The sequence below is a fragment of the Ascaphus truei genome, chromosome 5, assembly GCF_040206685.1.
Source record: "Ascaphus truei isolate aAscTru1 chromosome 5, aAscTru1.hap1, whole genome shotgun sequence".
NCBI classification, from domain to species: domain Eukaryota; kingdom Metazoa; phylum Chordata; class Amphibia; order Anura; family Ascaphidae; genus Ascaphus; species Ascaphus truei.
This window is the reverse complement of record NC_134487.1, coordinates 264,256,014-264,328,102: the sequence shown is the minus strand read 5'-3', so window position 1 is coordinate 264,328,102 and position 72,089 is coordinate 264,256,014. Positions and strand designations below refer to the sequence as shown.

Genomic DNA, 72,089 nt, shown 5'->3' with positions numbered 1-72,089 from the left:
TAAATGTCAGTAAGTCCCCAGAGATAGAGCCATGTAGGAGTTGAAGTAAATTTGTAAATATGCATAACTTCGTAAATCAGTAATCCTTAATAGTTACTCAGAAATTAGTAGATGACACTCAGTTGGCTTAACTCCAAGTGTGATTTATGGTTATTAGGGAGACAAATAGCCATGTGAAGCCAATTTAACTTGTTCACCACCACACTTATCAGAGAGACTACTTACTGTAGAGTATAGCAAGGTATAGGATTACAGCAAGTAACTTAGAAACATGACTCCAGAGTTGAATAGTACTCCCTGAACTTGATTGTCCTCAGCTCCCGGGCGTGCATCCAGGATAATTAGATGATAGCAAAGTAATCCACAATGGAAAGACATGGTGCACAGCATGCAGGGGGGTCTTTTCTGAGTTATTTTCCTTAACTCATCTATTTTTGATGTCTCCTATGTCACCCACCCAATAAATCATTTTTAATTATTTTGGGCTGTGATGTACTCCGTTTTTCTCCAATCCGCGGAAGGGTATACTGGTCAGGCACGGTACAATCGACACACAATCGGACCAACCCATTCTTCTTACACACCACCACGATCTGTGACTCGTAGGGGCTGCGGAATTCTGTTACAATGCCAGTTGTCTCCATCTCTTGTAAGACGTCTCTCAGGTCCTCCACATCTCTGGGAGCGATGCACGGGGAATGCTCCCGGAAGGGCGTGGTATCCCTTAGCCGAATGGTGTGCTGGGCTTCTATGCTACACCTCACGTCCATTTCGCTGGTGGAGAACAAGTCCCTGCGATCCCTCCACTCGGCAGACAGGGTTCATTCCCCGAAGTTGAATGCCAGCCCAGCTAGTCGATCTTGCACGGCAGCAGTGTTCACTTGAGCAGCCATCGTCTCGACGGGGGTAACTGGGTATATCCTACCCAACCGTTGTCCTTGGTCGAGGGGCATTGTGTAAGGAGAGATGTTAGGGATAAACACCTTGATCTTCGCCGATAATGAGGACTTCCATTCCCGTACTTCGAGCACAAGCTTGTAGCCTCAGTTGGCATCTTCTTCTGGCGTACTCTCCAGAGAGAAAGGATGATCGGCCTCATCTCGGCCCAGATAGCAGCACGCTGCATACTTGACCTTCACTCCCCCTGGTGGAATCTCGGTAAATCTCTTGGTGTGATTGAACAGGTCCCCATATCCATCTTGCGCCAATATTTACAGCACTCTTCCCTTGTACTGGGTGGATTTCTAGGGCATACAGGGTTAGTTCGCCAGCCTCTTGCAGGTATGCTCTGATCACCGCTCACACCACATTGGTGTTGGTCCCAATATGATCGGGGAGCTTGGGTGTTCTCGGGGCTCGGGCATATCAGAGCCTCCACATACATGGTGTGAGACTTGCCGGTGTTCAGCTGCAGTATCTCCAGCCGAACCCTCACCACGCCGTCAATGGGGTAGTCCTCATTGCTGAGTCCCCACAACTTCATCTTGTCTGCCGACGGCAAGGGCAGGTGCTTAAGATGTTGGTCATAGAAAGGGCGGTGTATACAATGGTCACTTGAGACCCTGTGTCCAGCCAAGCTGCTGCATATATGGCATCCACGAGGATGCGTATGATGGCGGCTGGTCCCACGCGACTGTAAATGTTCAATGGGAATGTTTCATCGGGGCTTGGCGCTGGTGTACTCTCTGAGAACGTGGAGGGTGTTTCTGCCAACTGAACCTTGCAGATCATGGACTTAGGGTTGGATGTTGTAGTTTGTTTCTCTTTTTCCGGACAGTTCCGAGAGAAGTGACCCCTCTGGCCACATTGGTAGCAGATGATGTCGCTTGGGTTCACCTCGGTCCTGTAGGTAGCCGATCCTCTTTTGGGAGTTCTGGGCGCGGAAGCAGGTACCTTGGGAGGAGCAAAAAGAATGATTCCTGCTGTTTACCCACATGCCTGATATCGGCTATCTGACCCAGTGTTAGTGGGCACGCTGCGGCACGGAGGTGGTGCTTTTTTACCCACAGGCCCTTGGACCTGTAGCGGTGGCGCTCGACGTGACGTCACGCGCAGGCGCAGTAGGGATTGACCCGATTTACACAGGTATGTGATATTATTGATGATTAGATTAGGGGTATATAAGACATATATTTGCTCCATATACCAGACTCCTTGATAAAGGACCTACCGGTCCGAAATGCGTAGGAGGTGCGTTTTTGTCCCTATGGGGGTATTTTTGTCATCAGTCATGCACTGAAATAAAGGACATTCAACTTTTATTCCACCTGGCTCCCTGGCTGTGCGCTATTTGCTGTTGTTTGTTGCTAAAGGGAAAGTCTGTCTTCTACCCCCAATTTGCCAAAAGTCATTATTTATCCACTTTTGAGAATCTAGTGATTAGAGACCTTCGACTTTTGGTGGATGGTTTTTCGTTACAATATCTGTATAAGGATAACTTGAGCATAAATGAGAGACAGGCGATGAAATCAGTAGAAAAAAATTCTCTGTTTGTTATTAAAAATGCCGACAAAGGTGGGGTGGTGGTGGTTCAGAGTAGAGCTAGCTACCTCAAGGAGGCTTATCACCAATTTGGGGATGCTACGACCTACCCCACAGATGCCTTTTTTAGGGCTTTCCTAGATCTGATCGAATCAGGAAAAGTTACCGATGTTTTGAGCAAAGATTAAATCAAATTTCTGGTCAATCCATGTCCCATTATTCCGGCATATTACCATCTCCCAAAGATCCATAAGACCCCCTGGGGAGACAAATCATTTTGTCTATTGGATCTTTGGGAGATGAGCTGTCTAAATATATCAATAGGTACTTACAACCATTTGTGAGGGATCTCCCATCATTCATACTTGATTCTAGTTCTAGATCTCATTAGCCACCTTGAGGATATAAAATGGAGTCTACAATTCACCTGGTCACCATGGATGTGACCTCTTTATATTCCATCATCAGATACGAACAGGGATTGGCGGCTGTGCGTCACTTTCTCAAGGGTCCAGGTAGTAATGAATATAATACCACATTTATTTTGGATGCAATATGGTTTTTATTAACTAACAATTATTTTCTTTTTGATCACAAATTCTACTTACAATCACAAGGCACAGCTATGGGCATGAGTTTTGCACCTTCTTATGCTAATTTATTTATGGGGTGGTGTGAATCAAAGTTTATTTTCAGTAGTCTTAATTCTTTTAGAAAACACGTTATCTTTTACAAACTCTTTATCGATGACTTGATTATGATTTGGGATGATGATTCACTAAAATTTGATGCATTTTTTTATTTCATTAATCAAAATACTTACAATTTAAAATTCACTCATAATTTGCACCATCACCACATTCACTTCCTGGACCTTCTACTCTTTATTGACACCAATAAAGACATCCAAACGGATGTTTTCAGAAAAGAAAACTCAAGGAATACACTTCTTCGGCCATCCACGGTCAGTGATTAAAGGCATCCCCAAGGGTCAGTTCCTCAGACTGAGGAGGAACTGTTCCACTGAGGAGGATTTCCTGCATCAGTCTGGGGAGCTGGCCCAAAGTTTTCTAAAAAGGGGATATAAACATGAGGCTTTACAGTTAGCCTTTGAGGAGGTGGCCTCTATTGATAGACAATCCTTATTTGATTAAAGGAAAGGGACATCCCGAACGAATCAAGCAGATCTAAAACAGAATTATGATAAAAGGAAGAAAAAATATAATAGAAATCTATACAGACAATTTCCTAATAATAGACATGAGCAGGAGAATACTGTTAAGCACATGGATGACATCCCTATGTTAATAACTCAATTTAATAGAAATACTGACCAGGTTCAGTACATAATGCACAAACATTGGGACCATTTACGGATGGATTACAGCCTGAGGAATATTGTAGGTGTCCTGGAACAGGATTTCATAATTTTCTGTCTCCCTTTGCAGCTCATAGGATTCATGTCTCCCTAGTTTGGCTGCCTGTTATTTTCCCTATCCCAGCAGCTAGCTGCATGTGAAAGGCAACATTATTGATACATATGTTGTTTACACAGCCCTAGTCAGTGAGTTGCTATAGCAACCTCAGCTTGTCTCCTAGAATGGGCTATTCTGCCCTCTCCCCTGTCTTGCTGACAGTTAGTCTGTCCCTAGACTATTCCTGTTACCCAGATTCCCCCACACTTCCTTTGATTCCTGACTCTGGCTGAGTGAGTACCCTTCCATGATACACTCCTCTGGCAAGGCCATCTCCTTTTTACCTATCCTTAACTACAAAGCACCTATAAAGAAGCACTCTCCCATCACTATATAACATCCACAAGCACCTGTAAATATTGACTCCTTTCCAATAAAGTGAAGAAAACATAGCAGGACTTGGTGTGCTTTGGAAAGAGGGCTGAGTTAAAGCTATCTGGAGCTATTCACACATCACACATGACCCTGGCTTCAGAATAGTAGGCAAGGGTCCACACTTCGTCTACAGACGAGCAAACACTATAACAACATCAGTATCCCCTAGTATTGTTAATACTCCTGCAATTTCCACTCATAATTTTACAACTAAAGGCTCCTTCAGATGTGGAGGTTATAAGATCTGTCACTTGATGAAACCATCATCTTGTTTTTCGGCCTCTAAATCTAACCAAACATTTCCTATCAAATCTTTTATTAACTGTGACTCACAATTTGTCATATATTTGCTAACCTGCAGATGCGGGTTGAATTCTGTAGGTCGAACTACAAGGGCCCTTAAAACAAGAGTGACGGTGCTGCGGGGACAGTGCTCTCCCCCTCTCCTTCTCATTACCGGAGCAGCCCCCCCCCCCCCGGTGGAGCTGCGGGGACACAGCGCCCAGATCTCGCAGCCCTGTCCGAAAAGGAGGAGATCTCGGGGAGCCGGGGTACAGAAGTTTGGTAGGGATGTTTGGTAAGGGAGGGGGGGTGGTGTATGTGTGTGTGTGCCACCCTCCTCCTCTCCGGAGACTGGTGGGGGCTGGCAACACTGATCTCCCTGGTGGCCTCTTCTGCCAGCAGTGACGTCACTTCCTGCACTGTACTGCCGTCACCATCAAGGCAATTTACTGCCAGGGAAATTTTCATGTGGTAGGTGCCACTAAAGAATTTTCCCTTCAAAAATTTGAGATAAACTCACAGAGCGTAGTCTGATGCGTTTTGCGTATGGTTGCCCTTTGTCAAAGAACAACCACACGTGAAACGCATCAGAGTACGCTCTGTGAGTTTAACTCATATTTTTTTATCGTATTGCCATTGGCTAAATAAATTATTTTATATTCATTTCCAGAGCGATCCAGCCTTATTTTTGCCGCAGTGCACTGCCTACTCCTTCCCCCGTGAGATTCCATTCACATCTATCTGAGGTCTGAGAAACTAGGAGTCCCTATTCCTCCTGGGTCCACTGAGCCCTAGCATCATGGCAGTCTAGAGAAGGGTACAGTTACTCTAGGGATCAAACTCCTGTATATTTTTTGGGGGAAACCCTGAAGTCACTGTTAGGAACCTCCATTTTGCAGCACTGACTGATTGAAACTGCCTCTCAGAGATGGCTTTGTACCAAAGTGAGGGTGATTCCTTTAACAGGGAGGGAGTGGAGCACCAGTTTCTGGCCAAGTTGGACCTTAGATACTGGCTGGCAGTCCATATGTCTAAATAAAAAAATACAAATGTAATTGACAACAAATAAAATGAATTATTATTTATATTGTAGTCCACCCTGGAGTCCAGACAAGTTCTAATCCCCTGTTGTAACCCTTTTCGGGCCTTTCCCATCTCACTCTATGCAGGATGCTGTTGTTGGCAGAATCGGTGCCAATCATAACTTGTATTGTACTCCACTCTGGAATCTGGATCAATCTCCTGTTGTACTCCTTTCAAGGTCTTTTCATATGATGTTCATTGGGACCTCCCCTCCCAAACACTGCTTTCAGGTCTTACATAGTCAGCTTGGCTATTGTGAGGAGCAGATTCTTGACTGGTGAAGAGGTCACTCGGCTTATTGCCCAGGACACTGGCCATCTCTCTCACCTTATACAGAGTATTAGGCAAAAGTTGTGGAACAGACATCCGTAGCATGAGTTCCATGAGAGAGGGAAATGGATGCATGCAGGGCGTTGTTCTGACAAAGCAGCACAGTGTTTAATTAATGCATCTACTTCTAACAGGTGAAACTGTACAAGAGTCAGCCAGGGCATGTTGGTGGAAGAAGATTGTATGACCAAGGAGGCGCGAGCTTCCCCCCCCCCCTCTCCTATTACCCCTCTACATAAAACATACAAATAACGAGAGGCCACATTTATGGAGGTAAAAGGCCGCGGCTTATTTATTAACACAAATGGGGATAGCGTACCACCTGTCCGCGCCAGAATGCTCAGAGCTGGGCAACGCAAAGGGGGCACCCGGAAGTACGTCCCGGTGACCTACCCCCTTGCTTCAAACCCCCCGGTTACCAGCCCCGAGCCACTTCTGGCGGGACAAGCACCTACCGAAACCCAACTGCCGCCGCGACAAAGCAATTGGTCCACTGACCCCTCCATCATAATCTTTTCTCCTTTGTTTCAAATATTCTCTTACTTATCTGCAAAATAAAGAAATGTTAACACTGAAAACAATTTTTTTTTTTTTTAATTAACTTAACTCAAAGGGATGGGTGGGTGGGAAACTGCTCCAACGCCAAGGAACAAGTGACAGTTGCTTGTTCCTTGGCTCTAATTTGAAACCAACCGCCCCAACTGACTCCCTGATCGCGCTCGCGACCACCAGACCAGATGGGGGGGGGGGGCTAGGCCAGCTCTATGACCAAGGAGGCGCGAGCTTCCCCCCCCCCCCTCTCCTATTACCCCTCTACATAAAACATACAAATAACGAGAGGACACATTTATGGAGGTAAAAGGCCGCGGCTTATTTATTAAACACAAATGGGGATAGCGTACCACCTGTCCGCGCCAGAATGCTCAGAGCTGGGCAACGCAAACGGGGCACCCGGAAGTATGTCCCGGTGACCTACCCCCTTGCTTCAAACCCCCCGGTTACCAGCTCCGAGCCACTTCTGGCGGGACAAGCACCTACCCCTCCCCCCCCAACTGCCGCCACCAACAGGCCTGTTTAACCCCTTAAATCAGACCCGTCCCGCCATACCCCTTATGACCTCTTCCAATCCTTCCTGTAAATCTTTATTAAACATGTCCACCCCAACATCTGACAACTGTACCCCATCCTCCCTAAACCAGCCACCCAATTTAAAACTGAACTGCGGGTGACGAATTACCCAACCCCCACATTGAACCAAGAAATTCCCCACCTTCCTGTTTAACCTCTTCCGCGTCTTGTTAACTCTCCCTGGGATACGCGCACCCCTCCTGCATATTATCTCAGACCAAACTAATTGCACCCCTGGCCAAAACGTTAACATACGCGCCAAATCTTGCTTAATCTGCTGGAATAAATCAATCGACCGCAATTTTGCCACATCATTACCCCCAACATGAATAATGATGATGTCCGATGCCCTCCTACACCTGGCCCTAGAAATTAGCAGCGGAAAAGCCGTCCCCACCGCATCCCTCTCATCCCCCACCACGTTACCTCCACCTGCTCCATACTCAAACCTAAATTCTTTCCATAGGGGCGCGAATTCGCCCTCTTCCCAGCCCAGTGTACCATTGAGTCCCCCACGATTCAAATTACCACGGAATCTGAGGAGGCAAAGAAATGGTGAGAAAAAAGAAAACAAACAGCAGGGTGTCTACTCTAGCGCAACATCCTTCCCTACCAAATCCGGCCTGATGTATGTCCGGTAACTGTCTGACTTCCAGCGCCCAATCCTCCGTATCCTTGCTACCGCGAGCCCTACGCGTGCTGCCTCCGTCGCTGCCCCAATGCGAAAAGAATGCGTTCCATACTGCCCCCCTTCAAACCCTTGCTGCTTGAGACACATCCAAAAGACCCTCAAATATTGGAACCTTGACAATGCCCCCCCGTTCTTGTGCACTAACAGTGGACCCCCTTGTTCTGGCCTACCGGCCAAATAATCTTCCAATGCTTTTACTGGGCACACCGCACTTCCAGGTAAGCCCTTCAACAAGGTCCACGCTCCCTTTCCTTTCTGATCCGTTTTAGACCTCCGTACCAGCAACCTCACCAAACCTTCTCCTAAACTCATGTCAGCCAGCTGCAAGCCACCCCCTCCCTTCTTGGATACACAAACCAATTCACCTGCTCGCAGAGCTGCAAAAAATGCTAAGATGAATGTGGCCTTAAATAGTACTGCCTCAAAACTGGAAGAGCATACCACGTCTGTGGCCCGCAACAAACCCTCCAAAATTGCCGGCGTCACTGGTCTTCTGCCATCCATGCTAGTTATCCCTTTTACCAATCCTGCTAGCACCCTCCTTACCACAAAGCTCTTGGACACATCATCCCTGCCATTCAGCCTAAGGAAGAACGATATACCCGCCATCCTTCTCCCTATGGATCCGCCAGCTAACCCCCTGTCCCTCAAACTCATCATGTGACCCAGCAAAATGTCTACCTCTGAGATCTTTCCTCCCGCCATCCTTTCCCCTCCCAAAATTCTTGCCAAGCAGCTACATAAGCACCCCACGTACCCGGGGCGAGTGAAGCCTTGACTAATTCAGTCACACCGCCATCACCAGTTCCCACAAGACTGCTGGGCACCGTTCGCCCTGGGTCTCCGCCCCCGGTGCCAACCTCTGAAACAGCTCCATCTGCAAACGTGATAATGCATCCGCAATGTTGTTCTCCACCCCAGGAACGTGCCTAGCCTTGAATCCTATATTAAGCTGGAAACACCGTAACACGAAATGCCTCAAAAGAACCAACACTGGTGGGGACCGTGAACCAAAATTATTCATAGCCTCCACCACACCCAAGTTGTCGGACCAAAACGTAACCTCCCTGTTAGCAAACTTGTCCCCCCAAAGATGTACAGCCACTAGTAACGGGAAAAGTTCCAAAAATGTCAAATTCCTGATAAGCTGAGTCCCTCGCCAATCCTCTGGCCATTCCTCCGCACACCAAGCTCCATTAAAATATGCACCAAACCCTACTGACCCAGCCGCATCCGTAAATAGCTGCAGATCAGCATTCCGCGCTGGACGCCCCCTCCACAACGTCCTCCCATTGTAATTCTCCAAGAATTCGAGCCACACCGCCAAATCCTTCCGGATTTCAGTTGTGACCCGAATGAAGTGGTTGGGACGCTTTACCCCCGCTGTAGCTGCTGACAAGCGCCTGGAAAACACCCTCCCCATGGGCATAATGCGAGCTGCAAACACCAGATGGCCCAGCAAAACCTGAAACTGTCTTAATGAGGCCTTCCTAAGAAGCATGAAATCCTTGATCATACTCTCCAAAACAACTAACTTCTCAGGAGGTAACCTATATTCCCTGTTCACTGAATCAATTACTATGCCCAGAAAACTGAGAGTGGTTGTGGGTGCCACTGTTTTTTCATTCGCCAAAGGAACCCCAAATTCACGTGCCATGGCTGAAAATTGAAAAAGCCACCTTGCGCACAAATCAGACCCTTGTGGACCAACGAAAAGGAAATCATCCAAATAATGTATGATCCCTGCTGCCTGCACCCTTTTGCGGACCACCCACTCCAAAAATGTGCTGAATGTTTCAAAATAAAAACAAGACAATGCACAACCCATAGGTAAACAAAGGTCAACAAAATAACGCCCTTCCAACATACAGCCCAATAAATGAAAACAATCTGGATGTACCGGCAAGAGTCTGAAAGCTGACTTAACGTCAGCCTTCGCCATCAATGCCCCCTGCCCCATCCGTCCCACCAAAGCCGCCGCCTGATCAAAAGTGGCTTAGCTTACCGAGCATAAATCCCTATCTATCCCGTCATTAACTGACGACCCTTTTGGGTAAGACAGATGTTGAATTAACCTGAACGCCCCCGCCTCCTTTTTCGGAACCACCCCCAACGGTGACACCCTAAGATTTGCCAGGGGCAGGGAAATTAAAGGACCCGCCATTCTGCCCAACTCAATCTCTTTATCAATTTTTTCTTTTGCCACATCCCCATTCAACCTGACCGACTTCAAATTCCTCTCCCCCCGATCCCTCCTGATAATCAAACGGGATCCTGAATCCTTCCCTAAACCCCTCTCGTAATAAGCTAGCTGCCCATCTATTGGGGTATTTTTCCAGCCAAGGCGCCATTGCCTCTGCTGAAACTGGCGTTCCCGCCTTCCTGAACAGCCTGCTGTCCTGGTCCCTTGAAACCCTTACTGTCTCTCTTAAAGCACTTTGATTTGGGATGCTGACCCCCACACCCAGCGCAAGTGTGCTGGAATCGACAATTCTCAAATCTGCATTTTGACTCGTTGTAACCCCAACATACACCCGACTGCTTCCCACCTGCACACCCCCTCCCTGATGTGCGCACCTGAAAATGCTCCCGCCAGACCCCTTTGAGGCTATTTGACCCACGAAAGGACGACCCCCTCCCCCCGAAATATGCTCCAAGTACAAATCCACATCCTTACAATTCCATGTAACCACACCCATATTGGCTTCCATACTCTGCCTAAACTCCACATCATAGGCCCACCATCCCATACCCCTGTGTTTCTGAAACGCTTTTCTAATCGTATCCTGATACTTAAACAGCGCCGAGCATCACTGCGGATCCTTTTCCCCCGCAACGCCCGCCAAAATCCCGAATGCCTGCGACCAATTACTGAACGTGCGTGAAAAAATACGCTTTTCCACATCCTCCTTCTTAGCCTCCCCCTTCTTTTCGGATTTAGCTACCGCTTCATTGTACCCCGGAAGCAATGACAAAATCTCAACGTAATCACCCGCCCAAATTTTTTCTTTTACTTCCTTTGACAAATGCACGCCTAAGGAACGTGATTGTCACGGGAGACTCCTGTGGCGGGTAGGATCTCGGTGGCCGGAACAGCATGAGCGTAGTAGGGGTCACAAGCAGAGGTCCGAGGCAGGCGGCAGGCAGCGAAGTCAGGTACAAGCAGGGGTCCGAGGCAGGCGGCAGGCAGTGAAGTTAGGTACAAGCAGAGGTCGGCAACGAGGAGACTGGAACAGGACAGGCGGGGCAGGACAGGGACTAAGAACAGGGAGCAGGGACTGAGACCGGGGAGCAGGAATAACCAGGGACAAGCCAGATTACTAGCAAGGACCTTTACTGTGAGCAGACTACAATACAGGTACAAGTACAGGAAACAGGTCAGGATCAAAGACAGGCATGAGCATACTGTAGGAGTCTGACTAGCAAGCAAAGGCAAAAGCAACAGACAGGAAGCAAGCTATAAAGGACAGAGACAGGAGCAACAAGAAGACAGACAGACAGAGGAACCCAGAGCCAACAGAAGACAGCAGCACACCCAGTGGACAAGGAAGCTATGGCTAGGCAGGAGGTCTAGGCAATCCTGACATTACTCCCCCCTCTCAAGAGCGTTCTCCGGACGATCCTCCAGGCTCTTCCCGGAGGCCTTGATGAAATGGCGACTCAAGGTGACCCACCTCTGGTGGCTTGTCAGTGGGCAGAGGGTACTCCACAGGTACATTTGGTGCAGCAAGGAACTTCCAAATGGGTGCGTTCAACCCAAAAGCAGGGGCAGAGAAGCCAGTAGATCCTCCTGACAACCCTCCTGGTTTAGCAAGGTGTCCCTGATGGAAGGCCGACTCACGATGGCCTTCGGACAACACTCCAAGTTTTGCAGGAACATAGGGATCAGCAACAACTCCAGACAACCTTCCAGGCTCTTCAGGGAAATCTTGAGAGAAGGCCAACTTAATGTGTACGTCAAGTGCTGATGGGAAATCTGTGAGAGGTGCATTTATCCTTATCGCAAGAGCGTTGGCATCAGCATCAAGAATATTAGGCATAGCAAGGAACTTCACCAGGGATCCGTCTAACGTCATAGCAGGGGCATCGGACACAGATACATCAGGCTCTTCACATGCGGCAGAGGGGACATATTCACTTTCCGTGGTCTCTTTTTGTGACCAATATATCTCTTTTAGTTTTGGAATCTGGAACTTCCCAATGGATACGTTCAACTCCATTGCAGAGGCATGGACATCAGGAATGTGGGCATCAATGATGGGTGCAGACTTTTCACATGTGTAAGTGGGAACATAGAATTCACGCTCCATGGTCTCCTTTTGTGACTGCCGTTTTGTGGTATCACCTAAAGTCTCATTAAGACCAGCTATTTGATTTTTCAGCTCTTGAAGCTGTCCTTCTGCACTTCTTTTCCCACTCAATGCAGTTGTCAGTTCGGCTTCTTTGGAGTTGAGTCGCGACTCCATATCTCCCAGCTGACTCAGAGTAAAGCTTAAATATGTTTCATCTTCATTTCTGATCTGCAGCTGCCGGTACTCCTTCCGGGCATTGTCCAGCTCCAGCTGCAGCCGGACCTTATCACGGGCTGTGTGGTCCAATAATTTGCAGGCATCGGCCATCTTGACCTCATAGCGCTGTGTCAGGCCAGCCACTTGACAGACGGAAACCTTCTCTCTCTCCTCTTTTTTGGCAAGCTGTGTCTTGAGCTCAGCGATCTGCGCCTGCAGCGCTGTGAGCTGCTGAGATGTGTGTTCAGCTGCTAGCTTTAGCTCTTCCTCCAGCGAGGCTCTGGTTATGCTCAGTGTGGCCTTCAGCTCCTCATGCTGTTCTTTGGGGACACACTGGGTACTCAAATAATCTTGCATCATACTTATTTTGTAGGCAGTCTGGAAACTTTCTTCCTGCAGAACTCGCTGCTTTTCTTCAGCATTTACCCATTTCTCTTTGGTGTCCTGCAGATGTGTACGCAGTTCTCGCAGCTGACTCTGCAGCATATTTTCTGCTTGTGTGCGCCGCTCCAGGGAGACACGTTCTTCTTGCAGCACTCTCTCTGCATTCTGCAGTGCTGTCTGCACGTCTAACTTTTCCTGGGCCAACTGTTTCTTCTCCTCTCCTAATTCATGGAGCTTCTTATCTCCTTCACTGACTTGGACATAGAGATTCTTGCACTCCTGGGTTACCATTTCAAAACTGCTATTTAACCCTTCGAAGATCTCTCTCAAAGAACGTAGTTCTGTGTTGAAGTGGCAATTCTTCTCCTCAGAGGCTTCCAATTTTGTGCCAACTTGAGCCATGAAACTCTGGTACTGCGCATTATCAGCATACAGTAGGCCTTCTCTAGCTTACTTGACAGGATTACCCTGTCCCTCTCCAACTGCTCTCTTTCTTTCTCCTTGAGAACACACTTAGCAATTGCTGAAGATAGACAGCTTTGTAGTGCAGTCTTGGCCTCTTGCTCCTTATCTAAACGTTCATAAAGACAATCAATCGCTTTCTGTGCAGCTTGCAGCGTCTGAGTAGGGGCATCTTTCTTTTCTTCCACTATTCTTGGGATACGTCTGTGAGTTGCCTTAAGCTGCAGCATATCTCTTTCATCAAATGCAGACTCTGAGGTTAAATTTTCATTCTTAATTCCTTCTGCAACTTCCACAGTAATGCCTCCCTTCTTTTTCTTCTTCCTTGCTTTGAGAAGTTCTGAAGAATCAGTGGTACTGTGTTCACATTTACTGCTCAAGACTGTTTGAGTGGGAGCCATAATTAAACCACACTTCCTAAGACACCAGTAAAGAGGAAATGTGTTTTTAAAGCAGAAGAATTAGAATGAACAACAGGAATATTAGACACAGAGAGACACAAGATAGGAGAGCTGACCCTTTGAGACTTTAACATCAGTCACAGAGATTATAAATGCAAGTAAAAAACATAGACAGAGAAACCTGCAGTTATATCTGAATCTTTTAGGCATAAGGCGTAGGGATATCATACAGACAGAGAAAACCTGCAGTTACATCTAAATCTTTATGCATCAGGCGTAGGGATATCATATAGACAAAGAAAACCTGCAGTTACATCTAAATCTTTATGCATCAGGCGTAGGGATATCATATAGACAAAGAAAACCTGCAGTTACATCTAAATCTTTATGCATCAGGCGTAGGGATATCATATAGACAAAGAAAACCTGCAGTTGAATCTGAAACTTTTGATATCAGGCGTAGGGATATCATAAATTGCAGAGAAACAAACTTTAGGGGAACTTGCAGGTAAACCTGAAACCTTAGAACCAATCATATGAAAAACTATAGATGCAAGAAAATCAAAGCATGTAGCAACAAAATAATGGGAGCACTTTTGTCTTTTGAAATGAAGACCCTGTGAACAGCAGTAAATCAAGGTAACCGTCTTAAATAGAAATGTGAGTCTGAAAATCTGCAGTGGCCCACCCACAATGCAGAGACAATTCTTGTCCAGGTAATGAAAGTCTGAAAATGGCAAAAACAGGTACTGCAGGGAGGGTTTTTTTTTTTTTTTTTTTTTTTTTTTTGTAAAAGGGAATTCTTCTCAGGGAGAAAGTGGCACAAAAAACCCTGCAGAAACCTTTGCAAAAATAAACATCTCAAAGAAAGCTGCAATAGTCGGTAGCAACAGTTCTAGTCTCAGAAAAAATGTTTTTTCGTTATGAACGCAATAATTCTTGCAGAACACTTAGCAGCAACAACAAAAAAAAACCTTTCAAAATCCCAACTTGGATTTCCAAAAAAGAAACGAAAGTACTTATCTTCAACCATGCGGATGTGGTCTGCTGCAGCAGGCAGGAAAAGGTGCAGGCAGAAGAAGAATCTGTTCCAGCGAGATCCAGAAGTGGCCTTTGCTTTCTGTCACGGGAGACTCCTGTGGCGGGTAGGATCTCGGTGGCCGGAACAGCACGAGCGTAGTAGGGGTCACAAGCAGAGGTCCGAGGCAGGCGGCAGGCAGCGAAGTCAGGTACAAGCAGGGGTCCGAGGCAGGCGGCAGGCAGTGAAGTTAGGTACAAGCAGAGGTCGGCAACGAGGAGACTGGAACAGGACAGGCGGGGCAGGACAGGGACTAAGAACAGGGAGCAGGGACTGAGACCGGGGAGCAGGAATAACCAGGGACAAGCCAGATTACTAGCAAGGACCTTTACTGTGAGCAGACTACAATACAGGTACAGGTACAGGAAACAGGTCAGGATCAAAGACAGGCATGAGCATACTGTAGGAGTCTGACTAGCAAGCAAAGGCAAAAGCAACAGACAGGAAGCAAGCTATAAAGGACAGAGACAGGAGCAACAAGAAGACAGACAGACAGAGGAACCCAGAGCCAACAGAAGACAGCAGCACACCCAGTGGACAAGGAAGCTATGGCTAGGCAGGAGGTCTAGGCAATCCTGACAGTGATATAGTCGTACATGAGTCCCCATAAGCCACATCCGGCAGCCTTTTTAAACCTGCCAATGGCCTTCCAAGCCCTGTCCCCGGCCCAGCACCTGAATTCACCACCGGATGCTCACCTAACAAACTAACTACTGCCGCTAAATCAGCTCCTTGTCCCGCCACCTGCACCGGCAATGCTGTGGCCGATGCCATCGCATCTTGAATAACTTTTGGCACTGTGCTAGGGGTACAACCCTCAGTGCTCTCCACACCCAACAACACCTGAGCCACCTCTCCACCCACTGTTCCGCGGTTGCTCCCCCCGTCAAGCACTGAATCTGACCCCCCCTGCCATTCGCTTGACTTGCATGCCCCCACTGCTTGCTTAGTGGATAATAACGTTGTCATCGGCAATAAAGCTAACTGAACGCCCTTAACCACCGCACTAATCATTCTTGCCACAGCATCGCCCGCTAACCCCAAATCCAACACCTGTGGCCCAGGGGAGCTAACGATGCCCGGCAAAGTAACACCCTTATTTCCCAAACAAGCAACTCTTTTACGCTTACCCTTTGATGCCCCAGTCCCCGGCGGTGATTTGAACCGCCTGTCGGGACCTGCCCCAAGACCCTTGTCCTCCAAGCCTCTGACAGCAAGTTCAACCCGAGGCCCGGACCGCTTGCGAGCCGTGGACGACGTACCAGCGCCACGAAGCGAGGTCGACTGCGTCCCGGCCGTTCCAGATTTACCTGTAAATGAGGAAGCAAATGTTAATCCCCCAATTGGGCTAACCTGTATTCCTGAATAAACTGCAAAAGACAATTTTTTTTTTTTTTTTTTTTTTATAAGGACCAATCCTCAACCTTACATTCACCTTCTAGGCTGGGACCAAACCCCCCAACATCTTTTTTTTTATATATATACACTGACCTACCATCTTTCGCTAGCCTGCTTATCACCAGTAACCGGCGATTTTTTTTGGGGGGGGGGGGGAGAGGGGAACCCTTAGCCGTCTAATGCTCGCCTCCCTCCAAGCTCATCCCAAAAATCACCCAGCCTTTAACCAAATAGGCTGTGATTTCCAAAACTCCACCATAACATACCCTTCTGCACCACCAACGCTTCTCGTGCTCCGTTACTAGGACCCCCTTCATCACTTGATGATGGCCACGCCTCAGCGCAGGTAGCATGGGAACTGCCCTGTCCTCTCGTGTTTTCACGACTGCCCAAAACTCCTTGGTCACTCCCAGCTTTCAGCACTAGTGCACACATCTGCTTCTGAAACCATCCTTCCTCATGGTTGTGCGCCTCCGCCAAAAGCTGCATGGTGCTGACCTGAAAGGACATCGCTACTAGCGCTGTATCTTAGCAAATGGCTTGTCAAACACTGGTTTACTTTGACCACCTAAATCCTGCCAGCAAACTACTCTTGAACTCTTGCCTAGCCGATCTTTCCACGAAAACCAGTACACTTGAGTTAGTCTTAGAACCGCTCTTAGGCTGTAATAACACAAAAATCCCACATTAATGCTTGTATGCTGAGCACCCTAACACCCCCAATCTCCATCCCCTTGGAGCCCTAACAGCCAACCAAGCGTTGCTGATTTTTTTTTTTTCATGGCTAACTAACAGCCCCACCTGACCACATCACACTGTGTAGAGCGGGTGGAAAAGAAAAAAGGGGAGGGGGGGCCAATAGCTCCCCGGGGGGGAGGAGGGGGGGCCAATAGCCCCCCCATGCCAGCCAAACCACCAACTGCCCCCCCCAGACGTAAGAACAGCCTAGCCCCCAGCCCTCCCGACACCCCCCCCCCGATCATCCTCAGGAGGCGGAACCACGCATGAGACCCATGCCCCGCCTCCGCCCAAACCCAAGCAGGAGAAATCACACTCCTTCCCTTGCCCCATCTCCCCACACACCGCTAGCCCAACCGCACGGCTAGGCGTGGGGTGGGAGAGCCTCTCTTCCCCCCCGGCCACCCCAGCGGCCATTACGCGGAGGACAAGGACAGGGGCTCATCGCCGCCAGCCCCCCCGGACCACCCTCGGAAGGCGGCGCCACCCAGGAAAATCTCCGCCTCCGAGCCGTGCGCCTTCCTCCACGCACAAGCCCAGGTAGGAGTCCCTCTCCTCATATCCCGCCTCCTCCCCCCACCACTGTTGCTAACCCAAACAGCGCGGCCAATATGAAAGGGGGGAAACACCTGGCATTATTGGGCCCTACCTACCTCATCCCCCCGGCCCCCCCAAGCAACCGTCGCCCCAGTAAAGCCGGTAAAAAACACCCGGAGGGGGGGTTGAAGGTCCCTCACCCCGGGGGGGGGGGGAGCCCACTGCGCCGACCAAAAATAATTAAACCTACTAAATTGAGGAGAGGAGGAGGAGAGGTCTAAACTGCTCCAACGCCAAGGAACAAGTGACAGTTGCTTGTTCCTTGGCTCTAATTTGAAACTCAACCGCCCCAACTGACTCCCCGATCGCGCTCGCGACCACCAGACCAGATGGGGGGGGCCGTACCCCCCGGTCAATTGCTGTTGCCACCCATACGGGCTAGGCCAGCTCTATGACCAAGGAGGCGCGAGCTTCCCCACCCACCCCTCTCCTATTACCCCTCTACATAAAACATACGAGAGGACACATTTATGGACCTCCATTTTGCAGCACCGACTGATTGAAACTGCCTCTCAGAGATGGCTTTGTACCAAAGTGAGGGTGATTCCTTTAACAGGGAGGGAGTGGAGCACCAGTTTCTGGCCAAGTTGGACCTTAGATACTGGCTGGCAGTCCATATGTCTAAATAAAAAAATACAAATGTAATTGACAACAAATAAAATGAATTATTATTTATATTGTAGTCCACCCTGGAGTCCAGACAAGTTCTAATCCCCTGTTGTAACCCTTTTCGGGCCTTTCCCATCTCACTCTATGCAGGATGCTGTTGTTGGCAGAATCGGTGCCAATTATAACTTGTATTGTACTCCACTCTGGAGTCTGGATCAATCTTCTGTTGTACTCCTTTCAAGGTCTTTTCATATGATGTTCATTGGGACCTCCCCTCCCACACACTGCTTTCAGGTCTTACATAGTCAGCTTGGCTATTGTGAGGAGCAGATTCTTGACTGGTGAAGAGGTCCCTCGGCTTATTGCCCAGGACACTGGCCATCTCTCTCACCTTATACAGAGTATTAGGCAAAAGTTGTGGAACAGACATCCGTAGCATGAGTTCCATGAGAGAGGGAAATGGATGCATGCAGGGCGTTGTTCTGACAAAGCAGCACAGTGTTTAATTAATGCATCTACTTCTAACAGGTGAAACTGTACAAGAGTCAGCCAGGGCATGTTGGTGGAAGAAGATTGTATTATTTTCCCAAGTATAAAGCAATAAGTATATTTATAAATCTTACTCCGAAGTACAGTACAATACAGGTTTCTCTAATTTACTTTAATAAATATGTCATAATTTATAAAGACTGACTATGTCTGTTATCTGAACTTTCCTAGGTTTAAACGAGTGTATGAGAATAAGGGGTGGGTTCCGTTACATAAAACATAGCAATAACCTTGGAATACTGTGCATTATATTTAGCTTAAAAACACACTGGCGCCGCCTCTCGTTACTGCAAAGTACTACGGCAGCCGTAAAAAAAAAAAGCATTTGGCAGTTGGTGACGGGGTGACATGCAAAGAAATACCGGGGAATTGTACTTGGTTTTGTGTGGTAATAGGAACAGTAAGTCTTCCTACATCTTTATGGTGTGTGTGCGCAAGTGTGTAAATTATACACAGGGTCGCCATCAGGGGGGGACAGAAGGTACTGGCTCCCTGGGGGGTGAGTCAGGGGGCCTGGCCACCCACCGGGCACCCTGCGCGGCCATGCCCCTCGATAAATCCAATCGCCCGGTCACCACGGGGTGACAGGATTTAGCACGCTCGAGATCCGCCTGCACAAAGAAAAAAAAAACCTCCCCCCTCTCCTGATTGGCTGGCCGTGCTGGCACGCTGCCAGGATTATTTTTGCCCGCAGCAAGCTTTATAGAAGCTTGCAAAGCGGGGCCCGCCTCTTCCTGCATGGAGCAAGTGGTAAGTACTGCTCCATGCCTCCCTTGCATCCCCCCTGCTCCGATTTCCCTCCCCCCCACTCCAATTTCCCCCCCCCCAATTTACACCCCCCCCCCTGGCTCCGATTTCCCCCCCCCACTCCGATTTCCCCCCTGCTCCGATTTCCCCCGTGTATGTGAGAGTGTCTGAGTGAGAGTTTGTCTGAGTGAGAGTGTGTCTGAGTGAGAGTGTGTGTGAGAGCGTGTGTGAGATCGTGTCTAAGAGTGTGTGTGTGTGTCTCAGTGAGTGTCTGAGAGAGTGTGTGTGATTTCCCCCCCTGCTCTAATTCCCCCCTCCCCCCCCGCTCTGATTTCTCCCCCTCTTACTCCGATGGCCCCCTGTGTGTATTTGAGAGTGTATGTGAGAGTGTCTGAGAGAGTGTGTGTGTGAGTGTGTGTGAGTGAGTGAGTGTCAGAGAGTGTGTGCGTGATTTCCCCCCCTGCTCCGATTTCTCCCCCCTGTGTGTGTGAGAGTGTATGTGTGAGTATGTGACTGTGTGTGTGAGAGAGTGAGAGTGAGAGTGAGAGTGAGAGTGAGAGTGAGAGTGAGAGTGAGAGAGAGAGAGAGAGAGAGAGAGAGTGAGAGTGAGAGTGAGAGTGAGAGAGAGAGAGTGTGTGTGTGTGTGTGTGTGTGTGTGTGTGTGTGTGTGTGTGTGACTGAGAGAGTGTCTGAGAGTGTCTGAGAGCGAGTGTGAGAGTGTGTGAATGAATACAGACACCAACCCACAGTCAGTCATAGTCACCCACCACCCAAGTGTCACCCACCACCCAATTGAGTGTCAGCCACCACCCAAGTGTCAGTTACTCACCCAAGTGTCACCCACCCAAGTGTCAGTCACTCATCCACCCGTGTCAGTCACTCACCCACCCAAGTGTCAGTCAGTTAGTCACCCACCCACCCAAGAGTCAGTCACCCACCCAAGAGTCAGTCACCCACGAGTCAATCACTCACCCACCCCCCACACCCACTCTCTTTCTCTCTGTCACCCACTCTCTCTCTCGGTCTCTCTCTTTCACCGACACTCTCTCTGTCTTATCTTAACTGCCCTATACCTACACTGAAATAACCTATAATGCTTTCTTCCAGATCCGACTCTCAAGCTTCACACGGGAGACATCGGAATCCCTCCTAACCCAGAAAGACAGGTAGGGAACACCCCAGTCTCATACTGAATCCCCCCAGGCCTTTTGTCACATAGGATGTAGCATTGGGTATCTTTGTTTTTTGTTGAAAATATTAAAATAAACAGACTGCATTGTAATGTTTTTTATTAACAAGGAAACAGTTAAGTAAAAGTTGCGCACTAAAAAAAATAATTCTACAACAGGTGTGCTATGGGAGGGGGGGCCCTTCTCTTTCATTTGTCATGGGCCCCATGATTTCTGTTGGCCGCCCTAATTATGCATGTATGGTATGTGTGGGGTACGTGTATCTGTATGTGTATGGTGTATGTATTATGCTTATATATGCATGAATGGTGTGTTAATGTATTTGGCGTGTTTATGTATGTGGTGCATGCATCTTGTATGTAATAAGTTGCATGTTTGGTGTGTGTTTGTGGTCAATGCAGGCTGTACTGCATGTGTGTATAAAGTACATGTGTGGTGTATATGTATGGTGCATGCATAATGTGTGTGGAGACATATGGCGTATGTGTGTGTATTGTACATTAATTTTGAGTTATATAACTAGCGTGTGTGCATATGTATATAGTGCATGTATCAGATGTGCATTACATTGTACAATATATTGTGTGTACTGTATGTGCTGTGCGTGACTATGTGTAAATGTGTGTGTGGGCGGCTTGATTCCATGGGCCACTCAACTGGTCTTGCCCCCTTTGCCCAAAATCAGCCAGCCCTTCTGCAAGCAATTATGCACTTGGCTACCAAGTCATTTGTCTTGTTTCTTTCATATTGTACATACAACAAATACATTTCACAATGAAACAGAACCCCCAAAACAACACCTATAAAATTGGAGTTGTACTCAAGGATATGGCATTTGGAATTCTCAATCAATAAACTGTTATAAATTATGAAAACGTGATACAAAAAAAATCAATCACAATGAACCATAGGGCAGAAGTCTAGTTGTCCCCCATACTGCAAATTATTATATTTAAAGATGGAAATCCCTGTGTACACTTACAGTATAATGTAGAAAGACTGTGGGAAGGATGGGTGGGATGTAGAACGTCCTACTCCTTGAACCCCTCTATCCACCTTTAAACCCACCTTAAAACACAGAGAAGAAAGTGGTGGAGCACTGCTGAAAGAATGAAAGGGCTGGAGGCTGCTTGCAAATTAAAAAATGCTTTAATTTATGGCATTAGTAGACCGGGCTACAAAAAAAAGGGGGTACCTCTGACGCGTTTCGAGCTGTAGGAGCGCTTTATCACTCTTTGATAAAGCGCTCCTACAGCACGAAACGCATCAGAGGTACCCCCTTTTTTTGTAGCCCGGTCTACTAATGCCATAAATTAAAGCATTTTTTAATTTGCAAGCAGTCTCCAGCCCTTTCATTCTTTCAGCAGTGCTCCACCACTTTCTTCTCTACTTGGATTCATCATATTGGAAGGAGGCACGCCACACCAGTCCAGGAAGGTTTCGTGAGTTACTTGTTTTCTGTGATTGCAGTTCCACCATTCATGTTATATTCATGTCTCATACCTATGGGTTGAGGGGTGCCGTCCCATAAGTGGGTGTGGGGTGTGCTCTCTTCAGTGAGGGTACATTTCACACACCTGCTGTGGTGCTTGCATACCACTCTATTACCCTATCATATGGCTATCAAGTGAGCATTCAGTGCTCTATTATACTGCATAAGAAGTGAACTCTTGCCTGGACTCCTATGCTATATTGCACAAAACTGCAGAGACATTTGTAGCACCTACAGGAATTCACTTCCCACACCTGCTCCACCTTAAAACACACCTGCTTAAGCAAGCATATGAGTAGCTTGATGGCTGATAATTAACACCTCTTACATTAACCTTGGCCCTTTGCAGACGCACTTACCAGAACGCCCTCCTACTGTCTCTGTACGTTCTTCCTACCAACCAATTAGATTGTAAGCTCTTCGGAGCAGGGACTCCTTTTCCTAACTGTTACTTTTAAGTCTGAAGCTCTTCTTCCCTTTGTGTTAGTTATATCTTATTATTTATATGATTGTAACTATTACTGCTGTGAAGCGCTATATACATCAATGGCGCTATACAAATAAAGCCATACATACATTAGCTGACAGGCGTGACACTTTGAATGGGTAATGAAGGAGTTAAATTGGTAACATTTTTTTCATCTATTTTTATCTGTTCCCTTTTTCTTTAAACAAGTTTTAATCTAGCAGTACATGTGCATTTATAACACTTATGTGTGTGTTTTTTTTCTAGCCCTCAGGCAATGTGACTGCAGAACTGATTCAATATTGTGGAGATCTAGAGAGTTCTAACACTTTGAAGTGGAAATTGTAACAAGCCAAAGTACTTGAAAGGATTTACAAAGAAAATATTGAATTTTCACAGCAAATGTACAAGTAAAACAGATATGAAGCATATCCACAAACCCCAGAAAAAAAATGACCTGTTGTGACTATGATAACATACAATGCGTAGGGAAAATGTTAAGTCCACTAACAAAATACACCCTTTATTGCAAATTGACCAATGTGAAAATACAGTCTGGTATGGAAGTTGAACATGCATGCTAAGTGTACCGTACAAAAACTGACAATCAACAACAATTATTTATACTGTTCCATTAAGTGCAATATGTAAGACTGAAAAACACTTTTGACTAAGTGATTTATGGTAAAAAAAAAAAAAGGTTTTGCTTCAAATTGAGCTAATTTCAGAATTTGTTGCTGCCTTTTTCCTTCGTGAAGTGAATAAATTATCCAGGAGCCCCATCTAAGGGGCAGGTTGTGGTTTATGTCTGTGTGTTTTAATATGTATGTTTGTGATCCATGTGACCATCATACAGTATAATAACAAATTAGCAAAAACAACTGTCTTTATACTAATCATTTTTAACCTTTTCCATGAGGCTCTGAGATTCTGTGTGGGGAGCTTACTAGCTGTTGTCTGAGAATAAATTGGTAATGGAATTTTACTCTTTAAGATCCATTAATGTTATTTTTCCATATTACGCCAACATATTTAATTGAATAATTAAAAAAAGTCAAATATTATTATACTATAATATTCTTAATTATATATACACTATTGAAAACCTTAATCTATTAAAAAAAAAAAAAACATAAGCCTTAACACAGCATTAGCATTTTTACATAAGTGGAAAAGTAGACTGTGGTTTTGTTCATATATATTTAAAGGGTTCAGTAGTCCTTAGAAAGTTGCTTACCCTCGCTCCATAAAATTGGCAGAGATATATGAACGTAAAGTAAGCGTGCATAGACGTTTGTGAGGATGCATTTCTCTATTTGCTTGCATGTGTTTTAAATGTAAGAAATAATTCCGTACATGTGACATGAATTAAGTAGAAATAGCTACGTTAGTCCAGTTGCCATAGTGCAGCTGTAATCATTTACTCTGCACTAGTACATGACACAAATTGTTAGCCACAAAGGTTTACTCCCTCTCAAACCCAAGATAAAAAAAAAAGTGATGCGCATCTTATGATAATCTGTGCGGCATGTAATTCCTCCCTTACTCCTCCTGTTGACACTCCCACATCGCAAGCGGATGCACACACAGTGCAAAACTTGGAGCGAAGTGGCTGCAGGCTTGTAACGCTTTGGCCAAAAGGTTTAACTAAATGACCCTTACTCATGAGAATACTAACATTGAATTATTTAACTATGTATTTTGTCACAATAGATGTAGCATTGGGTATTTTTGTCTTTTGTTGTATGCAAAATGAAAACGGCACAATTTGCGTACATTTTGCTGCAAATTTGCCTTGATACATCACACACACTGAATACCTGTTGATCATCTAGCATGTCAGTTACATGGATATTTTTATGCATGTGTTTATACCGGAAACAAGTTTTCTTCAGATGTCAGACCAACCCTGAAAGACAGAAATATCTATATCTAAGAGGAAAAGTGAAAATGTACACTGCAGTGGTCCACAGTGGTTTGAGGAAGATGGAAAAGATGTACTTCCAGGTCCCACCAGTGAGGTCTTTTTTTCATAACAACCCCTCCCCCCCCTCCCTTAAGTTTAAAGATGTTTTTTTGAAAAGAATGGCTGATTCTTTGATTTAAAACAGCAATGCCCATATTTACTAAGCAGTGCTACGTCTTAAGAAACCTGCAAGCGCCAAAAAATAAAATGTGTTTTCTGGTGCCAGAAGGTGTTTTATGGTATTGCACCACTTAGCAAATATGGCCCGATGGACCCTTGATTACTTGCAGTGTTTGGCCATGTGTCAGGCTACTGAGAATAACCAAATGCATTTTGAGTGATGACCTAAGATTAGTAGAGTCGCTGGCACTAGGTTTATTGTATTCCAGATTACATTGGATACATTTTAAACACAAGTTATATTCTGACTTGAGTTCTCAAAAGTTTGAACACCACTGCTCTATAAGGCTGGGGCCATGGTACCGCAGACGGACGCTGAGCGAACAGACTGCCTTAAGGCAGTGTTCGCATCCATGTGGCATGCGGTCGTGTGCGAGCGGAAGCGGGAGGGGGCGCGTGTTGCGCAAGAAATCAGTTCACATTGATTTCTTGGTGCGACAGGCCGGTCATGTGAGCGGTTCGCCCAATGAGGGCGAAACAGCTCTGTGACGCCCCTAGGAACGCCCCCCATGGCCCGTCCAACATGGCCAGCGAAAGCACCCGCTTACCTCAAAGCCTCCGCACGCCTCAGCGCAGGCGAAGGCACCATGGCCCCAGCCTAAGGCTGAGTCCCCACTGGCGTTGACCGCGCTCATGCTTGAGAGTGGTGACATCACCAACTCTTCAAGCATAAGCATTCTGCTGTCCTGCAAACATTTTAGAGCAGGGGGGGCGTGGCTATGAAGGGAGGGGGCGCGTCATCGGCTGGACCGGGGCTGTGTGCATATGTGTGTGTGTGTGTGTGTGTGTGTGTGTGTGTGTGTGTGTGTGTGTGTGTGTGTGTGTGTGTGTGTGTGTGTCTCCATTCTCTCCCTCCCCCTTCCAAAAATGGCAATTAATTGTGCAAGAAAAATAAAATAAATAAAAATTGTGCAAAGAAAAAGAAAAACCCCTCTCTGCTCCCCCTCCCACCTCTCTCCACTCAGCCTATTCTGCCTCTCTCTCCCCATTGGTCAGAGCAGGGTCATGTGACCCTCCGCTCCAAAGACAAACTCTTTTGTCTCGCCAAGCCCCAAGCCTGGGAGAGCGTGCCCGCGCATGAGCGCGCGTGCCACGTGAGCGTGGGCGTGATGATTAACTTATATAGAGGCGCGGTCAGCGCCAGCGGGGACTAATATTGAATGCCCGTTTTTCAACTAGCATTTTTGTTTGTGGAAAGCTTTAAAAATGGCTTCTGATGGGATTTTCTGAAACCCTTTAATAACTCACACCTGATCAGAGTAACTGTGCCATTTCTGTTGTGTTCTTAATGTAAAACCTCACCACTACATCTAACAAGGTCAATATTTATTGTATGTCATAATGTGATATTTGTTAATATGCTATTTAGAGTTAATAAACATATGTTGTAAACATGTTATTAAACAACCTTTACCAATGGTTGAATCATCCTTACATAGCTCTTATCAAAGTCCCTTCAACATTTGGCATTTGAAATATACAATATGTTGCTAAGTAAAATAAATCCATTCATCAGTGCACACTACTTCAAAACCCCTGCAATTTTAATTTCCTTTATGCAAGTGTGAATTGGGTTCATCTGCTTTTTGAATTGAGCATTTCTGTCACCTTTAAAGAAAGCCCTTTTAGGTGGTTAAAAGTTGTATGTTTTTAATATCTTGTATGGAAAGTTAGGTTAATGCAATAAAAGGCATCACAAACTGCAAACAATCTTGCTCTATCCAGAACCAATAAGGCTAGAAGAACTCTGCACTATAGGACTCATATTCACTGAAGGTTGCTAAGCTTTAGCACGTCTTAACTCCCATATTAAGTAATTGGAATGGGAGTTCAGGCATGCTAAATCATAGCATCCTTTAGTGAATCTGGGCCTAAGTGACTAAGAGTCAGCTAGGTGATTATGTGCCAGAATGCTGCAGAGGGAATAATTGGGTGTACTGTAAATATCACAGGTTAGAAGACACAATCGATCAGATGATATGATGAAGGGAAGTAAAAGGTACAGAAAAAGATGAAAGCGGAGGATACTGTATACTGTATGCGATAAAGGGAGAGAAAACACCTTTTTAAAACCAAGGTCTGCATTATAGTAGTTGATCTTAGGATATACTGTATGTAAATGCATTCTGTCAAGTGAAATTAACCCATTATTTCACAGTTTATTTAATCCCTTCATTACCAGAACATTCAACTTTCCCAAATTTTTACTTTATGGTCAAAATCACCAGGAGAAAAAAAATTAGCGTGTACTGGAAATTAGATCATGGCAAAAATGAGACAGTCAAGCATTTGTAGTGTATAAATAATTTCAGGAGAATCTTTTTTTTTCAAGCTGAGCACTAACTGTGGATGTGAACGCAAGGGAAGAGAAGAGATTTCAAAGGCACATTCACAAGCGTTCAAAATCAAGTTTTGTAATAAACGCCTTCATTAGAATTTATTATCTTATCAGTTTCCAATACTCATTTGCTGTAAAAAAAAAAAAAAAATACATAAGGATGAAACAGATGTATATGTGTTATAATGAGTCATACTGTATATAAGATGCTACTCCTCTGAAATTCCTCACCTACAGTACTTGTTCTAATCTTAATTGCTCTGCTTAATGTGTTAGCCAACAAAAAGTGGTGTGCAGAAGGCTTGAAGAAAGGACAAAGGAATGTGCTGGATTTCCTTAGAGCATTCATCTGTGTCATGGAAACTGCTAAAGTAAGGCTCACGGCTCACAGTTCAAGCATACAGTACAATACATGTTTGTACAAAGACCAATACACGAAAGAGATTCCACACTTATGGGCAGAATGCAATACAGCAATCTGCATGTGTATCTACTGTACATTTTGAACCCAATACAAAGTGTGACGATCAAATGTATTCAACAACTAGAAGGGATTTCAGTGGAGATATTTGCAGGCACACAATGTTATAACGTATATTTAACTCTCTAATTTTCCTTTTGACCATTTTGTTTGTCTTTCAGTCCAGTCCTAAACCGTATTTTCAAGAAAATGGTTTGTGGTATTAAACGTATTTTTTTGCATTTTAACTTAAGCATCACAGTGAATACAGTAGTTTTCCTTTATGGAAGTGATAGTTGAAACATAGCATGATATTAACATTCACATCTTTCAATTACTTCTTTTTCTCCGCTGTACATATGCTATAAGACCTAATGCAATCATTTCAACTCCTTGATTTCACCCTTTATGTACTGTAGGTATATATTTCCAGACACACATCTCCATTAGGTCAACAGAAAAAAAAAGGCATACAGTACCAAAAAAAAAAAAAAGTATATATTCACTGGGTACATTCACATATTAACAATGAAAGACAGAACTGTCACTAAATGGAAATTGCCAAAGGCTCAAACTAGAAATGACATTTCAGAAAGGATGTCTTCTCATTCATTCACTTCAGTCCTCAAGGAAGTCTTTCGGTTGACTGCAGATGGAGAAAATTGCTTTTTACACACAGGCGATTCTTTCATTCTCACCCACATTGAATCTGTTTTACCAAATGAAATTGCACCCTGTCCATTTACTCAACATTCTGATTCTATATCATTTATTTTCATTGTCTTTGTGTATGGTTTTTTTTTTGTTTGTTTTTGACAGTCCTCCATCCCCTTGCCGAATGTATTTTCATTTCAAGTGTTACAGATTAATTTGAGATCTCCTTGTCTTTTATAGATCAGGGTCTGTCACAGTTTGTGTTTTTGAAATGATCACACAAATTAGACATCAGGTAGGTGAGTTGAAACAGTGTTTTTTTTGGCATAGTAACGACACAGTAGTTTAACCATTGAGGTTTCAGATCCTTCAATGCATCAGAGCCCGTTTATACTCCACTTTATATTCCACGTTATACTATTTGTCACTTTAGCATCACCATTCATTTCAAGTCATTGGTAATTATCATGTCGTCGTGTACATCACAGCAGGACGTCATTTTTCTCTTTTTTCCAAAGGTTGAAAAACTGTTTTTTTCCTCTTGGTCCACGAAGAGTCCCTCTTTGTTGGCCACCAATGTTGGTGTCCCAGGAATATACACATTATGCTGATAGTCCAGAGTTGGCACGCGCTGTTGGAAAGGTAAACCATACTTGGGACTCCAAATGCCATTTGATGTTCTAGTGGTCTTTTTTAAATCTAAGGAAGAAATTCAATTTTTGGATTAAATAATATATATATATTAGCACAATGATTAACTCGTGAATAAATAATATATTTTAGTGCATTTCTGAATGCAACAATATACTATCAATAGTGAAAATAATAAATTAATACGCTATATCAAAGATGACATTTTTTTGTACTACACTGGGAGGGGGAGGGTCGCAGTTTCCAGGGATAGTATTTCCTAGAATAAATCATTTGTGTTTTCCCCAGTCCTTACTAACCTCATCTGATTTCTGTCATTCCCTTCTAGAAGCAAAGTCAACTAATAGCCGTGGCATGTTTAAGAATAAAATCTGACAAGCACAAGTATTTTTAAAAAGGTAGTTATACGTATATCTGATGTAACTGGTACTCTTATAAAGACTCAATCATCCTTCAAGTAACTGTCTCACTTATTTGTATCTTGTGAAAAATTAATATGTATACTGGATTAATGTATATCAGCTTATATGTTTAGCTGTTTGACTAATGATGGCAGGATAATTACTTTGCAAACCAATTACAGAGGAAACGATGTACATGTGGCTTTAAAAACCCGGAATGGAACGCTTGGCCGCGAACAAACTGCCCCTGATGCTCGGCCGCCAGTGCAAATCCCCGCCCGGCACCTCATCGTTTGACATTTGGCTACCACCCCGATGCAATCTTTAAATATCCCATATCACTTGGCCACTGCTCATGTCAATGTCCCGGGCAGCTGCCTCTCTGAGTCCCGTGTGCCAGCCGTTCCTACGCACCATGTTTAAATGTCCTGTCCATGGGACTCGAAGTAGCGACTGCCTGGGACCTTGACATGAGTGGCAGCCGCATGATATGAGACATTTAAACATGGTATCGGATCCGGAGTGGGCTCAGGAGCAGGCATGGCCAAATTTCAAGGGGCAAGGTGCTCATGGTGAGTTGTGGTGGCGGAAGAGCACGAGGGGCGGTTTGGTTGGGGCTAAACGTCCTAGACCATTAAAAACCTGGCAACAGTTTTATCATCAAAAACCTTGTACAGTACAGTGTTTGTAAAAACCCATTAAAGCATTTGTTTACCATTGAAATGTTAAACGTTTAAACAATATATATTTAAATATACTTTAACGAACGTTTGAAAGGTATAGTGTTTTCAGGATAACTAAACACTTAGAAAGGTTTTTAGAGTCTTTATATAATCTCCATTTGGGAAAAACAGTTTGTGAGCCTTAGCAAAGAGAATTTAGAATTGTATATATGTTAGTAAAGCAATTATGAGGTCATCGTTCAGATATGATTAGACCTACAGAAAACCCACAAATAAAATCATTACTTTTCCACAGAAAGGAAATAAGTAAAATGTTTACTTTAAGGTTGATATAATTTCTCTATGGAACCCCTTCAGTCTACATCTGTGTCACCCCAAAGGCGGACGCCTGAAAGGGTTTCCCAAGAACTGTTCCCCTCTGCACATAGCCATCATGCTAAGGTTAATATCTGTGTTTTCTTACTGCTATGTGTTACGTGAACACCACCCACTGGAATGTTAATGACCCAGGAGGACAAAGGACTCTAAAACCACAGCTGCATTCAATCTGAACCCCTTCAGTCTACATCTGTGTCACCCCAAAGGTGGATGCCTGAAAGGGTTTCCCAAGAACTGTTCCCCTCTGCACATAGCCATCGTGCTAAGGTTAATATCTGTGTTTTCTTACTGCTATGTGTTACGTGAACTCCACCCACTGGAATGTTAATGACCCAGGAGGACAAAGGACTCTGAAACCACAGCTGCATTCAATCTGAACCCCTTCAGTCTACATCTGTGTCACCCCAAAGGCGGACAGCCCTTGGCACAGCCGAAGGACAGCCAATGGGTGCGAGCCGTTTGCTGCCATTCACCGATGTTTAGTAATATTAAAGCTGCTCTATTGCAATCTGAAACGCACCAGCCCTCTCATCCCTTGTACCCAATGTTTCAATTTACCATGCCTTATAGATTGTAAGCTCCTTGATGCAGGCCCTCATCTAACACATTGAAGGCTTATCCTACCTCTCCTAACACCATTTTAATCTCATCTTTAAATGTTACATATGCCCATAATCATATTTCTAACTGTCCATGAAATGTCTGTGAATGGACTGTATAACCTCTGTTCATTTAATGTAACCATGTATTGTTACCATAAATCTGTGCCCAGGACATACTTGAAAATGAGAGGCAATTCTCAATGTATTACTTCCTGGTAAAACATTTTATGAATAAATAAAAATCAACCATCTAAGGCCATTATTTAATATGCGGTTAAGTCATCTTCCTCTGAGGTGAAGAAGATTTTAGTTACATTCATTGGACTGTAGCTGAACTTTTCTCTAGTATGGGAAATACGGCTTCACAGTGTATTGAATATGGGCCTAAGTTTTGTTATTTTTTTTCACAGAACAATGTATACTTTTAAGTAAAGTAATACTATTCAGTCTTGATTACACACTGATTAAAGACAGATGCTTTTTTTTTAGGATCCCATTTGGGGATTACTAAGTAAAGTAAATGGTTAACGGCATTAACGGGTTAACTGGGTGCGATCACTCTGGTATTGCCCTTCCCCATCATGTACTGTAGGATGACTACGTAGAGGCGGATGCCACCAGTTTATTGTGACCAGTGATGTCCTAATAGGGAGATAGAAGGGTATATATAGATCCATCCAATGTTCTAGAAACATGTTCCACAGAGTTCTGGTTGAGGGCCTCGCTGTGTCCTGAAAACATGTTTAAGTGTATAGCTATCTATATTAAGAGTGTCCTGTCCCTGTTTATTATTTTCAGTTATGGAACATGACCTATATAGTTAATGACTATACTGTAGCAATGGCCCAAGATTGTTCTCATTCTGGAAGTGGAGTGAGCATGTCCTTAGTAGGAGTTCTCAGAGTAGTAACTCTGAAGCTTAATCAGAGCTTCCTCATCTGAAGGTCCCTAGTTAACTCCTGATCCAATATGGATGGACAATGTGCAGTACACCTGTATGGGATACAGATCCCAGAGAGTAGAGTGTATTCCCAATGGGGGCACACTTGAGATGGGACATTATTGACGCTATGCAGGAGATTTCCATTCTAACTAATACTAAGGAAAACTAGCATAATTACCTCCCCTGTGTAGAAATGAGAGCTACCAACGGAAGTACAGAATAATTTTATGATTTTCCACCAGTTAACATGTCTAGTGTTAAGTCTGTCTTTGTATGCCAAGCCTTAGGCTACACTTATAGAACTAGCTACAGCGATGACGACGCGACCCATGACGTCACATGTCGCTGTCGCTATAGCAAAAGTTGCACTCTGGTGTGCGATGTCGCTCGTGGCAAGGGGCTGTGTGATTGGCTGCTGCCAGTCACGTGGTGCGGGTTGTCCGGGTTATTGACTAATCCTTGTTCAGATAAGGAGCAGGAAGAAACTATTCTACCAAAGAAAACATTTCTGTGCATTACGTTTTCAGCCGATCTCCCCACACAAATTAAGGATTCATACTCAAATTACTATTTTCTTCATAAACCTCCACCGGAGGCTGAATTATTTCTACGTGATGGTCTGTGGAACTGTAAGAACCGTCTGTTCGTCCCTAAGGATGTAAGATTAGAAGTGCTTCAATTTAATGCACGACTCCTGACCTGCTGGTTACCCAGGTGTCCTCAAGACACAGTAACTGTTGTCCCACTCTTTCTGGTGGCCCAAATTATCCCAAGGTGTTAAAGACTATGTTCTCTCCTGTGAGACCTGTGCTAGGGCCAAGACTCCTTGAGCATCCCCTGTGGGTTTGCTGCAGCCTCTTCCTATTCCTACTCGTCCTTTGGGGTCCATATCAATGGATTTTATTGTTGACCTACCCAGATCAAGTGGACATATTACCATTCTTGAAGTAGTGGATCGACTTACAAAAATGGCTAATTTCATTGCAGAACATACAGGACACCTACAAGCTCATATTGAACCCCCAAAATAACCACAACATATATATAAGCATATAAGTGTCACAGAGGAGTGCTACTGAGCATGGCAATATATATTTAAAACCAGAGACAGAACATGAAACACAGACAGAGCTCAGTGCACATCCAGTGAAACTTATACATGCTAAAGTGCCTAAATATATATGTATAGATATCTATTAAATAAAATGGTCTTTTAATTTAACATTTTGGCCAAAGTGTTGTAAGCCCCTGAGCCACTACACGGCAGATCACATCTCATTTCATTGCAGCACAGAATCTCCCTTCTGCAGACCAGACAACCAGTTTGATCGTGAAAGAGGAATCCCGGCTTCACGGGGCTCCAGATGAGATCATATCTGATAGAGGGGTGCAATTCACTTCAAAAATTTGGAGGACTTTCTGTTCTAATTTTCTGGAATGTTCTTTGAGAGAACTAGCAGAGTAGCAGCAGTCCCGGTGGATGAGCATGGGTACTGCAGACTAGAATCTGACATGACTCCCCCCTCCCACGAGCGTTCTCCGGGCGATACTTCCAGAGCGATCACATGATCCCGACATCATTACGGTGACATCGACGGAAGGGAGTGGGGTTGCTGATCGTGATCCACCCATAGAACACAAGCACAGTGCCATGATACACCGGGTACATCATATGGGCCAGTGGCGTACCGGCCGTATGATGTCCATTGTACGTCCATAAGGCACTAAATGAATGAATGGTATGGATGCGTACATCGACTGGTGGTTAATTTTTTAGAGTGGCTTGAATATCTGCACTTAAACCTCTTTTTACCTTGAAGCAGAATAAGTTAGATGGCATCATATGAGTTGCTCAGATAAAGGAACATTTTGAATTGCCCGATGTCTTCAAAGCAGCAATACTACATTCCCCCCGTTTTTATTTTTTCCTTATTTCTATATGTAAAGCGTGTGACTATGTATAATTCTACATCCTTACCTAAGCTGGAAATCGTTTGGTGCTCCTGTTATAAATCTGTAAAAATCCTTATGGTGTTACTAACATAATGGCTGCTTCAGTCAGTGTAACTCAGCAGCTACAACGTATCCTTATAGTACTAAGGTAAGATTATCGATTGGAACAGTTTACCGCTCAAACTGCTGGAAACATTGGCAACAAATGATCACAAACAGGATAGTGTTGCAAAGATCTTGCACTGCTGGGGAGGTGGCTAAAACCTGCTATAGAAATCAGAGGATATGTTAAAACTCATTAAAAATTGTATTAAGAGTTGGGGGGTGGGGGGGCAGTACATATTATCTAATACTACAGAACTGATTTATTTTAAAAAAAAATTAAATGACTTCACATGTTTTGCTGCTTTAACCCTCCCCTACCTGAAGGGTCTTCCGGCCATTGCATTTCAATTTGCTGACAGCCCTCCTGGCAGTGATGTGGCTATCTAGTAAATAACAAGGGCAGACAAATAAAGTGTAATGCACGTCCCTTCTGGTTAAATAATTCAAAGTCATGTTTCTAGATGATAAAAGATACAACATATAATACACATCAAATATTTCCCCTCAAATATATATGATGAAATACAAAATATAACACATTGAACACACAGTGTGTGCTAAACATTAAGTAGATCCACTACAAAGTGGTAAAGACACATATACTGACCAGAGACAGGAGTCACTAATGTACGGAGTCTGTCATGATCTTTTTTCACACCTTTTTGAGTTCCAAGGTCTTCAAGACTCTGAGAACTAGAGGTCAAGAACATATGAATATACTCATTTAATTTGTCCATGTCCATGCATCAAACATGTATGATTCCTTATTCGTATGTTTAAATTAATGTACCTTTTCAAGCTTGGTTTTTGTGCCTTTTGGGGTGACCAATCGGTATTTGGAAGTTTGATCTGCAAAAGAAAAGACAGCAGTGGGAGGAATTGCCTACATAACATGTTATGTTCCTTCTCTACCAAATGTCGTTAGAATATTGCTTAGAATAGTGTTTTCCCAGCTCCAATCCTTCATGACCCCCAACTGGTAAGATTTTTAGCATATCGCTGCATGAGACCAATTTGCATACACTCAGCCTTAATTACATTTAAATGGAGATGATTTGCAGGTGGCTTGGTTGTAATAAAAAAAAAACTGATCTGTTGGAGGAATGGATTTGGATAGTGGATAACAAGAAAATGTGTAAAGAATCTTTAAAGCAAAAAATGCATGTTCAAGGAGGCACCTTTTCCCTTTCCTGAAGATGAACATGATGCACGTTATAAGGATTTATAATGGAGCAAATTATAGAATGGAGCAATAGCCTAGTGACAAAGGGATTGGTCATTGGCCCGAGAGGACTGGTGTATTACCCAATGTCCGCTTTTAAGACCTCTGGCAAATTCATTGGATTGCTGGTGATTCTGCCAAACAATCACATAGTGAGTACATAGTATGTTTCTAGCACTGTAGCATATTCAATTTTTGTGGTTCTGTTGATTTATGTTATGTACTTTCTCTTTTCATCATATTAAAACTGATTTGGCTTATTCCAATTATCTTCATTTTTTCCACGTGTGAGTGCTGGGAACTGTCCTTCTTTAAATCACATAGTGAGTGTAGGCAAAGTCTGCTGTGTACAGTGCTGAATACACCCCCCTTGTTTTTTAACTATGAGTTATAACACTATACCAGTGTTTTTCAACAGGGGTTCTTAACAATGCATCTGATCTCAGACTCTTCATTAGAGGGTTGGGGTTCCTTACAATACATCTGATCTCAGACACGCTATTAGAGGGGGTAGGGGTTCCTTACAAAGCATCTGATCTCAGACACACTATAAGGGCCTGTTGAGGTTTCTTACAATGCACCTGATCTCAGACATGCTATTAGAGAGGTTTGGGGTTTCCTTACAATGCATCTGATCTCAGATGCGCTATTAGAAGAGGGTTGGGGTTCCTTACAATTCATCTGATCTCAGACGCATTATTAGAGAGGGTTGGGGTTCCTTACAATGCACCTGATCTCAGACACGCTATTAGAGAGGTTCGGGGTCCCTTACAATGCACCTGATCTCAGACGCGCTATTAGAGAGGGTTGGGGTTCCTTACAATGCACCTGATCTCGGACGTGCTATTAGAGAGGTTCGGGGTCCCTTACAATGCACCTGATCTCGGACACGCTATTAGAGAGGGTTGGGGTTCCTTACAATGTATCTGATCTCAGACGTGCTATTAGAGAGGGTTGGGGTTCCTTACAATGCACCTGATCTCGGACGCGCTATTAGAGAGGGTTGGGGTTCCTTACAATGCACCTGATCTCGGACGCGCTATTAGAGAGGGTTGCGGTTCCGCAGAATTTCACAATATAATTATAGGGTTCCTTAACCAAAAAATGGTTGAAAACTACTACACTGAATGCTATGTGTTATCAAACTCATACAGTCTCTTAAAGTAGCCCAAACACATAGACATGTCCCATGTCTTCTATGTTATTATTATTATTATTATTATTATTATTATTATCGTTTATTTATAACGCACCCAACATATTCCATAGTGCAGTACAGTAGGGTTGGAGGACAAAGACAATAAATGAACAAGCATTAACATACATTGTTACAGTAGGTAAGGAGGCCCGGACCCCAGGAGCTTACAGTCTGCAAGGAAGAGTAAGTAGAAACATAGTTGATTTTATTTAGTGTCCAATTCTGTAGCCTTGTAGCAAAATAACAACTCTTAGGCCGCGCGTATAGTGCCCACGACGGGCGACGTGATAGGTGATGTCACCCGTCGCCGCTAGCGAAAGTTATATTTCGCTTTGCGGCGGCGGCGCGGGCGTACTGGGATTTCATTGGTTCAGGGGCTGTCACATGAGGCGACAGCCCTTGAAAAATCAAATATTGCCAGCTACCAAAATTCGCGATGCGACGTCGCTCCGTCGCATTGTCCCCGTCGCGCTTACTATAAGCGCACGCGGTGGCGGAAATGCATTTGTTTTGGGGCGACGTCGTGTGGCCGTTGCCCGTCGCGGGCGCTATATGCGCGGCCTTAGGCTTGTAACATAGTGTGCGCATGCGCTACCGAGCGCGCCCGCATCAATGATAATTGCAGGGTGTGAGCCTGCAGTGGCAATACCGGAGACGCGCGCACACGGCCGTGAGAGTTCGCGCAGCAGATCTGTGAAAATACAAGAAATTTATATTTTTGCTCTGCTGCCGCCCTGCGAGCCAATCGCAGCGTGGCCTAACGCTGTGATGTCAGAGCCACGCCCCCTAGCTGTGCACGTCACCGCTTGCGCTAAAGCAACTAAACGCACACGCCACATGCACACGCAACGGCTGGCACGTGCCCACACGCACCAGCACATACTATATAACAAGCCTTAGAAACATAATTGGTTTAATTGATTCTCCTTCCACTTTGCGTCAGATAACACTAAATATAAGCAGTGCCACTTATTTTCCAATAATATTTTTGTTCTCTAAAGAGAAGTCGCACAATAGATTGTAAGCTGTTCGGAGAACTGTCTTACTTACCTATTGTACAGTATATGATAATGTTCTAATATGTGTATAGTACTTACTGTACGGTTCCTTGTTTTTGCCTAACAAATATCTGCACTCTGGAATATGTTGCTGCCTTATAAATAAGTGGTAATTATAGTAATGTTAATGAGTATGTAGACATACAGTATTCTGCTATTATTTATATGACACTGTCTTTATGTTCGTGGTTGAGATTTTCCTCAACACAAGAAACCAGTATATAAAAAAAATCCTTATTTAGTTTAATACAAAGCTGGTTTCACAGAAGTAAAATAATGAGGCAAAGGATTACCACTGTGTTTCAGACGGCTATTTTACTGCAAATAATGCATTTGTGAATGAATGCAAGCATTTATTTGAGGCTGTTGAAGTAAAATGACGGTTCTTCTTGTTACTTGACAACCATTAATTCTGATTCATGTGGCTTTTTTCTGCACAAAAAGGAGCTGGTTAATGAGACATTTCTCTTAAAAAATAATACAATGCTGCCATCTGGTGGAAGAAGGGATATTTGCAGAATGGTTTCACCAATACCATAAAAGGTCCACTGAACAGTGAACGCTGCTATGAAGCTGTATCATATTAAAAAATTTTTTTTTATAACTTGTATTTTTATAATATTAAATTTAATAATGTATACCCACAGAATCCAATTATCAGATTTTTCACGTAACTAGCAAACATATATTTTTCTTTAATTACATGTTATCAGTAATTCAGCAACCTTCCATAATGTAGACATATACTGAAATGTCTCTCTGCGATATCATCCTGGATGGCCCTCTGCCGACTTAAACTTTACATGGCAAAAACAGAGCTCCTCATACTTCCTCCCAAACCTGGCCCTACTACCTTCTTCCACATTACTGTTGGAAATACTATCATTCACCCAGTAGCCCAAGCACGCTGCCTAGGGGTCACATTTGACTCCTCTCTCACATTCTCCTCTCACATTCAAAAACGTATCTAAACCCTGTCGCTTTTTCCTATACCATATTACAAAGATATGCCCTTTCCTCTGTTGCTCGACTGCTAAAACTCTGACTCAGGCCCTCATTCTCTCCCGTCTCAATTACTGTAACCTCCTGCTGTCCGGCCTTCCTGCCTCTCACCTGTCTCCCTTACAATCTATCCTAAACGCTGCTGCTGCCAGAATCACTGTACTATTTCCTAAATCTGTCTCAGCATCTCCCCTGCTGAAATCCCTCTCCTGGCTTCCAATCAAATCCCACATCTCGCACTTAATTCTCCTCCTCACTTTTAAAGCTTTACACTCTTCTGCCCCTCCTTACATCGCAGCCCTAATTTCTCGCTATGCACCATCCCGGTTCTTGCGTTCTGATCATGGATGTCTTCTCTCTACCCCCCTTTGTATCGAAGGCCCTCTCCCACCTTAAACCTTTCTCACTGACTGCCCACACCTCTGGACTGCCCTTCCCCACAATACCCGACTAGCACCCTCTGTATCCACCTTTAAGACCCAACTTAAAACACACTTGCTTGAAGAAGCATATGAATAGCACCGTGGATATTCTGAACACATGATACATAAAACTTGGTCCCCTGCAGACGCACTTACCAGAATGCCCTCCTACTGTCTCTGTACGTTCTCCCTACCTACCAATTCGATTGTAAGCTCTTGGGAGCAGGGACTCCTCTTCCGAAATGTTACTTTTATGTTGAAGCACTTATTCACATGATCTGTTATTTGTTATTTATATTATTGTCACGTGTATTACTGCCTTGAAGCGCTATGTACATTAATGGCGCTATGTAAATAATAAATACATACAAAAAGCACAAAGAAGGTGAGGTATGTATGTACTGTATATATTTATTTATATAGCGCCATCCAGGTACATAGCGCTTCACAGCAGTAATACACGTGACATAATACTATAACACATAGGGGCCTATGCAGAGAGCAGCGAATTTTAAAATTGGCGAATTTATTAAAAAGTAGCTTTTTTGGAGAGTTTTATTCTACATATGCAGAAAAGTGCGAATTCTGCTATGTTTAACATGGATGCGTGTGGCGAGTTTAAATTGGCGAGATGCGCGCTTCAGAAACGTGTAAAAACAAATTCGCGTCTTTTTTTTCCCTTTGCAATGGCCGCGAGCGGCAGCTTCTTGCCAGTTTTTTCTGGCGAGGCAAAAAGGAGACAATCGCGCCATTTTATTGGCGCGAACATCCGCTAGATGCCGTTCGCGCCTCTCTGCATACGGATATTTTTAAAACTGGCGAGATTGAGGTTCTCGCCAGCCGCGAGGCGAGTTTTACAAATAGAAAAGAAAAATTGGCGCGTTTTTCGGAACTCGCCATTTTCTGCTGCTTTCTGCGCGATTTTCTCCAAAAAATGGCGAATTTCGAAATAGCGCTGCTCTCTGCATAGGCCCCATAGTGGGAATATGTGCTTCAGACATGACAGTAACAGTAGGAAAGGGAGTCCCTGCCCCAAAGAGCTTACAATCTACATTTAGGTCTCTGGGGAGTTTCAACTGAAAACGTTTAGAATCAGCCTCAAATTTATTTATGTATATTTAAACTGCCTATATTGTACCTATCAGACTAATACTGCGTTGATATTGTGTTTCTGATTAGCCTCTTTGCTGCCAAAAGGACAGAAAGCAACATGTCCATGAACAATTCACCTTATACTGCCCCTGGTAGGGGTTGTGATGATAAGAAAAATGAAGTACACCTTTGTAATGCAGCATTGCCCTTGTCCGTCGTGTTGAGGAATGAGCTGGATATGCAGATGAACTTGAACTGAGCAGACCAGAGCTAGCTGATATAGGCGAGAAATGAATATTGATGTGAACCACAGCTTAAGATCAAAAAGGCCCCGCGTGTTTAAGCAATAAAACTAAAACCACGCAGAACACAATATGCAGTGTTCCCTGAAAAACATCAACATTCTTTGTAATGTAACCATCCCATTGTTGGGGAGGTCTGTGTTGAATTGGTGTGCAAAATTCAAGAAATGTGCACACTTTCTGGAATAGGGAACTGTAAAACAGTTACATTAGATAGTTATTGGTCAATAATGCTTCCCGTGCAAATACATTAAAAGGGACTTATGTTCCAAAAGCTTTCTAATAAACCATTATAGCAGCAAAACGTGAAAAATCCCATGTGTTTTTTTAATAATATGTTTAATATAAATATGTTCTGTAGTATTAGATAATACTGTCTGCATTTTTTCACTCCTAATGCCAGTTTCAATTATGTATTTAATGTAGTGATCATGCTTTGGTTGCTACAGCATTTGATTTAGAAAGTCATATCCACTTCCTCTTTGGAAACAGGTTCTCACACACACCTTTTTGAGCTCTGCACTTTGGCAACAAAGTATCACAAACAGATCTGTTGCTGTGTTCCAAAGAGCAGACTGTCTATAACTCTGGAAGCTGTAACAATAATGTGTTACACTTAGTAATCTGATGTTACATATCAGCTGCAGCATTTCACAAGCTGCAACATAGAGTCAGAAAGTGGCCATTACAGTAAGTCACACAATCAGGATCCTTACAGATTTATACAGGTGCACCAAACAACTGCCAGTTTAGGTAAGAATGTAGGATTATACATTGTCACATGCTTTACATATAAGAATAAGGGAAAAATAAAAAAAAAAGGGGGGTGTAGTATTTCTGCTTTAATGTGAATTGCTAAAAAATATGACACCAGAAACACAAGGATTTGTCTTTTTGTGGATATTGGTTTATTTTGTTATTAATAGAAATGCCGCACTTTATATCATGCACTTGAAAAAATATTCTGTTTCTTGTTAGTGGATAGATAGATAGATAGATAGATAGATAGATAGATAGATAGATAGATAGATAGATAGATAGATAGATAGATAGATAGATAGATATAGGCCCAGACTCCCTAAACGCAGTTAAATCAGGGTAAATACCGCGACATTAACCAAAATCAGTAATGGACGTTATTTGACTTCGGCTTTTTTATGTGACGTTAACATAAGTTAACGCTCCGTTACTTTCTTTAGTGAGTAAAGTTGTATCACTAACTGAAGATAATGATAATAGCCTATCACAGTTTCGGGAGTCTGGACCATAGAAGACCTGGATGTTATATGGGGCAGAACTACGGCCAGCACAGCCGGTGCATAGCACCCATGCCCAGGGCCTAAAGAACCCATTGCCCAGTCCCCAATCTTATTGGCTTTTTCCATTTTTACAACGTTCGCTGGTGGTCCCAGGGATGCAGCTTCACTGGCGCCACTAAAGATTCTGGGGAGAAACTTTTCACTGCTTGGAGGCTGTCAATCACCGCTGAGCAGGGGAAAATCTCACCCCAGAATCCCTACACGTGCAGCAATGGAGAGGACAGGAGGGTTGCCCAGAAAATGCCTGCACACTTCTAGACACAACATGTACACAGCTCAACCCACGTATAACGCTGTGCTTGGGGTCCAAAGAATCACATCGCGTTATAAGCGGATCGCGTTGGAAATAATGTACAATTGTATGCATTGTACAATAAAGTATTTAAGATAACAAGATACAAAATTGGGAGCCATGCATAAATCGCGTTATAAGCGGATTTGCGTAGTAACGGATCGCGTTATAACGGGGTTGAGCTGTATATATATATATATCTCTCACAAGAGTCCATTTTAAAACAGGTACCTAAGGTAACATTCAAATTGCGATTTCACTTGCGTTACATTCCGTGCGTAAGTGCGGCAGCGCTCGTCTCTTTATCAAGATGAATGGTATTTTTATTGTTAAGTCGTGCATGGCAGGTCCCTGTGGCAGTAAAAGGGTTAAGAAGGATCAAATCACTTCATCAGGTCGCCTGGAGAAATGCATTTTTCTTGTGTACTGCAAAAATCTGGTTGCTATAACTATAAAAAACAAAAAAACCTGTTAACATCACAGGCTCCTGTTCCGTGCCCTGAGAAACTAAGAGAATGTGCCCCCATTATATGAAAACATTGTGTCACATTTTTATTGTCATCATATCATACTTTGTTTTGCAAATTCGGCTGGTCCAGTAATGGAGAGAATCTGTATTCATAGCTTTTTCAGCAGCTCATGTTTGTAGAGTTCAGGGCTTTGCATTAACATCTGAACTCCATCAGAAAAACTGTAATAGACCAAGTGTCTGTCCTCCCCATAGGTAGGTTACTACTCGCAAATCATCTCGCGCTGCAGGATGCTATGGGCATCATAAATTAGTATGTGCTAAAGTCTCTCTAAATGGGCTTCACATTGTGTGAAGGATCGGAGTCAGTTAATGAAGCAAGTTAATGAAGCCCATAAAGGTAGTGCACTGATAGATCGGAAGGGAGACCTTGACCTTTCCTTTGATGGCTTCGCCAGTAGTGAATGGGTAAAAGGATAAACCTTGGAATGACACTGCTATATATTTTTTCTTTGAACTGAGAATCAATGTCGAGTCGTTACTGTAGAGAGCATGTGAGAAATCTCCACTACAGTCATAGGAGGCTGGAGAGTTGTCTCAATGTGAATGTGCAGATAGAAATTAATTCCACTCAGGCTCAGCTGTTGTCATTTTTATAAATGGAATGGACTCTTCAACTCCCAAACTGAATTGGACGAGATGGGATATTAGTTATCCCACACAACTTTTTTTTTTTTTTTCCCTAACAGAAGAACATGGACGAAATTGAAAATGTCAGCAATGATATGCTGCTGTTGTGCTTTTCTCCATAAAGATGGTGTTGCTCTCGCAGAAGCCACAGACAAGCCTCAAGGACATACAAGGTTTACAAGTAGTTAAGACAAATTAGAATGATGTTATGGTAATAATCCGTTTTCCCATTTGTTTTCCCATTACTAGATTTTCTGCACCCCGGGGTGATCTGAAAGCCCAGCTGAGAAGTATTTCTTTCAAGGGGGGAAAGAGGACAAATACAGAGATGCACAAAAACGATAGACAGCCAGGAAAAGAATGACAGTTGAAAAGATAGAGATTATAGCACAGATAGAGGAAAAGAGGCAGATGGAGAGAGATGGCAAGATAAAGCCACAAAACAAAGGGAGACGTGTGCAGTGTAATACAGAAAAAGGAAATCACACAAGATGAAAGAAACCAAGGGGGAGCCAAGAGAAGAATATACGTGACTGATAGTACCAAGGGTAGACATAAACAACATATATGTTGTACTGTACCAAAAGCAGAAGACATTTGGACTATTTAAGAGGGTCAGTGCTGAGAACACAACTCAATCTAGCGCAGGCCTAATTCTGCTCCACAAGATTCCCTTAAAAATGATTTATTTGGGACTTCCACCAAAACAGTGTCTATATGGAGACTTTATCTGGAGAGGACCTCACTCACTTGAAGACATTACCCATTCCCAGCATTACAAGCCTCATAAGAGTCCATTGATGGCTCACTGAACCTTGAGTTCCTTTTTTTTGTTTTTGCCCTGTAGCTCATACATTTCACTCATCTGGGACTATGCTACACCAGCCGAACTTGTTGGAATTATGAAACCCAATGTCCATCTTAACAAAACAATATCAGATGGGTGTCTTCACACTGCACAATCATGCCGTAAAACCTGTCACATACCCCTTGTCTTTAACTGTGCAATCTCAATCCTTATGGCTATTTAACTAAGCCAAGATACACACTTTTACTTTACTTGTTGCCTTGTCTGACATGTGACTATCTGTTCTACTAAGCATGTTATTGGAAGTGCAAATAGAAGAGGACTCTATGCTTGTTTGTATTTATTGCATTGAACACACACACAGTAGTGACAATAGAATTTGAGAACACATCAACAAACTAATCTAGAAATATGTGGCTGCCAACACAACACTATTACTAATAGTCACTGCAATGCATCAAGATTCAAGGCACTAAACGTAAAACATAGTAATTAATTTTTGAGACAGGGTAATTATGCTTCGGGTTATCAGAACATTTCAGGCTGTTGTTTGTGTACAAGATATATTGCTGTGCGTAATATTGTCTGCTTTAAAGTATGCATGTTGAACTATAATGTATATTATATAAGTGACTCAGAGACTAACTAGCTGAGTCCCCGCTGGCGCTCAGCGTGCTCATGCTTGAAGAGCGCTCCAAGCATGAGCGCCGGGTGTCCTGCTTGTACGCGCGCGCAAGGGGGGAGGGGGGGGGCATTGAGGGTAGTTGAGCGCGGATAAGTATAGTTTTTTTGTTTATCTAATCGACGATCGCAGGTGAGCGTGTGCCCGCGCACTAGCGCCGCACGCACTGTGTGAGCGGGGACTTACATATATCTATATACCGTATGTAATTAACCGCCGCAAGAGCCGCCCGCTCAGCGCTAGCGGGGACTCAGCCTTAGGTTACAATATGATTCTGCTCAGTGCTTCCCTACATTTAAGGTCTCTCCATTTCCCCCTCCTTTCTCACTGTTCACTTTACACCTCCTTTGTTTGTATCAATACATCTTTCTTATCTTTTGTCCCTGACCCTCCCAAATGGAGCATTTGAAAATAGGTCAAACCGTAGTACCACTGTCAACTTGGGGTACAGAAGCTTCCAAGCAAGTGAGTATCTCCTATGAAGACTCAATATCACATGCCATGTATTCTATGCAAAGATCATTGTTCTAATAAAGCACTTGTATTTCTGAAAATATGTGTGTGTGTGTGATAATATATATCTATATATATATATATATACACACATAAAATAGAAGTGGTGATAACAAAATAGGTCCCTGCTAAATAGGTATAGTTGTAGAGTATGGTCTCTTAAAACGATAATTACTGTATTATTTTATATATTGATGTATTTGTTAATGTTGTTTTCCCACAATCCCTTGTATTATTTGTTATACTGGTATACTTGTATTAATGTCCTGATTTAGAGGATTCATAAACATATCCATTTATATGTATGTACTGTATGTTTTTGGAGACAGAAACAGATGCCAGTATTTAGTTACATACATTGTAATTGTTTTATAGCCTATTGGTTTACGCTTTCTATAGGACTCTCTGTTTCTATCAAGCCCTTTGTTGTACATGTTTCCTTTGCACCCAAGGGCTTTTCCTCTTTCCATCACCAGTATAAACAGGTAACATGTATTCTAATTCTAAGAAATAACATATATCTGTAGACGTGAAGCGAGGCTTGCTAGGGAGGAGGGCAAACGAGGTGACTGGCATCTTATGTGTGATCTTATAATAATGGATTGATTTTAACTAAGAGTTTGCCGTTTTTGTACTAATGTGCCCCTTGAAAGACACAAGGCAGGTGGGAGGTAGAGAAGGATATTATTGGAAAAGCTAATTATAACCTCGATTAACAACGAACACACTGCTGGAGGGGCGAAGATGCATGTGAATGAAGACAGTAAATGTATTTATTTGTTGTTGAGGCTAAACTAATTTCTGACACAGCGCCCTCCGTTGGTAAAAGATATACCTGCAGCTACAGAAAAAGAAGTAGAAGTGATTTGTTTCGTAATTGTAGAAATGCATCATATTTCACTGATTAAATAATTAGAGATAGGGAATTATTACATAAATTGGTCATCCAAAAATGCATCTATCATGCATATGGTGCTGGGACAAGGACAAAGATGGGACATGGAAGAACTGTGGGGCAGCTTAGAGGAGGCTCAGAAGTACATGCCTCACTTAATTCTACTACTGCAGGAAGGGCTTCCGTTTATTGCTGTGTAATATGTTGCATACTCACCTAGTAATGAAAGGCTGAAATATACAGTACATCCTACTCTTTGTACCAAAGTGAAGGTCAATCATGTTTGAGGGTTTCACTAAGTAATAATTTCCTTAGACCCATCCCCATTTGAGGGGTAATGGTGTTGAACCATGAAAATTCTACACTGTGATATATATTTAATGATTTAACTAGCCAGCATGCCAACCAGTAAGAATGGTCATATGGCCACTGCTTCTGTCCGTGGTGATTTTATGTACCCAGAAAGTACATCAGATGCCAATAGTTTCTGAACAAGGAAGCTTTCAGTGGCAAAAGAGGGCCCTTTATTATAGGGAACCCTCGGTTCTGGTAAGTCAACAAAATCTAACAAATAAAAACCGATATTAAAAAAATCGTATTTTTTCGTTGATGCTTTTATTACGTATGATTGATGTCTTTTTAAAATATCTAACAATAAACACTTTAAAAAAAATCTATGCAGTAATATTGCATTTCAGAGGTCTTGGACTCCTTTATTTCCACCCTTCTGTGTGATGTCATTGCTGGTTGGACACACTCACGAGCAATGTACCCTCACCTCCCCTTGTCTGGCTTGGTCTTCTTGTCTGGCTTGGTCTTCAAACAGGGAGGACCTACGGTATGCATGACTTATAACCAAGTCATGTTTCTGGAGTCAAGAAAAGCGTACAATACATGGTCTGGGGGTCAAGAGTATAGGAAACTACATGTAGTTCAGGGTCACTGTTGAAATGAAAAACTACCCGAAGCTACAGTTTGCCTTCAGAATGGTTTGTATAAGGAAGTGTATGTTGGTAAATTGTTTACAAAGGATTATTTTAAACCTTTAAAGCAGACAATTGACTGGATACATGGAGTCCTTGATGATATCAGCTACCAATAAAGTTAAAGTACACAAGTCATGAAGCATCTTGCCTACAATTGCTTGCATTCGTATTTCATCAATCAAGGCATAGTAAATAGCTTTTCGGAAAAGCACAGCAACAAATGCAGCATAGATACACCATATCCTTATTCCATTAGATGCTACATATGGGTTTATTATTACTTGGTGAATAATAGTGCAGGGATTACGAAAAGGAGCAATTAGGCTGAGTAAAATCACTTGGAGTAATCACAATAGCTTCCATTTTTAAAAGGCACATATATATGCCCAACATATACAAAAAAAGATTCAAAATAAGACTTCGCTTAGAATGATTAAGATGTATACTTATTGGGTAGATCTGCTATAGTATATGTGTGTGTGTGTGTGTGTGTGTGTGTGTGTGTGTGTGTGTGTGTGTGTGTGTGTGTGTGTGTGTGTGTGTGTGTGTGTGTGTGTGTGTGTGTGTGTGTATATATATATCGTTTTCGACTGCATTGTATTTGATGCTACAGTATATATTGTTAATACCCCACGCTGCTTTATCTTTTCATGTGCTAATAAACTGATTCACTTACATCCAATATATCAAACGTTCTAATCTTATTGAGTTAAAAGCGTAAGTATGTAAACAGTTAGGCAGAAAACCACCTAATGGAGCTATTTAATAACATCATACGTGTTAGGAATTGTGCTTCCATTGCTTCTATGTATTTTATTTAGGTTTTCTGTGCATCTGTGCGATTTAAATGGCCATTTAATTTCCATGTATTTTCTTGTTATGTTGCGCCATCTAGTGGTGGCCAAACTGCAATGCTCTGCGCTGGACTGTCCGCCTTTGTGCCTGATATTCACAATAAATTAGCAGATACCAAGCGGATCACAGAAAATAGCAAACTAGATGGAAATCAAAATCTTAGTGATATCCAAGCTCAGTCATCCATACGTATTTTTGAAATAATCACAGTATATGATTACTTGCAAAATGGTCCATAAATCAGCCCACGTCACATATTCTTAACGTTTAATTTTTTAGAATAATGTGGTTTTTTTTCCCCGGTGGAGGTTTCTACAATGAATTGCAGCCACACGAAGGAGTTACAAATTCGGTGTGTTAACAGTTACCCTGTAAGTCCTACTGAGTATCATGAAGCTCCCTAGAGCTACAGGTTGAGTATCATTGCTCTAGTCTCTGGCTGATACATTTCAGAGACATCCCATCTTATTGACATATAAACGGGAGGGGGGAGGAATATATATACATATATATATATATTCTTTTTTAATATATATATATAATATATATATATATACACATACACATATACACACACGTGTGTGTGTGTGTGTGTGTGTGTGTGTGTGTGTGTGTGTGTGTGTGTGTGTGTTTGAACAAACATGTGTGATGCCTGTAACCTTGGGCTATAATAACACTTCTTAGCCTTCTATTTTCATATACATACTACGATAAATTGATTCACACCATAAGCCGCACTGATGCTTTGTTAATCTTGAGAGTGTCTGGATAAGAAAGACATATCTAACCCTGCCGGAGCGTTTTGAATAGTAATGGTGCTACCCTAATGTGCTGAAATCCCAGTAAAGCAGATGAAACACTATTGTTGGAGGTAAAGCAGGATTTATAGACACGGTGATAACTGATTCACAGCTCTCAGACAGTGATTTCATGTGCCACACGTAAAGCAATGACAACACAGCAATAGAAAAGATCCATTTGGTCCATCCTGAAGGACGCCCTTGGAGTTAGAACAGAATAATTGTGTAACATAAATTACTTTCACAGGATGAAACTGGGGACATAGGAAAGATGTTCCATAAAGCTGAATGTCCTTGGAAGCTTATGAGGAATACATGAACAGGGTGCTGTGTGCCTTACATTTTCTCTAGTTATATTATGATTTTACTGCTGATAATAAAAAAAAAAAAAACTATTTCAGCATACAGTGAATTGAGCTGCTTTAATTAAATCATAATTTTTTTAACAGTTACATTAACTAGCAAAGCACCCACTGGAGATTTTGCTTTTGTTCATGCAGGTGACTCATTTACCCCCACTGTAAAGAAATTATGACTGAGTGGTAGTTAGGCTGGTAATGTTTTAAATATATAGTCAATAATTAAGAGGTTCCAGTTTATACTTGAAAGGAATGGGATGTGCTGTACCACTGCGCTGCAACAGCTGCTATACATGGATTTCAAGCCGGATAAACTAAAACAGAGCCCATTTCAGATTTAACTCATGATTTACCTCGTTGACTGCATTGTTTACAGCAAGGGGGTTCTGTCCACTTCTTCCTGGGGCCACCTTTTCTGGGATTTTTTCATTGTTTTGAGTGGTGGAGCTATATGGTTTTAGAAACATGAAGTCACTCTTAGCTGATTCTGGTGTCAGGCACACTTTATAGCAGTAGTTTTGAGAACCACTTCCAGCCACATCCACACAGTTAGTTTGAACTTTATTCCCAGATGAGATTTGTAAGTTTATATTTGAGTTTTTAAAAACACCTTCAGAAGACCCAGATCTCATACAGCAACAGGTAGGGAGGGAGCACTTGTAATCCTGCAGGGACAGTCTGTCTTTGTGACATTTAATGACGGTAAGGACAATTATAGCCACCAGGAAAGTAAAGGACACTGAGCCAAGGGACACTATTAAATAAAGAGTTAGAGAGGAGGGGGGAGGATCTGGATTTAAAGGCATATCGTTTAATTCGGAGAGGGTCTCTGGTATGCAGTCCACTACAGTGAGGACTATGGAGACTGAGGTGGATAAGGGTGGTTGGCCATTGTCTCTTACTTGAATCAGCAGCTTTTGTTTGGTAGGATCTTTGTCCACTAAAGCACGAATGGTCCTCAGCTCCCCAGTGTATAGGGCAACACTGAATAGACTGGAATCAGTAGCCTGTAGGATCTGGTAAGAAAGGCGAGAGTTTTGCCCTGAGTCAGCGTCCAAAGCGGAGATCTTGCCCACTAGGTAACCTGGATCAGCAGACCTAGGAATGACATCAGTGGCCACCGTACCATTCTTTGGCAAAGGGGACACAATGACAGGCGCGTTGTCATTCTGATCAAGAATAAAGACGTTAACTGTGACATTGCTACTTAAAGGGGGGAAACCAGCATCTTGGGCCAGCACTCGGATCTGAAAGTTACGAATCTGTTCGTAGTCAAAAGAGCGCAGTGCATAGATGTTCCCACTATCTGAGTTAATGGACACATAGGTGGACACTGGCATCCCCTGGATCTGACCATCCATGATGGAATAGGACAAGTAGGCATTCTGATTACAGTCAGGGTCCAGGGCAGTCACTGAGCAAATAGATGCCCCGGGGGGGTTATTCTCCAACACATACACAGTATATGAAGGCTGCACGAAACTGGGTGTATTGTCATTGATATCGGTCACTTGAACAGATATGATTTTCTTGGTCATTTGTGGGGGCGATCCAAAGTCCCTGGCGCTAATGGTGATATTATACTCCGAAACAACTTCTCTGTCCAAAATATCGGTGGTCACCAAAGTGTAGTAGTTTTTGTAGGATGAGTGGAGTTGGAAGGGGACATTTTTAGGGATGTCACAGTTTACATCCCCGTTGTCCCCAGAGTCACGATCCATCACGCTGATCACAGCTATGACTGTCCCCGGCGGGGCATCTTCCATGACTGGTGTGGAAACCGAGGTGAGTATCACCTCTGGGGCATTATCATTGGTGTCCAGCAGGTTCACCAGTACCCTGCAGTGTACAGCCACAGCCGAGGGTCCCCTGTCCTTAGCTTGAACATATAGTTCATAGATGTTGGATTTCTCATAGTCCAGTATCCCCTTGACTCTCACCTGCCCAGTACGGGGCTCCACCATGAATAGGTCCCTCACCTTCTGCGGTGCATGCCCACTAAAAGAGTACTCTATTTCCCCATTTGTACCCTCATCTAAGTCAGTGGCATTTAGCTTTATAACCAGGGTACCCTTAGGGACGTTTTCTTGCAGACTCACCCGGTAGGAGGACTGGTCAAAGGTGGGCACGTTGTCATTGGCATCTAGGACACTGATGGTAACCAAGGCAGTGCCAGATCTTTCCGGCAGCCCACCATCCACTGCAGTGAGGAGCACCCGGTGAGTCTTCTGCTGCTCCCTGTCCAGGGGTCTCTCCAGCACCAGCTCGGCGAATTTGCTGCCATCGCTTCGGCTTTGGACCTCAAGGGAGAAGTACCCGTTAGGGCTAAGCTTGTATGTGCGTAGAGAATTGGTACCCACATCTGGATCCTGGGCACTTTCCAGGGGGAAACGGGCACCAGGGGCTGCAGACTCGGTCACCTCCAGCACATAATCATGCCAGGGAAAGCTGGGCGCGTTATCATTGATATCCAAAATCTCCACCTCCACCCGATAGAGCTCCAAGGGGTTCTCCATCACCACCTGCAAGTGCAGGGAGCACACGGGCATGAACTCACAAACTTCTTCTCTGTCGATCTTCTCATTGACAAACAAGATCCCGTTCTCCAAATTCACCTCCAGGTGCTGCTTGCTGGTGCCAGACACGATCCGAAACCGTCTGGACGACAGCTTGGAGACGTCCAACCCTAGATCCTCTGCTATGTTCCCCACAAACGCTCCGTGGTCCAGTTCCTCCGGAACAGAGTAACGGATCTGACCAGAAGCGAGACCCAGGCAAGAAGTTAGGAGAGCCAGGATGACCTGTCCCAACCATTGTCTCCTGCTCCTCACGCTACAGAACATCTCAGCGGCTGACATCGCCTGTGGTGCGCTCTGAGCGCACCGGTCAGACCTAATGAAACTCAACAGATCCTCAGGCAAAATACTGCTATAGCTCTCTCCTCTCTCACCAGGGAACCTGGCTCCAGCGAAGATCTGTTAATCCAATCTGAAAGCAGAAAACGTGAAGCTCTTTGCTGAATGCAACGACTTCTGTTTCTTTACTTTCACCATCCCTCCCCACCACCATCTCTCCAACTATTTTAATTTTAGAAGGGCTGGGGGAGGGAGGACCCGAATTCCCATTTCAGCGTCTGTATTGGTGGGCTGAGACACAGTAAACTAAAAGCTGCAATTACTGCTGTTATGGTTAACCCTTTACAGGGCTTGCAGCTGGAGGACGCGGAGGGGGGGGAGGGAGGGAGAGAGACAGATGTGGAGGAGGGAGGGGTGATTCGGAGTTGGGTGCTAAATGTAAAGAGGGTATGGGGGCGACAAGGAACGGGACTCCAATGCATGATGACAAGGGAAGGAAATAACATGATAAGAAAAATAGAATAGGAAAAATATCAATTCTAGCAAAAGGTTAAAAAAAAAGTGCTATTTATATGATAATATGAAGGCAAAGATAACATGGAAAGAGGATATTAAAAAATATGAAAAATAAGATCAAGACAATTAAAAATAGATTAAACATGTATCACCCTTGATTTATCATTATTTTTTAAACCACTGAAGGCATATAACTACACATGAAACAATTCTGGCATGTGCTTTGCTAATGATACCATGATGAAATGAGAAGCTTTGTGTGTAAAGACTAATGTAATAGTATTGGGTGGAATTTAGTCTAGATGGATGCAAATTGCCTTCCGATGCTTCTAAAGTTTATCCTGCTAACCATGATAAACCCCCTAACAGCTGAACACGATGTCAGGGATATTTTTCCACAGATGTTCGCTTCATCAGTGCAGTAGATTAAAGGGTCCAAATACTCACCCAGAGCCAAATCCTGCGTATAAATACTCTGACATCAGTATCCATGCATAGACTTAACCTTTAGCAGATGGTTAAGCTTCTGCAGAATTGATTACATTTTGATGCACACCGTTTTCGTTGTTAATACTGATTTTTTAATTACATCCCAGGATTACAACCCAGGCAGCCGGATAAACCTTAATACCATTGCAATACTGATAAAAGCTGAGAGCTTCACTTCTATTCCCCTATCACCACTTACATTCATAATGTTTAACTACATAAGCATCCCTGTTTATTGGTTGCTGGTGTCACCCAATCCCAGCTACTTGGTCTAAAACAAAATCTAGGGAAACCCATTCGACCATATGAGAGTTCTACATCATTCTCAGTTATATCACTTGATTTGTTACTTCACTTGGGCGGGTATACTGTATGGGAAAGTGTTAATGGTTGAATGATAGAGGACATTGAAATGCATCTATCTCAGGTTCACAATTTAGACCAATGGGTGAATATAATGAGGGTCTAAAAATTGTTACATAGGATTATGTGCAGGTTGTGATAACTTGTTTTGGGATTAATATTTCTACCCAAGCTGCAAATATTATATAGCAACAAGTGACACGATTTTGAACACATATATGCAATATCATACTTTGTAATCAGCAAGCCATCCAATGTTATTCTACGCCAATATACCCACTTTAATTTTACAATATATATGGCACTACAAATAGCACTGTGTACTGTCCCCACCATAGCAATAACAGGATCACCTTCAAACGTGGTTACTGCAGAGTAATTCATATCCGGAGGGTCTTATTGTATTAAAATATTGGCTGACAGGTGCAGTGACAAGTGATACAGAAGATACCTAATCAGTTGGAAGAGGCATCAGTCTGGATGCCCCATCCACTCCCCCCTGTTTGAATATCTGAAGGTAGGCATTTAATAAGGCTTATTAGTATGCCAGTGTTTCATTTTTGTTCAGTCAGTGCTTCAATTGCTAGGAAAATACATTTTTCATGGATGCAGTGTCTGACAATATATGTTAGAGATTAGCTCATTTAATACAGCCTGCCTGGCTCCCCTGACTACCTGTATGTATACCAATCAGCCTATAATAAGAAAAGTGGTGGGATGAAAAAATGAAAGCCTGCACAGAAACAGCTCTAGGGAAGGAACTCTTCCTTTGGCACCTCTTTCAGAAGAGCACAGACATATGTTACAGTCAACTTTGCCTCCCTGTAGGGAGCACACGAGAGGGTCCAGTCCAGATGTTGCTAAACTGCATGTGAAGCTATAAAGTGCTGACATTGAATGAGAATATATCCCAGTACAGAAAGAAATAAAAAATAAAAAATAAATGCACGGTAACTGAATTCCCCATTAACCCTTTACTGATGAAATCCAATGCTAAGCTATAGTACAGCAAATCAATGGGGGGAAAAAAATACATTAAAACTGTCTCATCTACATATGGTGTTAGGATTATACAATAAAGAAAGTGATTTGCACGCAATGCTGTTTTGAATACAAATGTGTGCACTCTTTCATTGACATGAGGGGGGGGGGTGGATTTATTAAAGCTCCTGGCTGCAAAACTGTAGCATGCCAGGTGCAAAAATAAATTAGACTAGCTTTGTTATTAAAGAAGAAAAAAAAATGTTGGTAGGTTGGTTCCGTTTTGCCCCAGTGGAATAAATAGAATACGTCTGGGGCAATAATTGGAGATTTAATAGTGGAACAGCCACAGATTCTCAAAGGAAAAAAAAGGGATGGCATTTGTTACAGTGTTCCAGCTGCAAAGCGGGGGCAAAACGGCACCCCCCAAAACGGCACCAGATTTACCACAGGGAAAATATCACTGTTTTTGCTGGGACATCTTTCTTTTGAGAAATCTGGTGCTGTTTTCTGCACCATTTTTTTGCATCAGTGTTGTGGTTTGGGGACTTTAATAACTGTACCACACTATTTCAAATGCATTTTTTTTTTCTGACAAGTCTAATGCTGCTTCGGCACCAATGTCCAACGCGCCAGAAGAATACATTTGTCTTTCTATGCAGATGAAAACAACTCAAACAGTCATTTACTTTCTATTTCTCTCTCTCTAGGTCAGTGGTTTTCATTTAACCTTTTTATGGTTAAGACTTGGAACCCTAGAATTATACTGTGAAATTCTGTGAACATCAAGCATCTTTTTTCAGTCTCTAGCCCCCCATCTCTTTCTCTCCCCACTCCCTCTCAATCCCAGTTCCTCTCACCCCCCCTCTCTCTGATCTCCCCCTCTTTTTCCCCTCTTACAGCCCCTCTACACTCTCCCTTCACCTCTCACACTCCCCTCTCTCTCTTCCATGCTCTCTTGTTCCCCTCGTATACTGCCCCTCTCTTTTCCTCTCTTACAGTATATTCCCCAATCTTTCTTCCTCTCTTACACTCCTCCTCTCTATCATCCTCTCTTATACTCCCCTCCCTTCCTCTCTTACACTCCCCCTCTCTCTTTTCCCCTCACACTCCTCTTCTCACTCTTCCCCTCTCTCTTTACACTGCCCCCTCTCTCTCTCTTCCCCGCTTACACTCTCCACTCTCTCTTCCCCTAAACTTCCCTGTCTCTCTTCCTCTTTTACACGCCCTCTCTCTCTTCCCGTCTTAGGCCGTGCGTATAGTGCCCGCGACGGGCGACGGTGACGCCGCCCAAAAACAAATACATTGCCGTTACCACGTGCGCTTATAGTAAGTGCGACGGCGGCAATGTGACGGAGCAAAGTCGCGTCACGAACGTTGGAAGCCGGGAATATTTGATTTTTCAAGGGCTGTCACCTGATGTGATAGCCCCTGAACAAATCAAATGCCTAGAACGTTTGCTAGCGACGGCGATGGGTGACATCACCTGTCCCGTCGAGTCGCTGGTCGCGTGCACTATACGCGCGGCCTTACATCCCCTCTCTTTCTTTCTCTCTTACACTCCCCCACCTACTTCCCCTCATACTCTCCCTTCTCTTCCCCTCTTACTCCCCCATCTCACTCTTCCCCTCTTACACCCCTCTTCTCTCTCTTCCCCTTTTACACTCCCCCCTCTCGCTTTCCCTTTTAAACTCTCCCCTCTCTCTCTACCCCTCTTAGTCCCCCCTTCTCTCTCTTTCCCTCACACTCCCCTCTCTCTTTACACTCCCCCTCTTTCTCTTCCCCTCTTACACTCTCTCTCTCTCTCTCTCTTCCTCTATTACACTCCCCCCACTCTCTTTTTCCCTCTTAAACTCCCCCTCTTTCTTCCCCTCTTACAATTCCCCCTCTCTCACTTACCTCTCATGCTCCCTCTCTCTCTCTTCGGCTTTGTCTATAGTAGGCGCACGCGCGACAGAGCGCGTGGTGTCGCATGCCCCTGCCGCACAGGCGATCCGTGGCCTTTGGGATCTGGAGGAAGATCAAAAGATTTTGTCTCGTGAAAAAAATGGTCTGTGCCGTCTCGTTCGTGCATGTGCTCTCTATGGCCATGCACATTGCCTTCCAGCCTTTTGTTTGCAGTGCGCGCTGTCGGGCTGACTATGGACGCGGCCTTACTCCCCCTTCTGTCTTCCCCTCTCACACTCCCCTTCTCTCTCTCTTCCCCTCTCACACTCCCCCCCCTCTTCCCCTCTCACACTCTCCTTCTTTCTCTTCCCCTCTCACACCCCCCCCCCTTCCCCTCTCACACTCTCCTTCTTTCTCTTCCCCTCTCACACTCCCCTTCTCTCTCTCTTCCCCTCTCACACTCCCTCCCCCCTCTTCCCCTCTCACACTCTCCTTATTTCTCTTCCCCTCTCACACTCCCCTTCTCTCTTCCACTCACACAATTCCTTTTTCTCTCTTCCCCTCTCACACTCCCCTTCTCTCTCTTCCTCTCTTATACTCTCTCTCTTCCCCTCTCACACTCCCCTTCTCTTTCTTCCTCTCATACTCCCTCTCACACTCCCCTTCTCTCTCTTCCTCTCTTATACTCCCTCTCTCTTCCCCTCACACTCCTCTCCCTTCCCCTCTTATACTGTCACGGGAACTTGTTATAGGATATAATATACACCAAATACCTGGGTTGAACTGAACACAAATTAGATATGATAAAATAGAGTTTATTCCTTGAAAAAGGTGAACACACAAGATATACAAATAACAGGCAAAATATACACTTACTTAGGGTTGGAATGATGAACTAATCAGGTTACATGATTAGCAATTCATGCAGCAATCACGACAAGACACAAAAGACAACTGAGTATAGGATGGACACTGGTTTATATGTAATTCCAATCCTATACTTTATTATTGAGTGCAGGCCATTGGAGAACAATTACCTGCACCCAATCTCTCCTTGCCACCTCACTTGAGGGGCACCGTAATCCCTGCCCACTGGGTGGGTAATATTCTAATCAGGGGGTTTAGTTCCTCAGCCCCCCTCCCACAGGACTAGCATCTTCAAGTCTGGCTTTGCCAGGATACCCTTTGTCCAAGGTGTGAATTACAACACTTAATATCAAGTACCCATGTCCTGCATTCTTTTGTGCTCGCATACAAAAGCAGGGTGGGGGAGTCTTTGATCAGGAGTTTATGATCGACCATTTGTCTCCCATCCTGACCATTAGCATAACATATGGGCTCTGAGTTTTCATATCAGACCCAAAATACAATTCATATTTTAATACCTTCACATATTAAAATAATCCGTTCTGCTGGGCCCAGTACGATGAAACTTGCCAGTCCCTCATGTCGATGGAGACTCTCCATGGTGGCCAAGTTTCAGGTCTTTGCGACTCCCAGAACCGGAGATACACAAATACTATTTAAAACCCTTATTACTTTAATGCAGGATTCTCCGCTTTAAGAATAAATCTCTGCTTTTCACTCTTTCCCAATGAAATCAATGGGCTTCGCCGCTATAGTCTTTCAATGGGGCCACTCCGCCATTGAAGTCTATGGGCTCCGCCGCTATAGACTTTCAATGGAGCAACTCCGCCATTGAAGTCTATAGGAAAACCACCATTCTTTACATTTGCCCATACTCCGTCTGGTTGTTCGGAGAGGGCTGGAAATGGCCATGCAGTCATGCTGGAACAGTGACTACATGCGACCCAAATCCCAACCCTCTGGTCCTCGCAGAACCGGAGATATGGACTTACCCATTTTCACAGTTTTGGACTTAGCCTTTTTAACGCCACGCGGCTTTCCCCCATTGGAATCAATGGCCGGCGCCACCATAGGGAATGCATGGGCCGGCGCCGCCATGGGACTCAATGGGATGACCCTCGTTGGTGAGCGTGACCCTTTACGGGGGTCCCTCATTCTCGGACACGGTGGGGGTTGTGTGTGGGGGTTCCTAGGGGCTAGCGGCAAAAATAATTTTATTTCTGGGTGCCCTAGAACCTAGGATTCCCACGCCAATTGTCGTTGACCTTGAACTAATAGTAATAAAAACTCTTTTTCAGACATTCTATCCGCTTCTGCGGTTTTGCGGTTTGGATGGCTGCCAACCCGTTCCTGGAGGTCGGCGTCGAGGAATCCCCATTGAAGTCAATGGCTCCATTGACTTACAATGGGAAACCGCCGCTCCTCCTCTCGGGTGCCACCGTCTGATCCTCGATCGAAACGGGCCAAAACCGCCAGATCCGCCATTGGAATGAATTGAGCTGCAATGGTGACCTATGGGAGGCTGCAAACTGGAGCCTGAAAAGGTGGGAAAATGGGCCAAAGGGCTATAAACACTGAATTCACATTAACCCTTTCCCTCCCGCATCAATCCCAGTGTATGTATTGGTGCAAACACGGGAATGGGAACAATACACATTTACAGGGGAAAATACATTTGGTTGTGGAAGCAGGGTAAAAACACATTACTGGACCGCAGTCCAGGTAACCCCTTGCTTCCCAAGTGAGAGCAGGGGGTGGCCAAATGGGGTGTAACCCCTTTAATACCGGGCCAAACCCCGTCTCCCATGACATACTCCCTCTCTTCAACTTTTATACTCACCTCTCTCTAGTCCCCCTACACTCCCCCCTGTCTCTTCCCCTCTTACACTCCCCCTCTCTCTTCCTCTATTACACACTCCCCCCCCTCTCTCTTTTCCACTCTTACACCTATTTATTCCCTTCTTATACCCCCCTTCTCTCTCTCCACCTCGTGCACTCCCCATCACTCTATTCCCCTCTTACACTACTCCCTCTCTCTCTTCTCATCTTACATTCCCACTCTCTCTCTTCCCCTATTACACTCCCCTCTCTCTCTTCCTCTCTTACACTCCCCCTCTCCCTCTCGTCCCCTTTTACACTCACCCCTCTCTTCTCCCCTCTTATACTCCCCCATCTCTTGCTTCCCCTCTTACACTCCACATCTCTCTTCTCCTCTTACACACCCCCTCTCTCTTTCCATCAAACACCCCCCTCTCTCTTTCCCTTTTTAAACTCCCCCTCTTTCTTCCCCTCTTACAATCCCCCCTCTCTCACTCCCCTCTCTATCTCTCTCTCTCCTCTCTTATTCTCCCCCTCTCTCTCTCTTCACCTCTCGCACTCCCCCACTCTGTTACCCCCTTACTCCCCCTTCTCTCTTTCTTTCTTACACTCCCCCTTCTCTCTTTCTCTCTTACACTCCCCCTCTCTCTGTTCCCCTTTTATAACCCCCCTCTCTCTCTTTTCCCCTCTTACACACCCCACCTCGCTTCCCATTTTACACTCCCCCTCTCTCTCTTACCCTCTTATACTCCCCCTCTCCATTTCCTCTTACACTTCCCCTCTCTCTCTTCCCCTATTACACTCCCCCCTATCTTCTCCTCTTGCATTCCCCCTCTTGCTCTTTCTCTCTTATGCTCCCCCTCTCTCCCTGCCCTCTTATACTCCTTGTCCCTCCTTTTCCCCCTCTTACACCTCCCTCTCTCTGTTCCCTTTTTATATTACTCTTTCTCCCTCTCTTCCCCTCTTACACTCCCCCTCTATTTCATCATATTCCCTCGATCTTTTCCTCTTGCTATCCGCCCTCTCTCTTCCCCTCAAACTCCCCCCTCTCTGTTCCTCTATTACACTGCCACTCTGTCTCTTCCCTCTTAAACGCCCCCTCTCTTGCCCTCTTACACTCCCCCCCTCTCTCTTCCTCTTAAAATCCCCCTCTTACACTCCCCCCGTCTTCCTCTTTTGCACTCCCCCTCTCTACACCTCTGACACTCCTCCTTCTCTCTCTTCCGCTCTTAGTTTTCTGTCTTCTTTCTCTTCCCCACTTACACTCCCCTTACTCTTCCCCTCTTAGACTCCCCTCTCGCTCTTTCTTCCCCTCTTACACTTTCCCCTCTCTCTCTTCAACTCACACTCCCCCCACTCTCTCTTTCCCTTTCAACCCCTCTCTCTCTTCAACTCACATCCCCCTCTCTCCCTTCCCCTCTTACACTCCCCCTCTCTCTACCTTCTCCTCTCTTTTCCCCCTCTTACTTCTTCCCCTCTCCCTCCAACCCTTGCTTACTCACTCTGCCCCATCCTCTCTCACTCAATCTCACTTCCTCAATCACTCACCCTCTCAAATAGACACATGTCTTTCCCCCCTCCCCCCAACAATCTTACCTTGGGACAAAGAGGACCCCTCTCTTCTCGGGTTGAAGTTGGACCCAACTTCAGGTGCCAAACGGAAGGAGGGTGGGGTGCTTTGCAGTGAACGCCAGACCACCGCCACTGCTGCTGGGGAGCCACCGGGCATTTGACAATAGTCCCAACTCTCCCCCCTTGTCGGCTGTGGAAACTTTTAGGGATGCCGGCGGAAACTGGCAAATAATTGCTCTAGGTGCTAACTGTCACGGGAGACCAGGATTAACACACCACGGATCAATTCGCCAGACAGAAATACAGAATTAATCAAATTAATTTATTGGAATAAAGGAATATCAACACACACACACTTACAACTGGGAAACTGGGGTACCCTATGAACTTAGATGCAGGGAGCTCCCTAAAGAGATTTTCTCAGCTTGTCCAAGTTGCCTCACAGCTTGTTTCCAGCTGCCTCCATTTCCAGCTTTACCTATCTGCTCCAACTAAAACATTCTGAGCTCACAGCTAACAGAGCTGATCTTATCTCATATCCCTTCCCCCAGGTGTTTGTAATGTGACCCAGCCCCTGATTGGTGGGGGGGAGAGATGCAGCAACAAAGCATTTACATGCAAAAAGTTTCTTGGGAAGGTCACCACCATTTGGCCACATTCTAGCTGGAAATAAAATTAACCCCATCTCCCTGAAGTGCTGGAACCAGGCAACATAATACATAGATATATATTTTTAAAAAACAGTCACATTTCCCCCTACCGTCACACTCGCAATAAGGGGCTGGGCTGTGTCAGTGTCTGTGCTCTGAATATCATCCTTAGTGCTCACAGACAACCCATGCTCGTTAAAAGCACCACAGCCAAAACGTCCCATTAGGCCCGTTAGGACGGGGCCTAGGGTGGCAAAATTTTGGGGTGGCAAAAATGTCTGCCCCATATACTTTTGCCGCACTCTTTGGCCTATCGGGCCTGATGGGAAGTCACTTACATATGCTGGGCGCCTCCTTGCTGTCTCCTTTCTGCCGCCCTCCTCCTTCCGGTTTGCAGCATCAAATCTTTTTCAAGGTGCATTTTTTTTATTTTATGGGACACACTCTCTTGCAGTTTTTCTTTTTCACTGTCTACAGTAGTGCTCCAACTTTCCTTTGCCTGCTTGCTTGGGTTCAGGATAAGGAGTGATCCCCAGCAGCAGGAAGGAGTAGATAGAAGGTGTAAATAGTGGATTTGTGTGGGTGCTTTTTATTGAGGGGTAAAGAAGTTGTTGGGAGAGAGGTGTATAAATAATGGTGCAGTGGGGAGTGGGGAAGTTGGAGAGAACAGATACGTTCACAAAGGAGTGAGGAAACCTTAAACAGAAAAAGAAATAGGGAGGGCTTAGTGAGATGCAGGAGGAGAGACTTCCCAGTTATTGGAGGATAGGAAGAGTACAAATAATCACAGCATTTAGAAAGTCAAGTTCTCACAGTTGCAACTTTCTTGTTGTTGTGGTGCAGAGTCCAGATTTTCTTGTAGTATTCACCTCCAATTCCAACTCGAAAATTAACTCCACAGACACTTTATATGTGACACTTTGGGGGTCTGCCTGACCAAATGCTTGGAGCAGTGCCACAGTGAAAGTGAAGTAATGTGGAAACATGAAAAGTCTGTGTTGGACACATGACCTTGTGCATAGTTTCTTTTGTGCTGCCACATCATGCTCTGTGCGCCAAGGTTCCTGCTTCGCTGTGCAAAGTGTCACAGTGTGGTGCAAAGTAGCTCCCCAGGTGGAACACAGCCAAAGATATGAAAGAACATTGGGCTCTATGAATCCACCTCTCAGCGCGGGTCAGACGACTAAGTGAAGTCAGATCTCTGCACTTTATTTAGCCAGAAGGCCAAGGATCATTTACTTACCTTACAATTAAAGGAACCCATTCTTATTTTTTTACTTGTGCATTGTTTTTCAGGTTTGCCTGGTTTGAGGAACATTTGATTTACCATCCTGATTGTGAATGAAGCAACATGAGAAGTTGGTGTTTCTCTGTAGACCACCAAATACCTGGCTGTAAAAAGTAGTCTAAACTCCCATCATAAAGGAGCAATTCATCCTAACTAACCTCCAATTTTTTTTATATAGGATTGGAACTGGGGTGTCCTCCAGAGCTGAACCGTGACATTTTCAGCTTCAGGGACCCCCCAGTTCCCGGGATACATAGTGGTGCGGCTACCGGTATTTCTTTCTGGATTTTAAAAGGGATCCCATCCAAGGGATTGGCCATCCAATAGGAAGCCACATCTGATGAGTTTGCAGCTTCCTATTCAACTGAGATTTTGCCATCATTTTGTTTCCCCTGAGGGAGATTTAAACCCTGTAACTTCTCCAGTAAGTATCCCGGGATCTGGGGGTCCCCAAGGCTGAAAATAGTAGTGTTTGGTTTAGGGGACCCACCCCCCACCCCCCCTCCAGCTTTCCACGTTTAACAAGCAAATGAAAAAAAAACTTGCCACACATTCACTGTAAATTGTTCTTAATTGTTGCATCAGGGGAGAGTTACCACTTGGGAAAAAAAACACCCACCCTTTGGTTCATCTGCCTGCACAGTAAATAAAAAGCTTCTGGCACAGAGCATGAACTCTGTTGTAAATTGTGCCGTGAAACCGCTCTCAGAATCCCAAGTCATTTGCTGGAGATTTGGCATTTGCCATTTTTAACACTTGTGCATGGTGCCCTGTGACAAAGCATTGCTTCTCAAACCAGTTCAATAAAATAAACTCCACCTGACAGTGTGATTTTTTTCAATGTAATTCAATATTGAGCAGGGCTCATGTGGATCGAAAGCAAAAACATAAAAATGTAGCTGTTAAAATGATTAAAGGTGGGCTCTTTGTTTATAACTTGCTTTCAATGGAGTTACGTTGCATTTTATGAAAACGAATCAAACGTTTAGGAAGAAGAAACTCATCTAAAATGTATTGTTTGTAACTGCAAACTTCTGCAGTATGAAGAACTGCTCATGCAGTTTGGTAAGATAATGATAAACGCCACTTTTAATTATCATCTGATCCTATTTTCAGTTAAATGGTCTGTTAATTTTCATTGACTAAAACTAATATAAAACTACAGTGTACTGAAAGTGCAAAATTAATGGGAAAAAACTGTGCTAGAAGAGCCCTCTTGTGGCTGTTAGTGTTCAATATATGTGTTTAAAGCAGCAAAACATGTGAAATCTTATGGGTTTTTTTTAAATAAATCAGTTCTGAAGTATTAAATAATAGTACCTGTTTTTTTGGAGGGGGGGAGGGCTTGATGGGGGGTGTTCAACTCTTATTGCCATTTTTTATTTGTTTTAATATTCTGAGCATCCTTTGATTTCTATCAGGTTTTAGCCCACCCACCCCAGCAGTGCAAAATCTTTGTAACACTTTCCTGTTTGTGTTCAATTGTTTCCAATGTTCCCAGCAGTTTGAGCTGTAAGCTGTAACAATAGTCAATGTTACTCTATTAATATCAAGATACAATGTAGCTGCTGAGTTACACTGACTGAAATATTGATTGAAGCTGAAAGGCGGCCATTTTGTTAGGCACACAAGCAGCATTTTGCCCATTTCTTCAGTAGCCACCCTTCCATTGGATGGGTAGCATTGAACATTTGTAGTTGTTTTTTCATATTCTTTATTTTATTGTCAATCCAACATTCATAGCTCATACATCAGGAATTACAAATCTCGTTATATGCTGACCAAAGATGATGACAAAACATCCTGAACATCTGATCCTCCAGTGGATTCATCAGAGCCAAACTAACTGTCTCTCACTTCCAGGGACCCACATGGTTCCCACTTCCAGGGACCCACATGGTTCCCAAACTACTAAGGTGTAAAACTCCCTGACAAGAGTATGTGTCCAGAATAACAATATAACCACTTAGGTCAGCCTTGCTGCACCATTGGAAGGGCTGAAGGAGATGCTCAGCGGTAATGTTCCTTCCTTAGAGGTGGGAGAACCTGCTTTGAATTCCAGTGTCTGCTTTCCTTGTGACCCTGTGTAAATGCCTTTATCTACATTACATCATAAATTCTTTAGGGAATGGACTCAGTGTGCTTGAAAAAAAAATCTATATACTTAGGGATTCTGGTGTTTTTTTTTTTGTATTTCCCAGTGTTTTTATTTTATTAAAAAAATCAATGTTTATCAGTGTTACCAATAAAAATGGAGGAACATTTATTTTGTAATATACTACCCTTATGTTGTTTTTGTCTCAATAGGAAATTATGATTCATTTCCATTTTGATCTGTTCTAACCAGAACTGCAAAATGATTAGTCGTTGGTGTTTTTCCTTTTTTTTCAGGATCCCTATAGATACTGTACAGTACGGCATACATTGGCAATGTTAGAAAAATGAAGTTATATCATAGGATGACGTTGCAGCTTTTGATTGTATTGTATTTTTTCATCCTACTGGGAACAATAAAAAGTGGTTACCACGGTCCAATAAACTGTATCACAACCTTCAGCAAATATACATTCTATTACTGATCCTCACTGGGTCCCTGTACGGGCCTAAATGCTAATGTGTACGAGTTGAATGAAAACAAACAACGTTCTTGAAACATCTTTTGTTTTTTGCGAAAAACACTTGTTACGGTGTATCCCCCACCCAATGGGAGATTCTGCCATTACACCATGTGGTGCATGCTACCTGTTGATAAGAAGGAGGGCTAAGTCGTCCGCCGATGGTTGTGGGGACACATGAAAGGTTTCTTGGGTACATACCCCACATGGTTCTCTAGCTGTGCTGTGCCTCCATCTGCCACAGGCTCCAGATGTATGGAAGCAACCTACTATGGCAGAACAATCCCTCTCCTCCCCAGTAAGATCACACACCAGGCTGGAGGTATATGAAAGAGGAACGGCTTTATTCTATTCAGTACAGTGCAATCACAGCAGGCCTCTGCCTTATGCAGTCTCTGGTGGTCTATCCAGCTGTAAGATGGTCCCTGGACATCCACTATGGGTCAAGGGTCCCCGCAGCTGTCCTTGCTCTTCCCTGCCCCTCTATTAGGAGCAGGGGAAAGGTGCACACTCACTCTCCCCGAAGGGGAAGGGGAAGAGGAACAGAGAAGGCACTCTGCTGTGTGACCTGACGTCTCAATAGGCTCCATGGAATCCCTGGTTAGGCCGCTGGTTACCTCCACGATCGGGATGCTCCTCCGAATCTCAGGTCTCAAGGTCGCCATCATCAGGGTCGGACTCTGTCATCGGTGGGAGTCGCTTAGAAGGGTCGGTTCGTCTGTCGCATTGGTCTGGGCACTTAGTGACGGCTGAAACACCACAGATGACCGTCTGCTACTGGCATGGGAGCATGGTAGGGACACTTGCGAGGGGGAAAAACACCCGATCATTTCCGAGTCATCAGCAGCCATCAGCAGAGCCTTTCCCAGCCGCTTTGCCTCTGAGAACAATGGTGTCTCATCACCCCAGGCAGTCCTCTTGCCCGGTTGCTCATGGCAGATGCGGAAGTGAGGGGCCGGCACCTTTGCCCTGGGACATCGCCTTTACTGGCTAAAGTCCCTTGCTGCTTTTGGGGTGCCGCACCTGAGCTTGGGAGAGCAGAGATGACGACGCAAGCTGGAATGCGCAATTCCATTCGGTTCCTGATCGAGGAGACCGAGAGATGTCGAGTGAACCTGCAGTGGATAGTGGAGAAGGTGCTGAAGCAATTGATCGGTCTGGACGCTGAGAGGATCTTCTGCCTTCAGGATTTCCCTGCGCAGGGGATTTATGACCTGACCTGCTTTCAAGAAGCGGATGTTTGGTGCACGTTTGAAAAGTGCAAGGAGAAGTATGGAGACCCGATCATACATGGCATAAAGGTAATTCCAAGTTTTATGCTGGAGGAGAGATCACTTGTACTTTACATGTACAATCCATATGCAAGGAAAGAGGAGATTGTGACTTTTTTGAAACGGTATTATGAAATGATCAGAGGAGGTGAAGAACTTAAAAACCGTATGGCATGTACAACGGGAAGAGACGTTTCTGGGTACGGTTCAGACGGGATTCATCATGTGCAGGAGGAGTGACACACCCACCGGCCATGTTCAATATCAGAGGAGACAGAGGATTTTTGTTTTACCCTGGACAGCCTCTATATTGCAGGCATTGCCACACTTATGGACATACAAAGGAGGGTTGCACGAAAACGGGAATTGTGTGCCGAAATTGTGGGGAAGAGGGACATACTGCAGCCAACTGTGGAGTCCCTAAGAGATGCCATCTATGCGGAGAGGAAGGACACTTGGTATGGCAGTGCACAAAAAGGATATATGCCCAGGAAGCAAAAGGGGGCATTGTGCTAGAAGAAGAGGAAGAGACAGTGGAGGGTCTGGGAATTTGTGAGATGGAGAGTTCCCAAGAAGGAGGGCTTGATCCGGCTATAACAGCAAAGTATGAGGAGGATTTAAGAAGGGAAGAAATGGTAGAGAGTGGCCCAATAGAGGGGGAGGTGGAAGTGGAAATAATGGACACGACCGGATCCAAGAAAGGGGCGCAAAAACGTAGTTTACAAAGTGACAATGATGTTTGTACAGTTGAAGGGGAGGGGAAGAGTGAGCTACGGCAAGATAGGGTGATGAAGTCAAAGTTTTGTGCGCTATATTTGTCCAGTATTGACGGGAGTGGGGAAGAGGAACAGACCGTGAGTAAAGGAAAAGAGGAAAAAAAGAAGTTAGATAGGGAAGCGCAAGAAATAAAGGAGAAGGCAGGCCCTGGTGGTGCGAGTGGAAAAGGCAAAGAGGGAAAGAGTAAGTGTAAAGGGTTTGTTAGTGGAAGCGAAAACGAGTCTTTGCAAGGGATAGAAACAAAGGAAGATAAGGATAGCCAGAGTAAAGTGGAGCCTAGAGAGAAGGGTGTAGAGGGTAAAGTTGGAAAAGTATCAGGGAAGGTAACCCTAAAAGAGAAAATGGAACATTTTGAGAACGCAGTGGGAGATGTTCTGGTTTGGGTGGGTATTTTCCGGAAGCAGCATGGGGGTAGTAGTGATGAACAGATAATAGAAAGATTGGAAAAAATGATGTACCAAAGAAAACAGCTGACAAAAGAGCAATATGAAGAACTAAAAAAGGAGCATGTACAGTGGGTTAAAATAAAAGAGGCTAGGGGAGAGGTGAGGGAGAAAGAGAGTAGTGAGAGTAATAGCTCGTTCTCACAAAAAAGTCAGATAAGCGTGGAGGGAACTAAAATACCGAGAAGTGTAAGTGGAGTAAGTGGGCATGAGAGTGAAGAAAAGAGTGGGGGTGAAGGGGGAGAAAGAGAAAGTAAGGAGGGGAACCTGGTGAGGAGAAATTTAGAAATGTTGAAGGGTTTGGAGAGGCAGCGGTATGTAAAACGGCTGATAGAAAAATTAAATTGGCAGGCAGGTATCTCAGTAGCGTCAGGTGCGACAAAAACGGCTTCGTTGAGAGAGTTTTCAAAAAGCAAATGTGTCTTTAGAGGAAGTAAGAAAATTAGTGAAAAGTTGTGATACGTGTAATATCAATGTTTTCTTAGAGAAGTTGCTGGGATAAAAGAAGTAGGTAGATGTATATGTTCTGGAGAAAGTACGAAAAGCCTAGTGTAGGACTTGGGAAGTAATTCATGCTTAGGTATTGTGGTGTTTTGTGGTTTTTCTGGCAATGTAAGGAATGTATAGTGATGTTTTCTGTTTATTACTGGTTGTAATTAAGTGAATCGTTAATAAAACTTTGGGGGGAAAAAAATAGCTGTCTGTGGGTGGGTTTTCTGGGTATGCACCTTAACCCTGGCTGTGCTCAAAGCTGTGACCATGCAGCAAGATAAGCCTATAGGGAACCATGTTAAAAATGGTTTTTGAAGCAAAAAGTGGCACTGTGTGCTCATTTGCATGTCATTCCCCAGAATCCCTTGCTGCAGTGGAAGTGCTGTGTGCTGGGTGATAATGGGGAAAGGCGGGGTTGCAGACCTGACTATATATATATATATATATATATATATATATATACTAGCTGATATACCCGGCGCTGCCCGGGATGTAATGTTCTGGCTCCCCCTCTCTCTCTTTCCCTTCCACTGTCTCCCCCCTCTCTTTCTCCCCCGTTCACAGCAATACGCCCCCCAACCTTCACAGCTCCATCACCCCCCCTGTTCACAGCTCTGTCCCCCCCCCCCCCAGTTCACATCTCCGTTGGGTGAGTGGGTGGGTGACTGAGTGGGTGGGTGACTGGGTGGGTGGTATTGTGACTGGGTCGGTGAGTGAGTGGGTGATTGGGTGGGTGACTTTGACTGAGTGAGTGGGTGGGTTGGTAACTGAGTGGGTGACTTTGACTGAGTGGGTGACTTTGACTGAGTGGGTGACTTTGACTGAGTGGGTGGGTGGGTGACTGACTGGGTGACTGACTGGGTGGGTGGGAGACTTACCTTGACGGGTGGGTGGTGGTTCCTGGTGCTTTGACTGAGTGGGTGGGTGGGTGACTGACTGACTGGGTGACTGACTGGGTGGGTGGGAGACTTACCTTGACCGGGTGGGTGGTGGTTCCTGGCGGCAGACGGTTCCCCTCCTGGCCCTGATATCTCCGTGGCATGCGGGGGGGGCAAGAGTGGCAGGCTGGGGCAGGAGGGCTTCCCCTCCGTTCCTCATTGGGAGCGAGGGGGGAGGAGTCTGGAGTTGGCGGCTGGGGCAGGAGGGCCGTGCCGCGCTTCCCCTCCGTCCGGGAGCCGGTGCAGGGCGGTGAGGGTGAGGGCCGCGCCGCGCTTCCCCTCCATCCGGGAGCCGGTGCAGGGTGGTGAGGGGGAGGGGGGTGGTGTGTGTGTGTGTCTCTGCGGGTGAGGAGAAGAGAGTGGCAGTTGGGTGACGTCATAGAGGCACCAATCTGATTGGCCAGAGGCTGAGGACCAATCAGATTCGCCGCATCTAGCACCAGACATACAAGAATCAGTTTTATTATATATAGATAGATAGATAGATAGATAGATAGATAGATAGATAGATAGATAGATATGTAACCATGATGTAAAATGTTTGCAGTCATCTCTCCTGCTAACAGTAAGGCCTGGTAAGTAATGGGCATGCCAGCAGTAATCATGGAGGTTTGCCCTCACACCCTGGTGAGGTGCCCTATGTATGGATGGGAGTGGTCACAGGTTCTGACTCCATGGTTAGTGATGTCAGAGTTGTGCCAGCCCCCAAAGGATACATAAGGCACAGCACTGTGTCAAAAGTTAGGTTCTGTAGAAGGAGGAGTAAAAGAAGGAGCAGTTCAAGGGTTATGTTATAGTAGCTGAATAAGGAGACTGTGTCCAGGGACCTGGCACAGAATAAGATATCCCTGCGGGGATAGGGAATCCCTAATTTAGGAGGACATTACCTTTCAAAGGGAAGTGCAGTGAACGATGGAGGGCTGATTACACCCCATTGTGGAGGGCAGCATGGCCCACCGTACAATAAAGATGTTCCTGATTATCAACACTCTCGTGTGCAAGTGTGGAGTTATTGCACAGAGGGGGGCACCACCGAGGAGTTCCTCACCAGGACCATCCCCATGCAGACGCAGGGATCCTGATGAGGTGGAGGCGCTGCACTGGATATAGGTAGGACTCAGCACACTACCTCAGCTGCCTGTCTGGGTTGGCAAATCCCCACACACCATCATGCGGGAGACTCAGGAGTCCTGTAGCCAACAGGTGCACCACCAGACATCACACTGTAATGGGGACTGGTTAGACCACAGGGGCCAATATGAGATTGGGTGGGTCAGGCCAGTTCAGAAACACCGTTACAATTGGAGGCGCTGCTGAGATGCCAGACCTGTCAACAGGACAGGCTTTTAGCTGGGTCACTTGGAAACAGGGAGAAGTGTCTGCTGCCACTTTGTGCTGCATTGGGATGGTGCCTAGGGGTAGTCAGGGGGCTGATGGTGTTTGTCAGTTCGCAGGGACGACCTAGGGGCTGGAAAGGAGTGAGGGGTTTGGAGCCGGGCTATAGCTGACCGAGTCACCTTGAGGTAGTGCTAGTTGGTAGGATGCCAGAAGGGATAGCCTGTTAACGTGGTCAGGAATCCTGAAGAGGGTCTGCGCTAGGCTAACCAAGACAGGTAGACGCCCAAGTACTGCATGGAAGAGCCAGAGTACTCTAGCCCATTCCAGATCACTTACCGTAGGGAGCACAGACTGGGAGGAAGGAGTCACAGCGGACACAGAGAGTGAGCCTAGCCTGAGGTAGTGCAACATGAGTCCAGCCTACATTAGGTACACATGTGGTGGTGCATCAGGGCAATCTTTATTGTACCAGTGTGGTGGCTGCCCCGCAGAACGGAGCCCCATGTACGATAACTGTTATGAGAGGATGTCGACCCCAAGAATGGAGGATCCGCGCGGTGCGGATAGTCCAAAATGGCAACCGGAGGCTGATGGGGAAAGCACACGTGGCGTGCGCCCCACTGAAGAGCAAACTGTTGCTGAAATGTCCCTTACAAGCCTGCTCTGGAGTGGAGCGAAAGCTGTGGCCGCCCGTTTTGGTCCTGCCTAGGGCAACGAGGCGCCCCCCTGGAGGATTGTACTGAGGACATTGTGGTAACCGGGGAAGAACACAGTGAGAATGAATGTCAGTTGACTAGCAAACAGATGAACGCTACCTCATTCATAGATCGGACTGACAGTGCTACCCAAAATGGCGGCTCCCGCTTCCCTGGGAGACCGCGTGGGACAGTTGCAGGAAATTCTGCTAGTTCAGGACTTATAGAGAGTTGGCCGGGAGCAGCGCGAACCGGAGAGCCCCGCCCTGATGGGGGGTATGGCGCGAAAGCTGTGGCCGCGCCTTCATGGACAGTGACTCACTCAGCCCCAGTGCTGAGCCAACCGATTAGTCTGTGGGACCCTCCCCTGATTTCCACCAGGGGGAGTGGCTTTCAGCTATGGCCTGTGGCTATGCATCCATTGGGCCCAGGGACTGATGTACGGACGGCGCCACTACCTGAAGTAGTTCCGGCCGCGGAGGTAGCGTGCAAAAAGGAGGGATATTTTGCACGCAAGGCAGCTGCCAGGAAAAGGCTGGAATTGGCGGCAAAAGAAGAACCCCACCCTGTTGGGGACAAGGGCGCGAAAACTCTGACCGCGCCCGCTAGGACTGAGAAGGGCGCGGCCTTAATTAAGGGGCATCCTATTCCCTTGTGGGACCCGCCCATAATTACTACCATTTTGGGCGGGTTTCAACTGTGTCAGAGCAAGGAGGAGCCGAACCAGGGAGTGGCTGGCCCTGCAACTTCTACTAGTCAGTCGCGAGGAACCAGCTTCCAGGACAGACCTGTGCAATGAGTGGCTCCCACTAAAAGCATGGCCTGTTCCTCGACTGTGACCACCATGGTGTCCACACAGCCCTACGCGGTGCCCGGCGGGGTACTGGTGGTCAGGGTGGCCAACACAGAGACTGTGGTGGGGCTCTGCATACAATGCAGGCTGCCCGGAGGTACTGTGAACACGGCAGCGCGCTGTCCACAATGTGGGACGCAATACCTTTGGCCGATGCCTACGTTCGTGCCCATACAATTTAATGACCCCCCGGGGGATACGGCTAGGCTGTCCACCGAGTCCCCTGGTGCACTGTGGCTTAACAGTGCAGGTCCCGGAGAACGGGATCGGAGCCGATCAAATCGGCTGGGTCTGGAGTGAACGAACCGGTCGGTAAGTGCACCGACCGAGAAGGTAGAAGACGATCGCCCCAATCGGTGACCCCTAAGCCGGGGAAAGGAGACTCCTCCGACGAGGACCTCCGCGAACTATCGGAGATCAAGGCGGCCTCCGGTAAGGAGAAAGGGAGAACGACACACCTCGCCGTGAGTAGCGGTAGGGAGAGTCGGGCGTCACCCGCAGATCGGCGGGTCGAGAGACGGAGTCCTTCCGTCCCAGGGACCGGTGGATCCGGCGGCAACGGGCGAGACACGCCTAACCCCTTGCGGAGTGGTAAGAACAGCCCTTGTACTTACCTAGCTCCGGTCGCAGGCGTAACGG

The 72,089-nt window shown here is 44.8% G+C and overlaps 1 protein-coding gene across 4 annotated transcripts; it reads right to left on the bottom strand.

Moving 5' to 3' along the window:
- Positions 1-24,524: 24,524 nt before the first annotated feature.
- Positions 24,525-52,751, bottom strand: LOC142495889 (protocadherin-10-like). Of its 4 annotated transcripts, none has more exons than XM_075601973.1 (5): positions 52,561-52,751; positions 49,096-51,730; positions 34,569-34,627; positions 34,386-34,471; positions 24,528-28,761 (listed from the first exon to the last, which is right to left on the bottom strand). In XM_075601973.1, the coding sequence occupies exons 2-5, from the start codon at positions 51,598-51,600 to the stop codon at positions 28,505-28,507; spliced, it is 2,907 nt and encodes a 968-aa protein (XP_075458088.1). In that variant the 5' UTR covers positions 51,601-51,730; positions 52,561-52,751; the 3' UTR covers positions 24,528-28,504. The 4 variants fall into 4 exon arrangements, with proteins under 4 accessions (XP_075458091.1, XP_075458088.1, XP_075458090.1 ...); XM_075601974.1 differs by lacking the exon at positions 52,561-52,751 and adding an exon at positions 34,097-34,161 and having other exon boundaries at positions 28,634-28,761; positions 49,096-52,312; XM_075601976.1 differs by lacking the exon at positions 52,561-52,751 and having other exon boundaries at positions 24,525-28,761; positions 49,645-52,313.
- Positions 52,752-72,089: the final 19,338 nt, after the last annotated feature.

Bases quoted from the DNA above. Each gene is read 5' to 3' on its own strand.
- LOC142495889 (XM_075601973.1), bottom strand. From the start codon at position 51,600: ATGTCAGCCGCTGAGATGTTCTGTAGCGTGAGGAGCAGGAGACAATGG. The intron at 34,628-49,095 runs GTAAATCATGAG...TTTCTTTTGCAG, and splicing joins TAAACAATGCAGTCAACGAG to ATCAAACTTCCAAATACCGA. The intron at 34,472-34,568 runs GTACATTAATTT...CTTGACCTCTAG, and splicing joins CAAAAACCAAGCTTGAAAAG to TTCTCAGAGTCTTGAAGACC.